Source organism: Spea bombifrons, chromosome 6 (assembly GCF_027358695.1).
Source record: "Spea bombifrons isolate aSpeBom1 chromosome 6, aSpeBom1.2.pri, whole genome shotgun sequence".
Taxonomy (NCBI): domain Eukaryota; kingdom Metazoa; phylum Chordata; class Amphibia; order Anura; family Pelobatidae; genus Spea; species Spea bombifrons.
In genome coordinates, this window is record NC_071092.1 from 43,773,502 (window position 1) to 43,834,449 (window position 60,948).

General features: G+C 41.8%; 7 protein-coding genes across 8 annotated transcripts in view; 2 read left to right on the top strand and 5 right to left on the bottom strand.

The window, feature by feature from the left end:
- LOC128500962 (proprotein convertase subtilisin/kexin type 4-like) overlaps nt 1–1,709 on the bottom strand; it is a 2,280-nt gene extending 571 nt beyond the window's left edge. Inside the window, exon 1 of the mRNA XM_053470334.1 lies at nt 1–1,709. This exon is cut by the window's left edge and continues 571 nt beyond it. Within this exon, the coding sequence (XP_053326309.1) occupies nt 1–1,709 (1,709 nt within the window).
- Nucleotides 1,710–8,749: 7,040 nt separating this feature from the next.
- LOC128500963 (proprotein convertase subtilisin/kexin type 4-like) lies at nt 8,750–11,174 on the bottom strand. Its single transcript, XM_053470335.1, has one exon. It carries the CDS (start codon nt 11,027–11,029, stop codon nt 8,750–8,752), a length of 2,280 nt encoding a protein of 759 aa, XP_053326310.1. The 5' UTR covers nt 11,030–11,174.
- An 8,945-nt stretch (nt 11,175–20,119) lies between these two features.
- LOC128500964 (proprotein convertase subtilisin/kexin type 4-like) lies at nt 20,120–22,486 on the bottom strand. Its single transcript, XM_053470336.1, has one exon. It carries the CDS (start codon nt 22,397–22,399, stop codon nt 20,120–20,122), a length of 2,280 nt encoding a protein of 759 aa, XP_053326311.1. The 5' UTR covers nt 22,400–22,486.
- A 6,358-nt stretch (nt 22,487–28,844) lies between these two features.
- DPH2 (diphthamide biosynthesis 2) lies at nt 28,845–32,074 on the bottom strand. Its single transcript, XM_053469735.1, has 6 exons — nt 31,899–32,074; nt 31,517–31,629; nt 30,876–31,096; nt 29,995–30,627; nt 29,505–29,690; nt 28,845–29,001 (listed from the first exon to the last, which is right to left on the bottom strand). The coding sequence occupies exons 1-6, from the start codon at nt 32,055–32,057 to the stop codon at nt 28,877–28,879; spliced, it is 1,437 nt and encodes a 478-aa protein (XP_053325710.1). The 5' UTR covers nt 32,058–32,074; the 3' UTR covers nt 28,845–28,876.
- A 1,924-nt stretch (nt 32,075–33,998) lies between these two features.
- On the top strand, nt 33,999–37,551 carry IPP (intracisternal A particle-promoted polypeptide). Its single transcript, XM_053469815.1, has 8 exons — nt 33,999–34,317; nt 34,492–34,923; nt 35,014–35,169; nt 35,837–36,004; nt 36,211–36,348; nt 36,437–36,559; nt 36,637–36,857; nt 37,327–37,551. The coding sequence occupies exons 1-8, from the start codon at nt 34,026–34,028 to the stop codon at nt 37,549–37,551; spliced, it is 1,755 nt and encodes a 584-aa protein (XP_053325790.1). The 5' UTR covers nt 33,999–34,025.
- Nucleotides 37,552–39,041: 1,490 nt separating this feature from the next.
- TMEM69 (transmembrane protein 69) lies at nt 39,042–41,036 on the bottom strand. The gene is made up of 3 exons (XM_053468911.1): nt 40,965–41,036; nt 40,234–40,294; nt 39,042–39,825 (listed from the first exon to the last, which is right to left on the bottom strand). The coding sequence occupies exons 2-3, from the start codon at nt 40,276–40,278 to the stop codon at nt 39,109–39,111; spliced, it is 762 nt and encodes a 253-aa protein (XP_053324886.1). The 5' UTR covers nt 40,279–40,294; nt 40,965–41,036; the 3' UTR covers nt 39,042–39,108.
- A 9,259-nt stretch (nt 41,037–50,295) lies between these two features.
- GPBP1L1 (GC-rich promoter binding protein 1 like 1) lies at nt 50,296–60,702 on the top strand. Of its 2 annotated transcripts, none has more exons than XM_053469633.1 (11): nt 50,296–50,496; nt 51,696–51,818; nt 52,460–52,589; nt 52,709–52,998; nt 53,849–53,915; nt 54,115–54,308; nt 54,622–54,762; nt 55,278–55,436; nt 55,948–56,078; nt 56,427–56,529; nt 59,685–60,702. In XM_053469633.1, the coding sequence occupies exons 2-11, from the start codon at nt 51,759–51,761 to the stop codon at nt 59,835–59,837; spliced, it is 1,428 nt and encodes a 475-aa protein (XP_053325608.1). In that variant the 5' UTR covers nt 50,296–50,496; nt 51,696–51,758; the 3' UTR covers nt 59,838–60,702. The 2 variants fall into 2 exon arrangements, with proteins under 2 accessions (XP_053325608.1, XP_053325609.1); XM_053469634.1 differs by having other exon boundaries at nt 51,699–51,818.
- Nucleotides 60,703–60,948: the final 246 nt, after the last annotated feature.

A 60,948-nucleotide genomic window follows, 5' to 3' on the forward strand; every position in this document is an offset into this window, starting at 1 on the left:
TCTTCTGTACCATACAGAATCAGCTTGAAATTATTAAGAAATCCATGGTTCCTATAGCCTCCCTTGTTTAAAAGTTCCAAGGTCCAAATGCCCTGTGGATTTTCATCCCAAGTGTGTGTCGTCATGAAAGACCAGTCTTTGTACCCATCGGTGCTGGTATCATATGCTCTCAAAGCCATCAACACAGAACGGGTGCCCATAGGGCTGGTGAGAGAGATTTCCAGGTCACCTCTGCGACTATAACTTAGGGAGATTTGGGCTTGGACGTGTTCCAGGGACACTATGTGGTTGGGGGAACCACGACAGGCAGTGACATTCACGGTCACCAGTAGGTCAGAATCCAGTTTTTGTGGGGTGTTTACAACCTCAATCACGCACTTTCTTTGAGGCCGAGTTGTCTCCCACATTTTAGCCAGCTCTACTACTTGTCCAGCGTTCAGGAGCCCATAGCCATAATGGTGGCTGACTTTTCGTCCAACTCCATTTGATACCCAGTCTTCAGCAGTCAGGTGGGTGGGATTGGATGATCTTACTACAATATGCTGTAAATCCCTCCATGTGAGAGCTGGGTTTGCCTCCAACGCGAGAGCTAGAATTCCAGTAGCAAGCGGTGCAGAAGCTGAAGTGCCAGTAGACTGATCTGTGCACTTGTGACGAATATCAGTGCTGACGATCTTCCCTTCGTTGTTGATGCCGCTGCTGTATGTAGTGGTTAGTAAGGCTGAGCACGCCTCACTGTACCACGGGACCTTTCCATTTTCTGATGTACTACCCACAGAAATGGTGTAGATGCTGTTAGAGTAGCCATCAGCATTGCAGTTGTCATAATGCAATCCACCATTTCCAGATGCCCAAACAAAGACAGATCCAAGGCCACCTCGACCATTCGCTATTCCTTTAACGAAAGCCTCAGAAGCAAGCACTCCTGGTCCGTCCACAATCTTCCCATCATCCTCAGGGCCCCAGCTGGCACTATAAATGTCAATATGCTGTGGGTTTAGACTCAGCGACTGAGCTTCGATAATATCTGTGATCAACCCGTCCAGCATCCGCACACCGCCTATTGCAGCATTGTAGGCGATTCCGGTGCCACAAATACCATTATTGGCAACTGCAGCCACCTCACCTGCACAGCGGGTCCCGTGGTGGTTCTCATTTGATGGGTCATATCGGGGCTGAGGGTCAGGATCATTACTGTTAAAGTCATAACTTGCCATTGGATCATAGTTCTGTGCCAGATCAGGGTGGTCCTTTTCAAGTCCATCATCCACAATGGTCACAACCACACCCCTTCCAGTGTACCCATGGCTCCAAGCAGTCAGAACGCCTAAGTCAGGATTGCCCTTTTTATTCAGGTACCACTGCTTGTGGAACATGGGGTCTGTTGGCTCCGGATAAGTTTGTCTTTTCTTCCTTCTCTTCAAGGTCTGCTGCTCAAACCAACTAATCTGGGGTTCTTTCTTCAGCTGAACATGCCTACCCCAGTGAGGGCTGAAAGATTTCCTTTGTATACTCCGATGGACTAGATGGTAGAAATCGCTACCAAGCACCACTTCCCCAAGATTGATGAAACCAAATTTCCTTGCTATGCGTTCTGCCTCTGCAGAGCCATCAGGTATGCGCACCGCCCAGCTATTTGTATACAGTTCAAGAGCAAAGAGCGCATGGATCCCGACAGCTACAATCAAAACCAAAGCGATTCTCCACATTTTGCAATGTGAGTTTAAACAAAACTCTGTGTTTTTCACCACCAGTGTTTATATAGCCACTGCTCACCAGTAGTGTCTCAATAAGAGTGTTTGGCAGCAGCAGTGACACAGAAACAGAATGTGGCAGCAGCAGTGTCACAATAACAGGGTGTGGCACGTGGACAGCTTGCATCACAATAGCAGGGGGAGGGGCATGACACGCTCAGTGACCAGCCAGCCAACAAAGTAATGCTTACAATGACAGTGTCAATATGTTTATATATTTATATATATATATATATACACATACACATACATGTATATACCACTGTTCAAAGGTTTGCAATAACTGGGCTGTTTTTATGAAAAAAGAAAACTTCTAGCTGAAACATACTTGCAAAAGGGTTTTTTAAAGATCAACTGTCATTAGACTGTACATTAACTGGACATTTTTCCCAGCATTACTAAATATTTATATTGTTATGTACAACAAAAGTAAACATGTTAAATAAATACATTCCTATTTTAACATAATGTGCAGAACTGTACCGTTTCTATAATTTCTTGATGAGGCTGCTTAATTTGTGAGGCTGGCTCATCTGTCTCCACACTCAGCTGTCTGTTCAGCACTGGAGGGGTTAATGTTCGCTCGCAGCCTTTCCTAGTGCCCATTACCGACCGCCATGCGCGGGTAGTTCTGAAACCAGGGGCATTGCTAGATCTCCAAAAGATCCAGGGCTACACCACATAGCAGATTTAATAGCAGTGGAGTCCGCTTTTGCAGCCGTTACTGTGCACACATCACACACACACTTATATATATATATATATATATATATACACACACACACACATATATATATATATATATATACACACACCCATATATATATATATATACACACACCCATATATATATATATATCAGGGCTTGACAAATTTGTTGTGAATCTAGGCGCCAGGTAAAAAAGTTAGGAGCCAGGATTTTTTTAAACTAACAGTTGGTCAGGAGGGATCCGATCATCATCAGCCCACTTACTAAACTCACAGCGTTTGACCTGGAAGCACCCTGGACTTTCAGGTCAGTGCTGTTTGTTTTTTTTTTAAAATACATTTTTTTTAACTCTTTCGATGCTGATGTTCCATTGGAGCACAGCATTGACAGATATTTAGTCCCCACAAGCTTGTGGGGACAAATGTTAACCCCTGCAATGCCACGAATGTGTCATACACAATTGTGGCATTGAAGGGGTTAACACTGCACTGTCGCTCTCAGGGAGCGATCGGGCAGCAGGGGGGTGTTGTGTCAGGTCTCCACACTCACGGGGAGACCAAAGAACCCTCTCCCCCTGTCCCTGAAGCTGCCTCTGGCAGCTGGGAAGCAATTGCTGGTCTATAGACCAGCCACTGCAGGGGGAGTCTATGATGACTGCTGTAGGCTTCTATGCCTACAAGAATCATCAAAGGGCTTGTGGGGGCTCGTTTTTTTGGTGTTGCTGGTCTGCCTGGAAGCAGAGCCCCTTACAAAACGGGAGTTAACCCCTAAAACGCCGTGGCATTGAAGGGGTTAACGTTGCACTGTCGCTCCCAGGGAGCGATCAGGGAGCGATCAGGGAGCGATCAGGCAGCGGGCGGGGGGGGGGCGGGTGTTGGGTCAGGTCTCCACACTCATGTGGAGACCGAAGAACCCTCTCCCCTGTCCCTGAAGCTGCCTCTGACAGCTGGGACTCAATTGCTGGTCTATAGACCAGCCATTGCAGAGGGAGTCTCTTTGATGACTGCTGTAAGCTTCCATACCTACAGGAGTCATCAAAGGGCTTGTGGGGGCTCGTTTTTGCTGTTGCTTGTCTGCCTGGAAGACCACCAGCAGCAAAGCCCCCAAAACGGGAATTAACCCCTAAATGCCGCGATCGCGGCATTGAAGGGGTTAACGCTGCACTGTCGCTCTCATGGAGCGATCAGGCAGCTGGGGGGTGTTGGGTCAGGTCCCCACACTTGTGTGGGGACCCAATCAACACACAACCCCCTTCCCTGAAGCTGCCTGTGGCAGCTGAAAACACGATTGCTGCTTTTCCAGCAACCGCGTTTTCAGCCTACAGGCTCACTCCGTGGGAGTGATCTCAGGCTCGGGGGCGGGCTCGGAGGGGCTGTGCTGTCTGCCCAGACTCCTGGGCAGACAGGAGCAGCAGCGCCCCCGTGTGGTGACTCAGCCTCTTACATCCACAATTTTTTCTGGACGTAAGAGGCTGACAAAACCTAGGCGCCAGGACAAAATTCTCTGTCGCCATGGCGACCTGGCGCCTGGGATTTGTCGAGCCCTGATATATATATATATATATATACACACATACACATTTTTCCTATTACCCAGATTACACACAGACACAGGACCCACCCAAATTGCACACACAGTGGTCTCCTCTCTGATTTTCAGGTCTCGCTCAGTCTCACTCAGGCACATCAGTTATTCATAAATACAAAAAGAGGCTTAAAACTAAACCAAATAACTGCAGGATTCTAAGGGGTAATCAAACCCTAATGATAACCGAGCTCAGACAAGTATCTAATATCCTGCCAATAAAACACAACTTTTATTTGTAATGGTAGTCTGTAAGAGCAATACAATGTATCTAAAAAGTGGCCGTCTCTGCTCTACATAGAGGTTTCTAATGACAGACACCATGTATGACTATTCACCCTGTTGCTCCTCTAAACTGCCTCTATCTAACAAAGCTTCTCTCCCGTAGTGACATAGTTCCTAGCAGAAGATGGAAAGGGTGCCCAAATCTGTCAGTCTGTTTCGTCTAAAATCATCCTAGGACTGCCTAAACCAGAAAAAAAAATAAAAACAAATACATAAAGCCCCGACGTTCGAAACAGTTGAAAACGCGAGTAGCTTGGGACAGTTTTTAAAATACTTGCGTGAGACGCCCATTGGACAGCATCCTCACATCCCCGCACGTTCATTGGCTCACATCAACACAGGAGCTTAAATCAACTGAAAGGAGATTTCTCTCCTCGTTGGTACATAACGTCACACCTCCAGGGTTTTTAAATCTTTTAAATCAATTGTTTTAATGGATGGAGTGGTGCTAAGGTCTGTACTTGGAGATTGAGCCTGTGAGCAGGAATGGTTTTTGGCGTTGTAGGTGGATAAAGGTGAGCAGGAAGTGCAATTATTGTCCGACTTCCCGTTACAGGTGTTACAGGATGGATGGCAAGCAGCACAAATACGGGTAAAGCCATCAGATCCTTCTGTCTCCACCGTCTGCGTAGTCTTGAAGTGCTTGGGAGGGCAATAAGACAGGCAGAGCTTTCCAAAGATATAATACGGTGACTCACATTTTGTACATAACCCATTGCTGTCAAAGGTCAAACAGTCTCTCCTTACAGACCTCTGGATTCTTCTGGCCATCATGTCTTCTTCTGTACCATACAGAATCAGCTTGAAATTATTAAGAAATCCATGGTTCCTATAGCCTCCCTTGTTTAAAAGTTCCAAGGTCCAAATGCCCTGTGGATTTTCATCCCAAGTGTGTGTCGTCATGAAAGACCAGTCTTTGTACCCATCGGTGCTGGTATCATTTAAAAAAAAATATATATATATATTTTTATGTTTCAAGAACAAGCTGTTTCTTATGTGTTACAAAAATGTTGATCACTGAACATGTATTATTATTTGTAATCTCAATAAAAATATGCAATAGACAATTGCTGTTGTTCTGTCCGCCTGAAATAGTTTAATTTCTAATGTTTTAAACATACAGTATATACATTATATCCCAATCATTCATCAATCATCCTCATGGAGGGGACCTAGGGTTTTCTGTCGGGGCAAGTTAACTGTCTGCTATATTATGTTCTATATCGCCCAGGGAGAAAAAAAGTAAAGAGGAAACCCAGAGTCAGAGAGGAAAGACTAACATTCTTAGAATTTGGGCCCTTTTTAGGTAACAATTTCCTCTAAACCAGCCACAAGGGCCGATTTCCATGGCTCCCAAATTTTACAAAATGTAACAATATTATTGATTTTGGAGATACATTGAATATTGGTATTGAATTTGATTAAAGACTAACTTCCAACTAATTCTATCTTCTTTTCTCCACTGCCTGGCCATACACATCTTAACCGCAAGGAGAACATGAACAATGAAGATCTTATCCTGTCCTCCGATGACCTTCCGGGTTACGTCAGCAGTGACGCAACCCGGAAGGAAATGCCCGATCGCGTGATCGGTCAGTTTAAAATGGAACAGCTTTCCAGCTTTCGTGCCGGAAGCTGTTACATCAGATCGGACAGCAGAAAGCCGGCGATGCCAGCTTCTTCTGTCAAATGACAGCCTGGTCTCCCGTGCAGCGGCAGGGATGTGTCCCTGTCGCTGCAAGAAGGGCTGGACGTACCGGTAAGTCCATAGGGGATTCTTGAGAGGCGTTTTTTTGGACGTCCCGGTACGTCCATAGGGGATTGAAGGGGTTAACCAGAGAAAAAAGAAAAATAAATAAATAAAGCGAGACGTTCGCAACATTAGAAAACACGTGTAGCTCAGTACAGTTTTTAAAATACTTGTGTGAGACGCCCATCGGACAGCATCCTCACATCCCCGCACGTTCATTGGCTCACATTAACACAGGAGCTTAAATCAGCTGAAAGGAGATTTCTCTCCTCGTTGGTACATAACGTCACACCTCCAGGGTTTGCAGCAGGCGGGCAGCCAACACGCTTCCATACTTTTAGTTTAAACAGACCGATGTTTAGACTAGACCGGCACTTATCATCCTGTAACCAATAGTGCATCAGTGATCCACTTCAGATAGTATTTTAAATACCAGCTCAATAAAGAAATAGTATATATTCTGCCCCAAATCATGTATTCAATTTTCTCACAGTCATTATGTACCAATGTCACAGTCATCATATGATGGCTAAATCTTTATGTATAATTAAAAGATATATCCCATGTAACACATATGACACATTGTATCCATGTCTATCCAGTACTTGTTTCAAAATGTTAATAGTTCGCAAATTATGTACTTTATGTGGTTTATCTAAATATTTTCATTACATGATTCGGACGAGTCTGCGCCCCCTCTCATCCCCCAAAAAAGAAAGGAAAAAAATCTCGTAACAAACAAATAGCTTTCATTAAACAAAACAGCTAATCTCCTGTAACAAAAACATTTTTTTTAAGTATTGAAAAAATTGGACCCTGCTACCACACCAAAAACAAATTGCCACACTGACTGCAGATTAGGGGAAGACTGAAAATCACGTTAACTCAGCGATGATGGTATAGATCAAATAAACAGAATCAGACATACAAACCCTCTATTTGTAGGTATACAATAATAATGTATGGAAACAGCGTACCAGATACAGATCGACAGAATAACACACACCCAGCTTTGCAGGTATAAATATATTGGAATTCACATATAAACCCAGCATTAAAGGTATAGATAACCAACTAAATTACAGCATAGATCACAGGTCGCACACCCCAAAGCCAGCCCTGGCGTCCTCATTGCCCACATAGAACCTGACCAGCACCCAGATTACACACATATTACAGCCCAGCCTGAGCCAACTTTGTCCCCAAACAGCCCAGTATAAGACATCTTTGTCGGCAAAGTATGTACCCCCTCTTCTCACTATCCTTCCCCCCTCTGCCCCTTCTCACTGCCCCCTCTGCCACTTCTAACTGCCTCACCCCCTGTGCCACTTCTCACTGCCCCCCCTCTGTCAATTGTCGCTGTCATCTGTGTGATTTTTCATCAAGGCGTTAATCATAACTCTAAGAGCAAATCTGAGGTCGCCCAATACTTTTTCATCCCCCACACATTCCGTGAATTAAACTTTTATTTTTATATCTTTACATTTTCAAAGGAATCCTACATATTTGGTTTGTACAACAAACTAGGCAACAATGTGCAATGTCAGTCAGCAGCTGCTAAGGCCAGTAAGGTATTGTCGTTTATAAAAAGGGCATCAATTCGCGGGATAAAAATATAATTTTGCCTCTTTATAAATCAATGGTAAGGCCGCACCTTGAATATGCTGTGCAATTTTGGCCACCTATTCTAAAGAAGGATTTTATAGCACTAAAAAATATGCAGAGATGGGCTACAAAATTAATTACATGGAATGGAACTCTTTAGTTATGAAGAAAGGTTAACAAAAGTAAATATTTTTAGTTTAGAAGAATGGAGCCTCAGAGGGGATAGGATAGCATTATATAAATATATTCGGGGCCAAAACAAACCATTGTCTGGAAATCTATTCATAAACAGGACTATGCACAGGACACGTGGTCACACATTTAGACTGGAAGAAAGGAGATTTAGTCTAAGGCAGAGGAAAGGGTTTTTTACAGTAAGGACAGTAAGGATGTGGAATTCTCTGCCTGCAGAGGTAGTTTAAACAGCAACTGGATGAATACATGCAAAAATATAATATTCAGAGATATCATTTTTAAATTATGGGGAAAACGCTTCTTGATCCTAGGAGAGATCTGACTGCTATTCTGGGATCAAGAAGGATTTTTTCCCCTAGTTTTTGCAAAATTAGAAAGAGCTACAAACTGGATTTTTAGTGCCTTCTTTTAGATTAACAGCAATTAACAGATGTGGGAAAGGCTAAACTTGAAGGACGCATGTCTGTTTTCAGATTATGTAACCATGCAATACAAATGTGTGAAATAAACTAACAACGCAAATGTGTCTCTAAGCATTGCAGCCGTCCAAAGTTTCCCTGTTGAGCATATTTGTCTGCTTTTACAAATACTACCTTTTCCCAGAAATTATCCTCAGTTACACAACTAATAAGTCAGTGATGCAGTGAATAGTTTTGGAAAGAACAGATTTTATTAATCCACGTATGATAAATCAGATCGGATATGTCAAATCAGAGATGGCGTCACACTATTCCCTCCCCAAGAGTGTGGCCATACCAACTATCAAGTAAGTCACATCAAAATGACCTAAAAGTTATGTTTTCATGTCAAAAACATGTCAAGTCTCTGTATCATTGCCAGGCTGGGTCTTTGCTCTTCCTTGTTGTTTTAGTCCTCATCACTATATGAAGGTTGAAGAAGCTGAGATTCTGCTCCCTGTTCAGCTTCCACCTCATCATTAGGAGCACAGAGCTTACCCTTCTCTACGTCAGAAGACTGAGCTTTGTTTACAGTTCTTCTCCGGAGAAGCCAGCAAATGAAAAACAGCTTCGCTATCGAGGCTACGAAAACCAAGCTTATAACCACAGCCATGGCTATAGTTTTAGGTGCCAGGGTGGATGGAGTGCTACTAAGGTCTGTACTTGGAGATTGAGCCTGTGAGCAGGAATGGTTTTTGGCGTTGTAGGTGGACAAAGGTGAGCAGGAAGTGCAATTATTGTCCGACTTCCCGTTACAGGTGTTACAGGATGGATGGCAAGCAGCACAAATACGGGTAAAGCCATCAGATCCTTCTGTCTCCACCGTCTGCCTAGTCTTGAAGTGCTTGGGAGGGCAATAAGACAGGCAGAGCTTTCCAAAGATGTAATACGGTGACTCACATTTTGTACATAACCCATTGCTGTCAAAGGTCAAACAGTCTCTCCTTACAGACCTCTGGATTCTTCTGGCCATCATGTCTTCTTCTGTACCATACAGAATCAGCTTGAAATTATTAAGAAATCCATGGTTCCTATAGCCTCCCTTGTTTAAAAATTCCAAGGTCCAAATGCCCTGTGGATTTTCATCCCAAGTGTGTGTCGTCATGAAAGACCAGTCTTTGTACCCATCGGTGCTGGTATCATATGGTCTCAAAGCCATCAACACAGAACGGGTGCCCATAGGGCTGGTGAGAGAGATTTCCAGGTCACCTCTGCGACTATAACTTAGGGAGATTTGGGCTTGGACGTGTTCCAGGGACACTATGTGGTTGGGGGAACCATGACAGGCAGTGACATTCACGGTCACCAGTAGGTCAGAATCCAGTTTTTGTGGGGTGTTTACAACCTCAATCAGGCACTTTCTTTGAGGCCGAGTTGTCTCCCACATTTTAGCCAGCTCTACTACTTGTCCAGCGTTCAGGAGCCCATAGCCATAATGGTGGCTGACTTTTCGTCCAACTCCATTTGATACCCAGTCTTCAGCAGTCAGGTGGGTGGGATTGGATGATCTTACTACAATATGCTGTAAATCCCTCCATGTTAGAGCTGGGTTTGCCTCCAACGCGAGAGCTAGAATTCCAGTAGCAAGTGGTGCAGAAGCTGAAGTGCCAGTAGACTGATCTGTGCACTTGTGACGAATATCAGTGCTGACGATCTTCCCTTCGTTGTTGATGCCGCTGCTGTATGTAGTGGTTAGTAAGGCTGAGCACGCCTCACTGTACCACGGGACCTTTCCATTTTCTGATGTACTACCCACAGAAATGGTGTAGATGCTGTTAGAGTAGCCATCAGCGTTGCAGTTGTCATAATGCAATCCACCATTTCCAGATGCCCAAACAAAGACAGATCCAAGGCCACCTCGACCATTCGCTATTCCTTTAACGAAAGCCTCAGAAGCAAGCACTCCTGGTCCGTCCACAATCTTCCCATCATCCTCAGGGCCCCAGCTGGCACTATAAATGTCAATATGCTGTGGGTTTAGACTCAGCGACTGAGCTTCGATAATATCTGTGATCAACCCGTCCAGCATCCGCACACCGCCTATTGCAGCATTGTAGGCGATTCCGGTGCCACAAATACCATTATTGGCAACTGCAGCCACCTCACCTGCACAGCGGGTCCCGTGGTGGTTCTCATTTGATGGGTCATATCGGGGCTGAGGGTCAGGATCATTACTGTTAAAGTCATAACTTGCCATTGGATCATAGTTCTGTGCCAGATCAGGGTGGTCCTTTTCAAGTCCATCATCCACAATGGTCACAACCACACCCCTTCCAGTGTACCCATGGCTCCAAGCAGTCAGAACGCCTAAGTCAGGTTTGACATTTTTATTCAGGTACCACTGCTTGCGGAACATGGGGTCTGTTGGCTCCGAATAAGTTTGTCTTTTCTTCCTTCTCTTCAAGGTCTGCTGCTCAAACGAACTAATCTTGGGTTCTTTCTTCAGCTGAACATGCCTACCCCAGTGAGGGCTGAAAGATTTCCTTTGTATACTCCGATGGACTAGATGGTAGAAATCACTACCAAGCACCACTTCCCCAAGATTGATGAAACCAAATTTCCGTGCTATGCGTTCTGCCTCTGCAGAGCCATCAGGTATGCGCACCGCCCAGCTATTTGTATACAGTTCAAGAGCAAAGAGCGCATGGATCCCGACAGCTACAATCAAAACCAAAGCGATTCTCCACATTTTGCAACGTGAGTTTAAACAAAACTCTGTGTTTTTCACCACCAGTGTTTATATAGCCACTGCTCACCAGTAGTGTCTCAATAAGAGTGTTTGGCAGCAGCAGTGACACAGAAACAGAATGTGGCAGCAGCAGTGTCACAATAACAGGGTGTGGCACGTGGACAGCTTACATCACAATAGCAGGGGGAGGGGCATGACACTCTCAGTGACCAGCCAGCCAACAAAGTAATGCTTACAATGACAGTGTCAATATGTTTATATATTTATATATATATATACACACATACACATACATGTATATACTACTGTTCAAAGGTTTGCAATAACTGGGCTGTTTTTATGAAAAAAAGAAAACTTCTAGCTGAAACATACTTGCAAAAGGGTTTTTTAAAGATCAACTGTCATTAGACTGTACATTAACTGGACATTTTTCCCAGCATTACTAAATATTTATATTGTTATGTACAACAAAAGTAAACATGTTAAATAAATACTTTCTGATTTTAACATAATGTGCAGTACTGTAGCGTTTCTATAATTTCTTGATGAGGCTGCTTAATTTGTGAGTCTCATCTGTCTCCACACTCAGCTGTCTGTTCAGCACTGGAGGGGTTAATGTTCGCTCGTAGCCTTTCCTAGTGCCCATTACCGATTGCCATGCGCGGGTAGCTCTGAAACCAGGGGCATTGCTAGATCTCCAAAAGATCCAGGGCAACACCACACAGCAGATTTAATAGCAGTGGAGTCCACTTTTGCAGCCGTTACTGTGCACATAGCACACACACACATATATATATATCTACACACACCCATATATATATATATATATACACACACACACATATATATATAGATATATACACAAACCCATATATATATATATATATACACACACACACATATATATATAGATATATACACACACCCATATATATATATATATATATATATATATATATATATATATATATATATACATACACATTTTTCCTATTACCCAGATTACACACAGACACAGGACTCACCCAGATTGCACACACAGTGGTCTCCTCTCTGATTTTCAGGTCTCCACTCAGTCTCGCTCAGGCACATCAGTTATTCATAAATACAAAAAGCGGCTTAAAACTAAACCAAATAACTGCAGGATTCTAAGGGGTAATCAAACCCTAATGATAACCGATCTCAGACAAGTATCTAATATCCTGCCAATAAAACATAACTTTTATTTGTAATGGTAGTCTGTAAGAGCAATACAATGTATCTAAAAAGTGGCCGTCTCTGCTCTATATAGAGGTTTCTAATGACAGACACCATGTATGACTATTCACCCTGTTGCTCCTCTAAACTGCCCATATCTAACAAAGCTTCTCTCCCATAGTGACATAGTTCCTAGCAGAAGATGGAAAGGGTGCCCAAATCTGTCAGTCTGTCTCGTCTAAAAACATCCTAGGACTGCCTAAACCAGAGAAAAAAGAAATACATAAAGCCCCGACGTTCGAAACTTGGTACAGTTTTTAAAATACTTGCGTGAGACGCCCATTGGACAGCATCCTCACATCCCCGCACGTTCATTGGCTCACATCAACACAGCAGCTTAAATCAGCTGAAAGGAGATTTCTCTCCTCGTTGGTACATAACGTCACACCTCCAGGGTTTTTAAATCAATTGTTTCTTTTACATATGTCTTAATGACCTTACAACAGATACATACACTGTTACTCGTTAATTAATATTGTTGTTTTAAATTATTTTATGTAAGACAATGACTGCCACACACAACAGGGAAAGATATACAACCGAGACATTTCCGTATATTAAGTGCAAACTAAATGGTATGCCTTAGCAAGAGCAGAAAGGACCAAATGTGGACTACTAGTTATTCAATAGTCCCATATAATTCACTGTCCCTTTCCTTCTATTTGGAGATCTTCCTCAAATCAAATTTTGGAACAGATGCCAAGGCCGATCCTGTGTGGTTGCAGCGCATCATCCTCCTTAGAATGCCCCCGAAATGTTGTCCCAAATAAAAAAGACCTCCAAATTTCAGCCGAAACGAACAGCCAGAAAACAAAATTTCTCAAAATGTTTTTAGTGTTGCGGAAAACCTTGATGTAAAGGCATCGCAACGTCAGCTGAGCGAAGAACGCAATTGCTTTCTGAGCCTTTTGAATCCCATGATGTGCCAGGCACGTCAATTGTCGCTGTCATCGGTGTGATTTTCCATCAAGGCGTTAATCATAACTCTAAGAGCAAATCAGAGGTCGCCCAATACTTTTTCATCCCCCACACATTCTGTGAATTAAACTTTTATTTCTTTATATCTTAACCATTCTCAAAGGAATCCTACATATTTTGTTTGTACAACAAACTAGGCAACAATGTGTGTTGGTTGAATTAAAGGTCGAATTCTCCTCAGAAAGAGTTTCCTTTCTTCAGATCATGCGCATAATCGAGACAAGGCACGCAACAAACGTAAGTCGGAGCATGGACTAATTACATGTTTAGATTACATGGTTTATATAGCATCTTATCGTCTTCTAATGATATATCCTGATTGGTTACTTTTCAAGCAGTTAACGCCTTTTAAGCTGCATCATTAAGGATGGCCTATACTTGACCCTTTGCATGCATTCAAAGAAGCATGGAGTAGATGTCTTGGCACAGTTTCAAGGATAACATTATATATATATATAAATATATATATATATATCTCATAAGTCCTCAGCAACATGGAATACAACAGCATCCTCCAAATATTAATACTGCAGCTACTATAGTGATGGTAATTATCCCGGACATTATGATTCCTGACCATCGCCCAAACCATCCTTCTAACCAAGAGGTGAACACATCATGTATCCCTGCATTCTCAGCAAGTTCATTTGATAAGGATGTTAGTCCTTCGAGGGCTTTGGTGATGCTCCCATCAGGGGCGGTATTATTTGGTGGCCAATAGCATGTCCAAGCCCATTCGATTCTGCCCAGCCATAAGGGAGGTCGCATCCAGTTGCTTGTTTATTCCTTTAATAGCATCTCGAGTATAATTCACAAACCTCTGTTGATTATAATAGATGCAGTTTATCCAGTCCACGTTTTTTGCTATCGTACTCCACCAGAAAAGGACCGATTCAAAACCTGCAGCAATTTGATTTGAAATCATTTGGAACTCCTCGTGGTACTCCAATTTCATTAATATACACCCGATCATCAAATGATCCTTGTGGTCGTATTGATCGTTTCAGCCTAGAATTTGGTTCCTTCCATGAAGTTAATAGGTTCAAAGGTACGATGAGTTGTATTATAGAACATTTTCTTGGATCGATGAAAGGTCTTATTTTTCGGTCTCCACACAACCATCAAATATCTGCTATCTATCTGGGTTGGCTGCCGAAGTAGTGTGGAAAAAGTCTCGACGCATAGTGAATCAGATAATTCCTTAGAATTAAAATAGCTTCCATTACCCTGAAGTTCCATACAGGTGTAATTTCTTTCATACATTTGCACTGCTGGAGGTAATTGAGCCCTTTTAACCTTGGGAAACAACAAGTCTAATGTATGACAAGTTCCATTTCCAGGTGGAGTATAGTATTATTATAGTATAGTGTCATTAAACAATTGCATCATATAATCAAATCCTATTGGATCATTTTCTTTTTTTAATGGAAATGGCAGTGTACCCAAATGCGGACGGGCTTCTGCACAGACTATACAATTCTCTTTGTTTAGACGCCTAACAGTAAATCTAAGCCATTCCAACCAAATGTTATCTCCATGGAATCCTGCTTCCAAGGCAATCTAATCAATAGAACTCAAATTGGTACCGCATTACCCCTGTCTCAACTTCCTCAACGTGTTTTTCTTCCTGGATCTGTAACTCTTTTTTTGCTTGGACCTTATTTTCTGGAAAGGATAAAAAAAGAAAGTTCCCTGTGGGTCCCAATCGGAAATCCACACCCATATGGTATATAGTCTCTCATCCGTCTTCATAGGTTCTTTCAAGGTAAATAGCAATTTATTACCATTATCAAAGGTTTTACATTCAGATTGTAATCTTTTTACAGAAAATCTTGTTTTGATCTAACTCGCTCTTGCCTCAGGTAAATTATATCCCCAATCTCGACTAGCTGTTGTCCGCAAAGCATAATCCCAACCGAGGCATGATGTTATACTTCGTTTCCCGGGGGCTTTTCGGGCATCCAACATATATATACATGGGCCTTAGCATTCTTTACAATAATTTACACAGATCAATGACAATGGAACTATCTCCTGTTAATGAGAAAGTTTGATTTTTTGCTCTGGTATCAGTCACCTTCTTGTTCGCATCCCACTTAGCATTAGCACTAGAATAAGGAATTATTGAAAAGGCATCAGTCACTACCCAACAAACTATAAGCAGGCACCACCTCTTCATCCTACCTGGCCGTCAACTCAGGGTTTGGGGAATGGATTTCTTCACTGGCTTGAGACGAGTCCAACCTATCGTCTGGACCCCCCTTTGTACCCAGACTTAATGAGTGACTACCAGCAAGTGGTGTTACCTTCTTACAGTGCGACTGATGTATCCAACAACTCCTTTTGGCTATTTTACACGCAGTGGGGGAGGTAAATAAAACTTGATACGGTCCTTCACACCTTGGTTCTTTCCTAAAAGTTCTTTCTTCATGTCAAAAACATGTGAAGTCTCTGTTGCCAGGCTGGGTCTTTGCTCTTCCTTGTTGATTTAGTCCTCATCACTATATGAAGGTTGAAGAAGCTGAGATTCTGCTCCCTGTTCAGCTTCCACCTCATCATTAGTAGCACAGAGCTTACCCTTCTCTACGTCAGAAGAGCTTTGTTTACAGTTCTTCTCCGAAGAAGCCAGCAAATGAAAAACAGCTTGGCTGTCGAGACTACGATAGCCACGCTTATAACCACAGCCATGGCTACAGTTTCAGGTGCCAGGGTGGATGGAGTGGTGCTAAGGTCTGTACTTGGAGATTGAGCCTGTGAGCATGAATGGTTTTTGGCGTTATAGGTGGACAAAGGTGAGCAGGAAGTGAACTTATTGTCCGACTTCCCGTTACAGGTGTTACAGGATGGATGGCAAGCAGCACAAATACGGGTAAAGCCATCAGATCCTTCTGTCTCCACCGTCTGCGTAGTCTTGAAGTGCTTGGGAGGGCAATAAGACAGGCAGAGCTTTCCAAAGATGTAATACGGTGACTCACATTTTGTACATAACCCATTGCTGTCAAAGGTCAAACAGTCTCTCCTTACAGACCTCTGGATTCTTCTGGCCATCATGTCTTCTTCTGTACCATACAGAATCAGCCTGAAATGATTAAGAAATCCATGGTTCCTATAGCCTCCCTTGTTTAAAAGTTCCAAGGTCCAAATGCCCTGTGGATTTTCAGCCCAAGTGTGTGTCGTCGTGAAAGACCAGTCTTTGTACCCATCGGTGCTGGTATCATTTAAAAAAAATATATATATATATATTTTTATGTTTCAAGAACAAGCTGTTTCTTATGTGTTACAAAAATGTTGATCACTGAACATGTATTATTATTTGTAATCTCAATAAAAATATGCAATAGACAATTGCTGTTGTTCTGTCGGCCTGAAATAGTTATTTCTAATGTTTTAAACATACAGTATATACATTATATCCCAATCATTCATCAATCATCCTCATGGAGGGGACCTAGGGCTTTCTGTCGGGGCAAGTTAACTGTCTGCTATATTATGTTCTATATCGCCCAGGGAGGAAAAAGTAAAGAGGAAACCCAGAGTCAGAGAGGGAAAGACTAACATTCTTAGAATTTGGGCCCTTTTTAGTTAACAATTTCCTCGAAACCTAAAATTTTTACAAAATGTGACAATATTATTGATTTTGGAGAAATAGCCTCTTTATATTGAATATTGGTATTGAATTTGATTAAAGATTAACTTCCAACTAGTTCTATCTTCTTTTCTCCACCGCCTGGCCATACACATCTTAACCGCAAGGAGAACATGAACAATAAAAATCTTTTGTTTTAACAAAAATTTGTCTAGACCCAGCAGGGGATATCCTGTCCTCCGATGACCTTCCGGGTTACGTCAGCAGTGATGCAACCCGGAAGGAAATGCCCGATCGCGTGATCGGGCAGTTTAAAATGGAACAGCTTTCCAGCTTTCGTGCCGGAAGCTGTTACATCAGATCGGACAGCAGAAAGCCGGCGATGCCAGCTTCTTCTGTCAAATGACAGCCGGATCTCCCGTGCAGCGGCAGGGATGTGTCCCTGTCGCTGCAAGAAGGGCTGGACGTACCGGTAAGTCCATAGGGGATTCTTGAGAGGCGTTTTTTGGACGTCCCGGTACGTCCATAGGGGATTGAAGGGGTTAACTAGAGAAAAAAGAAAAATAAATAAATAAAGCCCGACGTTCACAACATTAGAAAACACGTGTAGCTCAGTACAGTTTTTAAAATACTTGCGTGAGACGCCCATCGGACAGCATCCTCACATCCCTGCACGTTCATTGGCTCACATCAACACAGCAGCCTAAATCAGCTGAAAGGAGATTTCTCTCCTCGTTGGTACATAACGTCACACCTCCAGGGTTTGCAGCAAGCGGGCAGCCAACACGTTTCCATACTTTTAGTCTAAACAGACCGATGTTTAGACTAGACCGGCACTTATCATCCTGTAACCAATAGTGCATCAGTGATCCACTTCAGATAGTATTTTAAATACCAGCTCAATAAAGAAATTATAATGGTAAATGTTCTGCCCCAAATTATGTATTCCATTTTCTCACAAAGTCATTATGTACCAATGTCACAGTCATCATATGATGGCTAAATCTTTATGTATAATTAAAATTAAAAGATATATCCCATGTAACACATATGACACATTGTATCCATGTCTATCCAGTACTTGTTTCAAAATGTTAATAGTTCGCAAATTATGTACTTTAAATGGTTTATCTAAATATTTTCATTACATGATTCGGACGAGTCTGCTTCTACAGTTTTTTTATATAATTGTTTTTCTTTTAAATCAATTGTTTCTTTTAAATATGTCTTAATGACCTTACAATAGCTTATCACATACATACACTCCGAGCCGGCCTTAGGTGTTCAGGCACCCTGTGCGGACTACTCCTCTGGCCCCCCCTCTCGTCCCCCAAAAAAGAAAGGAAAAAAATCTTGTAACAAACAAATAGCTTTCATTAAACAAAACAGCTAATCTGCTGTAACAAAAACATTTTTTTAAATATAGAAAAAATTGGACCCTGCTACCACACCAAAAAAAATTGCCACACTGACTGCAGATTAGGGGAAGACTGAAAATCACGTTAACTCAGCGATGATGGTATAGATCAAATAAACAGAATCAGACATACAAACCCTCTATTTGTAGGTATACAATAATAATGTATGGAAACATAGCGTACCAGATACAGATCGACAGAATAACACACACCCAGCTTTGCAGCTATAAATATATTGGAATTCACATATAAACTCAGCATTAAAGCTATAGATAACCAACTAAATCACAGCATAGATCACAGGTCGCACACCCCAAAGCCAGCCCTGGCGTCCTCATTGCCCACATAGAACCTGACCAGCACCCAGATTACACACATATTACAGCCCAGCCTGAGCCAACTTTGTCCACAAACAGCTCAGTATAAGACATCTTTGTCGGCAAAGTATGTACCCCCTCTTCTCACTATCCTTCCCCCCTCTGCCCCTTCTCACTGCCCCCTCTGCCACTTCTAACTGTCTCACCCCCTGTGCCACTTCTCACTGCCCCCCCTCTGTCAATTGTCGCTGTCATCTGCGTGATTTTTCATCAAGGCGTTAATCATAACTCTAAGAGCAAATCTGAGGTCGCCCAATACTTTTTCATCCCCCACACATTCCGTGAATTAAACTTTTATTTTTATATCTTTACATTTTCAAAGGAATCCTACATATTTTGTACAACAAACTAGGCAACAATGTGCAGTGTCAGTCAGCAGTTGCTAAGGCCAGTAAGGTATTGTCGTTTATAAAAAGGGGCATCAATTCGCGGGATAAAAATATAATTTTGCCTCTTTATAAATCAATGGTAAGGCCGCACCTTGAATATGCTGTGCAATTTTGGCCACCTATTCTAAAGAAGGATATCATAGCACTAGAAAAAATGAAGAGGTGGGCTACAAAATTAATTACATGGAATGGAACTCTTTAGTTATGAAGAAAGGTTAACAAAAGTAAATATTTTTAGTTTAGAAGAATGGAGCCTCAGAGGGGATATGATAGCATCATACAAATATATTCGGGGCCAAAACAAACCATTGTCTGGAAACCTATTCATAAACAGGACTATGCACAGGACACGTGGTCACGCATTTAGACTGGAAGAAAGGAGATTTAGTCTAAGGCAGAGGAAAGGGTTTTTTACAGTAAGGACAGTAAGGATGTGGAATTCTCTGCCTGCAGAGGTAGTTTAAACAGCAACTGGATGAATACATGCAAAAACATAATATTCAGGGATATCATTTTTAAATTATGGGGAAATAGCTTCTTGATCCAAGGAGAGATCTGACTGCTATTCTGGGATCAAGAAGGATTTTTTCCCCCTAGTTTTTGCAAAATTGGAAAGAGCTACAAACTGGATTTTTAGTGCCTTCTTTTGGATTAACAGCAATTAACAGATGTGGGAAAGGCTAAACTTGAAGGACGCATGTCTGTTTTCAGACTATGTAACTATGCAATACAAATGTGTGAAATAAACTAACAACGCAAATGTGTCTCTAAGCATTGCAGCCGTCCAAAGCTTCCCTGTTGAGCATATTTGTCTGTTTTCACAAATACTACCTTTTCCCAGAAATTATCCTCAGTTACACAACTAATAAGTCGGTGATGCAGTGAATAGTTTTGGAAAGAACAGATTTTATTAATCCACGTATGATAAATCAGATCAGTTATGTCAAATCAGAGATGGCTTCACACTATTCCCTCCCCAAGAGTGTGGCCATACCAACTATCAAGTAAGTCACATCAAAATGACCTTTTTCATTGTCAAGTCTCTGTATCATTGCCAGGCAGGGTCTTTGCTCTTCCTTGTTGTTTTAGTCCTCATCACTATATGAAGGTTGAAGAAGCTGAGATTCTGCTCCCTGTTCAGCTTCCACCTCATCATTAGGAGCACAGAGCTTACCCTTCTCTACGTCAGAAGACTGAGCTTTGTTTACAGTTCTTCTCCGGAGAAGCCAGCAAATGAAAAACAGCTTCGCTATCGAGGCTACGAAAACCAAGCTTATAACCACAGCCATGGCTATAGTTTTAGGTGCCAGGGTGGATGGAGTGGTGCTAAGGTCTGTACTTGGAGATTGAGCCTGTGAGCAGGAATGGTTTTTGGCGTTGTAGGTGGACAAAGGTGAGCAGGAAGTGCAATTATTGTCCGACTTCCCGTTACAGGTGTTACAGGATGGATGGCAAGCAGCACAAATACGGGTAAAGCCATCAGATCCTTCTGTCTCCACCGTCTGGCTAGTCTTGAAGTGCTTGGGAGGGCAATAAGACAGGCAGAGCTTTCCAAAGATGTAATACGGTGACTCACATTTTGTACATAACCCATTGCTGTCAAAGGTCAAACAGTCTCTCCTTACAGACCTCTGGATTCTTCTGGCCATCATGTCTTCTTCTGTACCATACAGAATCAGCTTGAAATTATTAAGAAATCCATGGTTCCTATAGCCTCCCTTGTTTAAAAATTCCAAGGTCCAAATGCCCTGTGGATTTTCATCCCAAGTGTGTGTCGTCATGAAAGACCAGTCTTTGTACCCATCGGTGCTGGTATCATATGGTCTCAAAGCCATCAACACAGAACGGGTGCCCATAGGGCTGGTGAGAGAGATTTCCAGGTCACCTCTGCGACTATAACTTAGGGAGATTTGGGCTTGGACGTGTTCCAGGGACACTATGTGGTTGGGGGAACCATGACAGGCAGTGACATTCACGGTCACCAGTAGGTCAGAATCCAGTTTTTGTGGGGTGTTTACAACCTCAATCAGGCACTTTCTTTGAGGCCGAGTTGTCTCCCACATTTTAGCCAGCTCTACTACTTGTCCAGCGTTCAGGAGCCCATAGCCATAATGGTGGCTGACTTTTCGTCCAACTCCATTTGATACCCAGTCTTCAGCAGTCAGGTGGGTGGGATTGGATGATCTTACTACAATATGCTGTAAATCCCTCCATGTTAGAGCTGGGTTTGCCTCCAACGCGAGAGCTAGAATTCCAGTAGCAAGCGGTGCAGAAGCTGAAGTGCCAGTAGACTGATCTGTGCACTTGTGACGAATATCAGTGCTGACGATCTTCCCTTCGTTGTTGATGCCGCTGCTGTATGTAGTGGTTAGTAAGGCTGAGCACGCCTCACTGTACCACGGGACCTTTCCATTTTCTGATGTACTACCCACAGAAATGGTGTAGATGCTGTTAGAGTAGCCATCAGCATTGCAGTTGTCATAATGCAATCCACCATTTCCAGATGCCCAAACAAAGACAGATCCAAGGCCACCTCGACCATTCGCTATTCCTTTAACGAAAGCCTCAGAAGCAAGCACTCCTGGTCCGTCCACAATCTTCCCATCATCCTCAGGGCCCCAGCTGGCACTATAAATGTCAATATGCTGTGGGTTTAGACTCAGCGACTGAGCTTCGATAATATCTGTGATCAACCCGTCCAGCATCCGCACACCGCCTATTGCAGCATTGTAGGCGATTCCGGCGCCACAAATACCATTATTGGCAACTGCAGCCACCTCACCTGCACAGCGGGTCCCGTGGTGGTTCTCATTTGATGGGTCATATCGGGGCTGAGGGTCAGGATCATTACTGTTAAAGTCATAACTTGCCATTGGATCATAGTTCTGTGCCAGATCAGGGTGGTCCTTTTCAAGTCCATCATCCACAATGGTCACAACCACACCCCTTCCAGTGTACCCATGGCTCCAAGCAGTCAGAACGCCTAAGTCAGGATTGCCATTTTTATTCAGGTACCACTGCTTGCGGAACATGGGGTCTGTTGGCTCCGGATAAGTTTGTCTTTTCTTCCTTCTCTTCAAGGTCTGCTGCTCAAACGAACTAATCTTGGGTTCTTTCTTCAGCTGAACATGCCTACCCCAGTGAGGGCTGAAAGATTTCCTTTGTATACTCCGATGGACTAGATGGTAGAAATCACTACCAAGCACCACTTCCCCAAGATTGATGAAACCAAATTTCCTTGCTATGCGTTCTGCCTCTGCAGAGCCATCAGGTATGCGCACCGCCCAGCTATTTGTATACAGTTCAAGAGCAAAGAGCGCATGGATCCCGACAGCTACAATCAAAACCAAAGCGATTCTCCACATTTTGCAACGTGAGTTTAAACAAAACTCTGTGTTTTTCACCACCAGTGTTTATATAGCCACTGCTCACCAGTAGTGTCTCAATAAGAGTGTTTGGCAGCAGCAGTGACACAGAAACAGAATGTGACAGCAGCAGTGTCACAATAACAGGGTGTGGCACGTGGACAGCTTGCATCACAATAGCAGGGGGAGGGGCATGACACTCTCAGTGACCAGCCAGCCAACAAAGTAATGCTTACAATGACAGTGTCAATATGTTATTCTGATTAATATATATATATATACTACTGTTTAAAGGTTTGCAATCACTGGGCTGTTTTCATGAAAAATTAAAACTTCTAGCTGTAACATACTTGCAAAGGTTTTTTTTTAATTATTTCCCAAATAACAAAATTACAACATATCCATATACAAAACAGCATAACAATAGTGTCTAAACCGTAAAAATTAGGGGGACCGAAGTAACCGGACTCCAATACCACGGATCCCTTCCCACCTTGTACAAGAACATTCACACTTTAAACAATTGGAACTCAATGCTCTTTGTTTAAATACTAAAAATTATTATCAGTCTGCACAAGAGAAATACCCCAACCAGGCATCCCAGCTTCTATGTAGAGTAGTTCACAAGGGGGTTAGTGGCTGCGCTCTCACGGATGTGTATGAAATATATAAAAGAAAGAAAAACACAATAGTGCAATATGTCTCAAAGCTTATTTTTGTTTAAAATGAAGGCCACAAAGGGCTACTCACATTTGGTGGGGGCTTCTTCAGTTAGCCCGAAAGTATACGCTTGGGCGATATAATCCTCGCCTTAAAGATTTCTTTGGCAGCACTATGTAATATGGGCTTCTTCAGTTAGCCCCAAGATGTGCATTTAGGTGGTATAATCCTTGCCTTGGAATTTCTTTAGCCTCAGCCTTTGAAGCAGTCTGGAGTGTCCACAGTTCCTTTTTGGTGAGCAATGATAGAATTGCTCACTGCTCAGCGCATAGGTGGTAAAATCCCCACCAAGGATATAGTTGTGGCTGACAAGATATTTTGTCTTATAAATTAAAAAAGGTCCAGGAGCAAGATAAAAAAAGTTTTTAAAAAAACTTATTTATTTTAAACTTTTGGTAATAAAAAACAAGAAAAAAAATTGTGATAAGCCACACCCCTTGTTGATGACGTCATTTGGCGCCATTTTAGACATTTCAAACTGCATAAAAACATTCAATGTATCAGGAGCTTTTCTATACACTCTGAGGAAGCCTGTGCTAGGCGAAACGCGTTTGTGTATTATTTTATATTAACCCTTTGTTGGTTTTTATTGTTTTTTATTACCAAAAGTTTAAAATAAATAAGTTTTTTTAAAAACTTTTTTTATCTTGCTCCTGGACCTTTTTTAATTTATAAGACAAAATATCTTGTCAGCCACAACTATATCCTTGGTGGGGATTTTACCACCTATGCGCTGAGCAGTGAGCAATTCTATCATTGCTCACCAAAAAGGAACTGTGGACACTCCAGACTGCTTCAAAGGCTAAGGCTAAAGAAATTCCAAGGCAAGGATTATACCACCTAAATGCACATCTTGGGGCTAACTGAAGAAGCCCATATTACATAGTGCTGCTAAAGAAATCTTTAAGGCGAGGATTATATCGCCCAAGCGTATACTTTGGGGCTAACTGAAGAAGCCCCCACCAAATGTGAGTAGCCCTTTGTGGCCTTCATTTTAAACAAAAATAAGCTTTGAGACATATTGCACTATTGTGTTTTTCTTTCTTTTATATATTTCATACACATCCGTGAGAGCGCAGCCACTAACCCCCTTGTGAACTACTCTACCTGTCTAAGCCAAGAAGAGGAAACCTTGGCAAGTGGTTCTGCTGCTACATCATCATCTCCAGAATTGCCTTATACCCCTTATAGGGGTATAAGGCAATTCTGGAGGCAGAGTGGCACATAGGGGGGTCAAAAGGCATATCATGGGGCAGAGTGGCATTAAGGAGGTTAAAAGGCATTTCACAGAGCACTCTGCCTCCAGAAATGCCCTATGCCCCCCATTTAACACTCCCTCCTTCCTCCAAACTTACCGGAGCTGTATCCATGAATCTGCTACTGCCGCCTGGTATATGGGGACTGTGGGTAATTCCAGTATGCATTATACTTAAATAGAAGAAAGGAGTGGTCATTTTAATTTTGTCTTCTTCATCCTTTAAAAAACATATTTTTGTTAATACCAAACATCAAAGGGTCCACGGAAACATTGTATGGAAATAAGAAAATGCTGACAATTTTATACCACGTATAGCCTTTATTTGGGAAACTTTTATGTGATAATTTGTGCTGAAGGAGCTCTTTTATTGCCATTTCATAATTATTTCATAATAACCCCTTCTCCGCACGTTCTTAATGAGCTGACCCTGAAACGCCTGAAATATTAACCCTTTAATAGCCCATCATAAAGATTGTACGTTGTTACTTGCCAAATGTGTTACCAAAATGGCACATGGAAACCTCGATTTGTCATTCTTTAAGGATGCACTTAATTGAGTCACCTGCATTCAAGCAGGGATATCATCCATAACACCAGTGGCGTCTCCAGCTTTCATATTTAGGGGGGGCACATGGGGGGCCAGGGACCAAAGTAGGGGGGCCAATTATAAAACGGTACATGTACACTATATATATATATATATATATATATATATATATATACACATACACACGTTAGACGTGCATTTTTAACTACATAATATGTATTTATCTCTTTGAAGTAAAAATATGATTTCAAAATAACAGCTAAAGTGACAGTTATTTTTCATTCTTTAATATTAGCCCCTGCTGACAATATATATATAAATATTAGACCCTGCTGCAGATATATAGAAATATTACACCCTGCTTCCGATATATATTAATATTAACCCCTGCTGCGGATATATATTAATATTAGCCCCTGCTGCGGATACATACTAATATTATACCCTGCTACCGATATACATAAAAATTATACCCTGCTGCCAACATATATTAATATTAGCCCCTACTGCCGATATATATTATTAGTCCCTGCAGCCAATATATATAAATATTAGCCCCTGCAGCCAATATTTATTGATAATAGGCCCTGCAGCCAATATATATTAATATTAGCCCCTGCTACCGATATATATATAAATATTAGTCCCAGCTTCCGATATATATTAATATTATCCCCTGTAGCCAATATATATTAATATTAAACCCTGCTGCCAATATATTTGCCACACTGACTGCAGATCAGGGGAAGACAGTGAGAGTCAGTGCAGTGTTCCCTCCTTCTGACTGCACCGTGACATTGAGAGGTCCTCTCCCCTGTAATCATCCCCAGAGTCCCTTTGTCCCCTCATTCACTAAACCATACCGCTCTTTTACTTACACCCTGTAGTTCAGGTATAGATCAAATAAACAACACATGGAAACAGCACACGCAACTGAATGAGATTTAAAAAAACTGTATTTGCAGGTATACATAAATAATGTATGGAAACTTAGCCGATACAGATCAACAGAATTTGACACACTATTTGACATCCAGACAACTATAAATCATTCTTTTTTATCACATTATTAAAATCCCAGAAATCAAAAAAGTTAAAAGGCCCAAATAAATTAAGGAGATTAGACATAATGGAAACTTCAACAAAACTTTTAACCATTAATGCATCACAACCATCTTAGCGCTGCGTCACCAAATGAACGCCTCATCACAGATAACACAATGCATGCAGCTGCATATAACTAAGCTGAGTAGCACTTGGTCTGTGAAGGCCTGTGAAACCAAAGGGGAATAGCGTCCTGTATAATGAAATCAAGAATTGAGTTTCACAAACTCTGAACCAACATCTAACTTTTAATAATATATTCAGATTGAAATAAGAGTAAATAACACAAAACCTTTACTTTTCCTTTGATTTCTAGGCCTAGAAAGTTTTGTCCTCTGAAGTGACCACAAAATCTGGATAAATAAAAATTACAAAGTTCTATTTAACCCTCTACAGCAAGTAAAGTGCCAGGAAACAGATGACCAAACTCATATCAGGGCAGGCTCTGCCACACTGACACCCAAATACATACCCCAGGACAGGCTCTGCTGCCACATGGACCCCCGCATCAGGATGGGATAACCTACTAATATTATTAATTATATACTACTACTAGTAGTATAAAAAATGCCTTCCACATTGCTTTGCTGTTTGTGTGTATTGACCCTTGTGTATTTATGCCCCCAGCCAGCCCCCCTCCCTTGTGTATTGATTTATTTGATGCCCCCAGCCTGCCCCCCTCCCTTGTGTATTGATGCACCAACCCCTTGTACTGGTTAATATAATGGCCCCCATACCCATGTGTATTAACCCCCCCCCCCGTTTGTGTATTGATATATGTGACATCCTTGTAACCACCCTGATGTGTAATTATGTCCCCAGCCACCATCTTTTTGTATTATTTAATTTTCCCAATGCAGCCCCCCCTTGTTAATGTCCCTCCTTCTGTCACCTCCACTATTTATTTAAAATAAAATACTTTTTTTGCTGGCCTTCATTTTTCCACTGTAACACAGCAGGCTGCTCTTCTCCCTGTCAGGCAGTGACAAGCAACTGTTCCGTAAGAGCCCGCCCCCTTCAAAGGGGCGGGACGAAGAGCCTCAGTCAGTGATCGGCATGCCGGCAAGCCAATAAGCGGCCAGCGGAGGCGGTTTTACAGCCGCTTTGAAACTGTCAGCCACATCGGCTGCAATTAGAGCTTAGTGTTCCAGCAAACTGGGTCAATAGTATAGCGTTTCAATTGGGGGGCACACTGGGGGGCACAGCATAATGTAGGGGGGGCCATGGCCCCCTCTGCCCCCCCCCTGGCGACGCCACTGCATAACACACTACCAGCAAAAGCACCAACTCAGCAGTCTTCAACATGATCACAGCAGGGAAGATCAGTATGAAGTCAGCTCCAGCCTGTGTGACCCTGGGAATCTGCCCCTGCACCTTGATACACCGTAGAGCACCATTCACTTAAACGCATGATGTTCATCATGATGTTCATCATGATGTATTTAGTGTATACGGAATGCCATTAGGGATGTGCATGGGTTAAAAGTAAGGTATCAAACCTGTCCTATCAATAATCAGCAAGTTGACGTAAGGGGGTGATAGAGCTCCTGGGAACAGGATGGTAAGATGGATACCCCTATTACGTGTTTTACCAATATAGATATTTCTTAGATTAGTCTGGAGATAGCATTGTGTTGAATTGCATTAAAGTATCAAGTAAACAAACCGCCACCAAATACTTCATTACTAGTCTCAGATTAAATTACATTTCAAACATATTGCCGTTTATTCTTTTTATAACATTTCCAGTTTTTGCAGAATATGTTTTGAGGCAGCCAGAGATCAGCCATTTGTACGAGTTTGTGCTCTGTTATCCGACGTCTTATCATACTGCCTGTGGGAGACAGTAGAATGGCTCAGTCTTAATCACTCAGTTTGGTCAAAATGAGATGGGGCTTTTGTCACCGACCGACAGTATTGTATATAGTGCTGGGTGTCTTTACTGTACACTGGCTGGGGTTATGCTCAAAGGAAAAATACTTTTTCCGTTGGACTTCCACTCCATGTTTCTTTGCCAGCCTATGCCCTGCACTATTTTCAAAGCCAAAAACATACTTGTTATACTGGGCATAAGGCTGTGGGTTAAACAGGTGCCCTAACTGGTAGGAGAAACATTTCTCACCATACAAATAATAGAGTAGAGAACAAAGCAATGAAAATGTATAAAACAAAATCATGCCTGTATAATACAAGTGCATCAAACACCAAAGAAGTCATCATCGGCAACGGTTTGTAATGTGACCAATAATTCTATAAAATTCTATAAAAACAAGAGAAAAAGATTATATTGCCCATCACACGACAGGAGACACAAGTCCTCCACATGATAGATACTAGGGTTTATTCGCTAAATTGGGTGAAGGATCAACAATGGTAGGTTTCTCCTGCAAAAAGGATCAATGCAGTCCTTTATAATTCGATAGGCGAGGAGGATACTTAGAAGAAACCTCACTAATTTAACTATACATTATACAGGGCCAGTCAAGCTCTCCAGCAGAAAGTCATTGGGTTTGGCTCATCACATCGTATAGCTTAAAGAACAATGTAGAAAGCTCTTTCCACGAGCAGCATGTACAGAATGGGTAATGCGGGAGGCAGCGGATGTTCTGAAATGATTATTTGCACAGAATAAAGTCCTGCACTTTACAGTCCAAAGGAACTATATTAAGTTCTCAATAGTTTCAGAACTTTCTGGTAACCGGAGGAATAACGGAGGATAAGGCATGGCATCATGAGGCAAGGTGCTGACGCTCTCCGTTAACCTCTGATGGTTCTGGGCATCCTCCGGCCACGTAACACAGCACCATATGAAACATGAGATTCCGTCTCTTTATAATAGATTTCCATGTCAGCTGTTTATTTCATCCTCATACGCTATGGCGATTCCCCTGCGGCCTTCCACTGCTTTCGCCGCAGCCGTCTGACCCAATGCCTTGTCCAGACCCTGCCAGCTACGAGAAGCCAAAAACGATGCTGACAAGAAAAAGATTGAGAAAAATTAATGAGGACCATAAAACACATCTTCATCCAAGATATAGCACTTCTGGGTTAATTTAAGGACTTGACAGACTCTGAAACCCAAGCCAATATGCGGACACACATAGGCGAGGGTCTCGTGAGTTACGCAGCGCTGACGTGACCCCCGCTACTAAGGAACGACCTTTACGAAGCGTATTCTGTATAATGCTGGGAGATCCTGTCTATCAGTCTCTGCTCCTCTTCACGAGTTTTGGACAGGAGTTCTGGTTAAAAGTGGGTCCAATCTTTGTGGACTCCGCAATTTTAGATATTTTATTTCTTTCAATAAAATCCAAACATGCTACATGGCCACAAGTAATAAAAGAACAGAGATGCAGACAGCCCTCTGACAGGCCATCAGTCACCAAGATAGGCTAGGAAAGGAGTCAAGTTATTGGACACTCTACAAAAAAAGCAGATACGGCATGGATTGTTGGATGGAATTAATGTCCTTTTACCTGCCGGCCCCAGCTCAGCCATTGTAGTATTGTTATTCCTTTGGGCCAGAGTCATATCGGTCTCTTTTAGTGGAGCTTCTGGTGCAGAAAGTTGGAACGAGCGTAATCCCCCGGTTATCAGAGAGACGTCTGTGCGATCGGAGTCCGAGGGGTCAATCTCTGGGAACTCTACATAGGCAGAGCCACCTGTAACAACATTATGTCGGGTTTAGCACTTTACTAACGGAGTATACAAATGTCAGTACGTGACAAACAGAAGTTGTATTTATCTGATTCAAGCGTTTAAATATCTAGAAGATTTTTAACAACTTCTAATTTTCTAACAATGTATTCTCTTTCTGCTTCACTGATAGTGTTGTATATAGATGGAGCAGCCTCCTAGCAGAAGTGGTAGAGGTGAATACAGCGAGGGAATTTTAGCACGTATGGGACAGGCATATGGCTCCTGAATATGACGTCATATCCCACTTTATTCTGCCAATACGCTTACCTGGAAGCAGCTCCCTGAAATCCGTGATACAGTAACCTTTCCACTCCCGTGCTGGATTGCACGCAACCTCCATCTCATCTGGAGTAACTACCGGCCGGTAGAAGCCACTGGAGTCCAACAGAGAGTTCTCAGGACAAGCGACTAAAACAAAAACGTCCACCTCTGGGAAGTTGGCCAATTTGGCCGGGTTGAGCTTGCCCATGGACAGCATGTAACTCTTCTTTCCAGCCAGATGGATAATGTCCTTCAGGTGTTTTAGAGCAGAGAGGTAATCAGAGACACCTAGTGTGCCCACCAGAATGCCAACGACCTTGGCATCACGCGCCTTCTCTATTAAGTAAAATCTCCTCATCAGAGCGCGGTTCACGTTGAGTCCTTCTTTCCGGCCCTCGCCTGTCTCGGGGTTAAAGCTGAAAAATGGGCAACGTGGCCAGGTAAGCATGAAGTTGTTGAGCGTTGGACCTTCCCCTCCTACGTAGAAGAAGCTGTAGCCATCTGGCCAGAGCTTTGGATCAGGTGAGAATCTGCGGCCAGATTTCAAGACATCCCCATCGGAGGAAAGTTCCTCGTACTTTGTTAACTTGGAGAAGATCACATGGGGGTAACCTGGGGCAAGCAGGGCTTCCAGCATCGCTGCAGAGAAACGAACAAAGCACCATTATGGTACAATAAAAAAAATCCAGTAATCAAAAAATTCTCAATGAAAAAGCCGATCGACACAAAAGCAATAGGTATATCATACCCAGGCATTCTTAATCTCCGCTTCCATGCCATTATGGTCAAGCAAGATGGTAAATAAGTAATTAAAGACAAAGTAAGGTTGTCCAATTTAACCCCAGAGGAGACTGGATAAATTGTACTCACAGTAATCAGAAACGTACCTATAGCATGATGGTAAACCACATCGCTCAGGATGACCACAGCACTCTCAGGCTCAGGGGATAACTTTCGAAATACTTCTGCACATAGGTTGACATCTACTGCCTTGCGTCCGAACACATACGACACCGGGAGGCGGATGCACGGACTGAGACAGGCTCTTCCATAGTGAACAAGAACGTCCGCATTCACGTGCTGTGCGGCTACCTCGTCCACGCAGCAGCTGCCAGAACCAAGAGGAAGGAAACGGAGGTTAGTATGGTGATTCTCAAAAGATTTTTGCAGATGAGCCTTGATTTTGGACGTCTATCTGCCTTAATAGCTGCGCAACGTGTTATTCCAATACTTGTTCAGGCACTCAAGGTTCCTGGGACAATGTTCCGATTTCTGCACTTACTGAACTAGAAAAGTGTTAATTTCAGCAGAGTAGGTGGAACAGCGCCTTTAATTGGCTCACAAAGAATTCCCCGGCTTATACAGTAAATGTGAAAGATGCTCCATCTTGCTAAAGAGTTTGTGCTTCTCTTTCTTAATAAAAAGGTTGCTTCTGCTAAGTCGTTGAAGTGAGGAAATGTTTCATTCAGAGGGAAGGGTTTCAGAGATACATTCACGGGCTGTGGCAATGCAGACAGCTGATAATAACCTGCCATAGGAGGTATCTCCCAGGATGTAGACTTTGGCTCCCGTGGCTCCTTCTAGTTTTCTGGCTATCGTGACTGAATCCTCCAAGAGCTCATCGGGAAACTGTAGAGCCACCTGCGGAATGATAAGGACGATCGCGATTAACGGGGCAGGCAAAAAAACTATTTAGACTTCACACATCACAGAAAAAAAATCTCACCGAAGCGCAAATGCATTAAGCTGAACGAGGGCGACCTGTCGGCTATTTCTTTTTTCTATTAAAACACAACTTCAACCAAATAATTAAAAAAAAAATGTACAAGTTTTTTCTGTTGCTATGGCAATCAAACATTACCACCGGTGTTTTCAGATGAAGGACCCAGAGCAGAGGTGATGTTACTTACCCTCCGGGCATCTTTCTCCTGGATGAAAGCAACAGTTTTCTCAATCTCGTACACCTCGTCCAGCTCTTTCTCCGTGATCAGACTGCCTGCTGGTTCCGCGATGCTGAGTTTTCTATGGATCACGTCCTCTTCGTTACTACTGAACAAGGCGGTAGCCATGGCGATGCAGCCGATGGGAAGCCTGCAAATGAAATACATTATCCTTTACATCACTTAGCCGAAAAGCAGGCGCATAGTCCCTATAGCGGCTAATATTTTAATATACGGATACTACTTGTTTAGTGTGTTATTAACATACATTATTTAGTAGGCCATTTGACTATGGAAATTAAAATATATATAAAGTTATGATCAGAACTTGCATTGTTATTTATTGTTTTATATAGCGCATATATATATATATATATATATATATATATATATATATATATATATATATATATACATACAAACCAAAGGGAGCGGCTCCACACTCAGAAATATTGTAAATATACACAGGCTTTTATTTGCCCGGGTGCTCCAAAAATAGCCAGATATACGTAACCAAAGAAAAATGGGCACTCACGGGTCTTTGTAGTAAAGTGCATTAAACACTAGTTTATTTCAATCAGCACGGTCAACGTTTCGGACCACCACCGAGAAAGTGTTTAATGCACTTTACTACAAAGACCCGTGAGTGCCCATTTTTCTTTGGTTATGTGTATATATATATATATATATTCTGTAGCACTGTACAAAATGGTAGATGGGACATAATTAGTATATAACACAATAAGATAATATAGAAACAAGAGGTGTTGAAGGCTTAAAATAACCTCTATTTTCCATAGGCCTGGGGAGTATGGCCAACCATTACCATGGTATCGGTTATCATGACTATAACATGGTTCAAACCCACGGGGCTAAAATGGTTAACTTTATCACAAAGACTAAGAAAAATATTTTATGAAGAATAATCATTAATCCCCATTTATCACCTACCAGGTGGCATGAACCGTGGCCCTATCCTGTGTGCAGTCCGCCTGCCTCCGGTATAAACGATCACCGCAACATAGGGAGCGATGACAGCGTTTCAGTCTCCATCATCAACTCACATGGCCAAAGATCCCACTTCCGAGTGTCAGGAGCCAATCAGGTGAAGTCTTCGTGCCACCGAAAAGATGGCCGCCGTAACGCACACATACTTCCTGCTACGTACCGTTGATGCGCCCGTACAAGGGTGATGACGTCACGGAGCCGCTGGTTTATAACTGGGAATAGCTGATTAGAGAGGTAATGCTTCGTGTAGTTTGTATGGCAGGGAAGCGGCTGACAGCCCCGGTTATACCAAAAACCTGCGAGGGGTTCCTTATTTGCAGGCATTCAAGAGATCAACATATACAATTCTTGATTAACAAAGGGGCGTACAGGGGTTTATAAGTGGTGCAGTCACCATAGCAACTCATGGAAAATAGCCCAGTCGATTGCTCCTCTGTTACCTCTTTTGCCCCAGGGTTACCCTTTTTTTTTATATCCTCCATTGGACATGTTTATAAAGAGCATGTGAATATTGTCCAATGTGGCAAAATGGTTAATTTTAAAGGGACCGTTTACAGTCCATGACCTCCCTGCTAAAGTACTTACAATATAAAAAACATGCATTCTTTGAAAACAAAAAAAAAAATCTAGAACTTATCTTAGGGAGAAGCTCAAGTTCACCTCCTCGTCTGTAGTCAGAGGATTCTCGCCGCTGATTGGCTGCATGAAACAGTAAGTGGCAGGAGGTAAGTATATAATGCGCCAGGACAGGCGCATCTCCTGCACGGAAGACAAAAAAGAAGAGGGGCAAATGCATATGGGGGGGGGATTCTGCAGCCCCCCCATGAATTTGTAAGGGAGACACTGCGGAAATTGCTATCATATGCATTAAAGTTCATGCGATGGTTAGAGTGTCCCTTTAACTCTTCATTATTAACATTTAGTGACATTTATAACTGTGTTTGAATGAACTTCGTTAGATGTGACTGTAGATAGCCCAGTCATTTCTTATTGGAGAGTAAATAGGTGAACTAGCCTTCAGAGTTCAGAATACTATTTCTTTTATTGCCTCCTTCCAGATCTCGTCTCTCTTGTCTTCCATCGTCTGCCATGGATCCTGAGACTCCCCCGAAACCCACCAGCTGCCTGCGCTCTGCGAGTAAACACTCTCAGCGTATTCTCTCCCAGATGAACAAAATGAGGCTGCAGAAGGAGTTCTGTGACGTACAAATTCAAATCGGAGAAAGGGTTTTTGGGCTGCACAAGCTGGTCCTGGCTGCGAGCAGCCCGTACTTTTCAGCGCTGTTTGCCGGGGGTATGAAAGAGTCCTCGAATGACGTGGTGCAGATCCAGGGAGTGGAGCCCAGTAGCTTTGAACTGCTCTTGGACTTCATCTATACAGGTACTTTGTCATAACTGCCCATGTATATTGTGCTTCTAATGCCTTTCTGACACATATCAAGATCCATCATCGGTTTTTGTTGTCTGTGCCGCACCTGTCAAGGTTCAGATATTTAAGCTCTAGCAGAGACATTCGCTGTTCTTCTAATTGTGTTTGTACGTTATATCTGACCAGGGTCAGTGAAAATCACCTCGGGGAACGTCCAGGAGCTGATGACAGCCGCAGACATGCTTCAGCTGAGCCTTGTCGTGGAATTGTGTTGTGATTTCCTGAAAGAACAGATCGATCCAGCTAACTGCGTAGGCTTCTTCCAGTTCTCCGAGCAGCTGGCCTGTCAACCCCTCATTGAATTCACAGAGAGCTACATCCATGCACATTTTCCAGAGGTGGAGGCGGAAGATGAATTTCCCTCTCTCACCAAAGAACAGCTAATACGGATCTTACGTAGCGAAGAGCTCTGTATTGAGGACGAGCATCAGGTCTTCTCTGCTGCTATGCTATGGCTTCAGCGGGACGTAGCAGCTCGTAAAAGACATGTTGTAGAGGTGCTGGAGCCTGTTCGCTTCTCTTTGCTGCCTCCACAAAGACTTCAAAAAAACATTGAAGGTAAACACAGGTACATGACCCTCGTATATCCAGATTAGAGCGAGAGAGACTGTTTTTACAAGTGTGCTCTTCTTTCCTGTGCTCCTATAGATGTGAGTGACTTCAGCTTGCGAGTAGCACTGCAGACGCTGCTGAGGGAATACTATGAACCCGGCCACTCACCCAAAGACAAGAAGCACTGCAGCTTTCTGCAAATACCTCGCGTCCGCCCTCGCCGAAAAGCCCGTAAATTCATCTATGCCATTGGTAGGGATCGTTGGAATCACCAATGAAACGAAAACGCAAGTGTGACTCTTACGGCAGTCTTTGGCGTATCGGGTTTTATTCACTAAATGGAGAGTTGTGGTCCTAACTCTCTCGCTTCGCTATTCATTATGAAGGGCCAATGCTGGTATGTTTCTCTTGTATAATTCATAAGTCAATGTGTCAGGAGACTTAAGAAATCTAGCTTATTTAAGTATACATTTTACAGGGCCAGACAAGGACCTGCTGCAGAAGCTCACTGGGGTTCGACCTTCATAATGTATAGTGAAGTTAAGGAGCTGAAATATAACTCTCCAGTCAGCTCTCCTTGTAGTAAATAAACCATATTTTGGCATTTGACAGATAAAGCATTGAAATGTGGATTTCCAAATAGCCCATGACTGCAGTTAATTAAAAATCGGATGTTTAGCCAGAATTAACCTTGGTGAATCCTGCAATATTCAGCTGAAGAGCCTCAAAGAAACGTTGAATTTAAGTATTATGGTCAGTGTTCAGATAACACACGGTTTTCATTGGCGGATCAAGTAGAGGTTTATTTTAAGGGAAAGTAAGAATATTGTAGAAGTATTGTAAGTCTAGGGACCCTGTATGCTGCCTTAGAATTTTGTTCCTGGTATAGAGTCCTGTTTCACCTTCTTCCTCTGTCCAGGTGGTTACACGCGACTCCAGGGGGGCCGCTGGAGCGACAGCCGAGCTCTTAGTTGCGTGGAGCGCTTCGATACCTTCTCGCAGTACTGGAGCACAGTGTCGTCTCTGCACCAAGCCCGCAGCGGCATGAGCGTGGCTGTACTGGACGGCAGGATCTATGTGATTGGAGGTATAGCGTGACTGATTCCAGTACCCTGTAGCATCAGCCACCTTCCCGGACAATCAGTACAGTGATAAAATGCAATATATATATATATATTTATATATATATGATGTATGTGTGTGTCACATACAAGAGAAACCTGACATATATTTGTTACTTTTATTGTTATTAGTCCCTGGGTTTTACAGGTCTCTATTTCTCCTTTAATTAAGGTGAAAAGGACTCTATGATTTTTGACTGCGTGGAGTGCTACGACCCAGTGAGTAAGCAGTGGGCAGCCGTACCCTCTATGAACCAGCCACGCTGTGGGCTTGGCGTGTGCGCCTGTCACGGAGCCATCTATGCTCTGGGTGATTGCTCTTTCCTCCATCCTCTTTACTCAGCAGAATAGTAATATTCAAACTAAATCTGTAAAAAGTAACCATACTTTGCTTGCAGGTGGCTGGGTCGGTGCGGAAATTGGAAATGGCATCGAACGATTTTCGCCAGAAGAGAATGCTTGGCAGACAATAGGAAGTATGGCAGTGTCCAGATATAACTTTGGCTGCTGCGAAAGACAAGGTATGAGTTAGTGTTATACTAACCCTGTCTGTGGTACATTTTACCGGCTCACTCGTATATGATATCCGTGCTTTCAGGACTGATCTATGTGGTTGGTGGCATCAACCACGAAGGGGTAGAGTTGTCCTCTGCAGAGGTTTACGATCCCATCGCCAGGCGTTGGACGGCGTTGCCACCGATGCGTACCCGCAGGGCGTACCTGGGAGTTGCTGCTTTAGATGACTTTCTCTATGCGGTGGGCGGCTGGAACGAGAGACAAGATGCGCTCAATGGTGTAGAGGCGTTCTCCTTTGAAGAGGTACTGAGGTCTAGGGAATGCCTTGGATTATACCAATGATGTTGGTTCTTAAAGGCTGTTCGTAATGCATTTTATGGCCATAAACTGTTTTTTATTTTATTTTTATGTGGAAGAATTTGATGATACTTTGGACGCCACCGGCCATAATTACAGTTACTTTAATTACACTCATTTTAGGTGAAATCTGGTGTATTTTTAGATAAGATAGAAAGGTAGATGGCCTGCAAAGTATGAAAATCAGTATGGTGGGATCTGTCTAAATATATTGGTTTATGCAATGGGATTCTTGTCTTGAAATTAATTTTGCTAATATCTGATTATTTATCAAATGTATGTAAGAAACACAATTATTAACTTATGGAGAAAATGCAAGTTTTTATTCAGACGCATCAAATTTAATATTTGGTTATTTGAGGATTATGTTTGGTTATAATGAATCTATATTTTACGCTTTATTTCCTGATTTTAGGAGGAGTGGGTCGAGGTTTCACCAATGAAGAACCCCAGGGCTGGAGTAGCTGTGATTAGCGTCGGTGGGCTACTCTACGCAGCTGGGGGCCGGGCAACCATCCAGAATTTCTCAGCCCCCGTTACATTTGATTCCGTAGAGGTTTATAATCCGCATACGGATTCCTGGACTGAAGTCAGCGGCATGATTACTAGCCGATGCGAGGGGGGTCTGGCGGTGCTCTGACCAAGTTCCTAAAAACAATCGAATTGAAAACCTCCTTTCTGGACAGAGCACAATAAAGCCTCCCAACCGCCGCTCCTTTTACAGAAAGTCTGCTTTTCAGAGGATGGTGCTAGTTTTCACCACTTACCAGGTGTGAACAAAAAATGTCGGCCTCCAAATTCTTGTATTTATATTTATTATTTGGCGGCAGCACAGTGCGATGGACGTGAGATGATACTTGGTCTTATAATAGTATAATCGAGCAAGAAAGCACTTTTCTGTTGATTGGGTCAACTTACAAAACCCGTTCAACTGGATCAAACGTCTAGCTCTTCATGCGCGATGGGAGCGATCACCAAAAGGACTTCTACTTACCAGCAATTTAGTAAAGTTTATATAGTTTATTATATAGTTTATTTACCACATTAGAGCTTACTGCATCGCTGGTTGACAATCCACTAGATAAATAAGCATTGTTTTTCTCACAATGGGAATCACGCCTATGGACAAAAGCAGCTATGAATAATCCACAATAGTTTGGATTTTGGGGTTGAACTAAAAACCCCAGAATTCTCTGCCATTCTTATAAAGACCGCTGGGCCGCCTGCAGCTGGCTTTGGTGTGAATGTATATTAATGGCTGCTTATTTTCTTGACTAGATATATAATTTTAAGTATTTGAAAGCAAACAAATATTTCTATAATATGAGTTTGAATAAAATATTTTTTTCTATTGATGTGTGATGTAAATGCTAGTAGGAATTTTTTTAAATGAGCCCACCAAGGGATCCATTGTGTTCTGTTACAGGTCTGGCAGAACTAATGAATTAGGCATTTTGTTTAAATGTTTGCACTAACCAGGGAACATTGAACATATTAGCTGCATTACTTCAGTACCCATAACAGGGGGCAACTGCAGTGGGCAACAGCCAGAAGGGCTGACCTGGCCCTGGATTATGTATTTTCTTCTTCTTGAACATAAAATATAGTGCTGTAACAGTGACAAAAACAAAAACCTATATTGTCATCCAATAAATTCCCTTTATCTACATACGGCCCTGGATCCGGCCATATTTTTGTTTGGGTGGCTTTGGGTACCTTGTATAAACACCACACTGAGCTATTACTTTATGGTCATGGGGTCCATTCCTTCATTAATCTACATTATTCAGAATGTCTGACTGGGAAATTACAACAACCGTTTGCATAGTAAACCCATCCTTTTAAAATATTTTTATTAGTGATATTACAAAAGATCTATCTTTTTTCAGACTCATCAAACATCTTCAACAGGGTAGTCATTCCTCGTCAAATAAGCCAAAGGGCTAATGGTTTAAGTAAATCAGAAGAAAGCTTAAGAGGGTGGCAGCTGCAGTTTAATGCTGATAAATGTAAACTAATGCAATTGGTATGTAAAGATCAAAAGGAAAATATAGCATTGGGGGACTGTGCTGTACGTGCCGCATTAACTAATGAACGTGTGTCACAGATTCAGTGAATGACCTTACATCAGACTTTGTAAATATGTTTTATTTTACAAACGCTTCTAAAAATGTATATGTAGGGTGTGGGTCAAAGTTCAGGTTGTCTTCATGTTCAAGGATTTGTGAGGATATACACTTGAAAATGCTAAAGTGCCTACTAGAGAAAGTATAGCTACTAAGGTTAGAATAGCTCTCAGTGCCTTAAACCATGGCGGGTAGGTTGGGAGCAGAGAGAGATCGTAATGCAAAGCAATTCCTAAGCCCATGATTACAAAAAACGTCGACTCCGATAGGTCTTCCCTGAAGAGTAATGCCAGCCAGGCCAAGAGAGCGGGCACTGTGCTGTTGGCGAGGTTCTTCCAATCAGGCTTGGCAGGGCTGCCCTCTGGAATGGCAAACCCCCAGCGGACACCGCCAAGGAAGGACAGTATGGAAGCTCCGTATGCCACCTGCGCAAAGGCCACCTCTGGGTAGTAGCAAGCGGTTGCGTTCATGACGAGAGGAGCAGCAACAAAGGGAATTAGACCTCCCAATCCTAAGTAAAGAGCGGGCTTTGGAGCGTCTTTAAGAGATCGCATGTCATATCTCAGCAGATCCAGCTCCCGGGGCTCAGGTTCTTCCTGAACTTTCCTCTTCTTTAGATGGGAGTTAGAGGTGTGAATCTCCACTTTGTGGATTAGGTTTGGGAAAGTCAACCGCAGAGCTGCCTCGTGTGGTGTAAAAATGCATCTCTTTATGTTGAGCCCCGAGGACACACCTGGAAATAGCCTCTGCTTACTTGCATAGGATAATGGAGATGTCTTTTCACAGACCTAAAAAAAAAAAAAAAAAGTTTGATAGATTTTAATCATCCAAGCAAATTTTCTGCATATACAATGAATGTATATCACCAGACCAAGTGAAATCCCAATATACCCAAGCCTGGTTTTCATTATTTATGAATGGTGGAATGGCGCAGAATCCCAGCAGAAGTGGTAGCGGCCAACACAGCGAGGGAATTTAAACACGCATGGGATAGACATATGGCTCCTGAATCTGTGTTTCTAATAACTGGGTGCTCTAATTAATGCTACTAATACTAAGCGATAAAATAATTCACAACAAAGATTAAGACAACCAAAGCAGGCCGATATTAAAATAGGTCTGTGCTTAAATATTTTTTAAAAAAATAGATTCTTTCCAGTTTTTTTTAACTTAATTTGTATTTATAATGCAAATACCTGCACCGCTAGTGGGATCCCCCTCCAGCCAAATCGAGCCAGCATCTCCGCAACCTCAAACCTGCAACAACAACAACAAAAACTTTATTAATACTTAAGTGAAGGAAACATTATGATAAATATATTGCATAAGGTATAATAATTGGGATGTTTTGTTATAACCCCAAATATTTCAATTGTACAGCGCTGCGGAATATGTTAGCACTTAATAAAAGGAAAATAATAAGATAAAATACCATAATATGGGAAGTTCTAAAGAAATTAGACATTTTTGTAACTGATGGGCTGATTGAAAGTTTGTGGCAGACATTTATACATGTTTGATCCACAAACAATGCATTTATCATATTTACTGATATTATAGTCTTTATTGTCGTGTGATAAGGATTTTTAGAATAGCTGCGCATTAAAGCTTTAAAACCAATTAGGCTCCAGCAATGGTTCCACGGATATGTGTGGAGATAATATGTTATGGTTGGCATCCCTGCTTGAAAGCAGGTGTCTCGATTAAGTTTATCTTTAATTGATGACAAGTCAAGGTTTCCATGAGGACCGGGAATAGAGCCGTTAGGCGAGTAACTACATAGTGATGGGCCATTAAAGGGTTAATACTTTAAGAGTCTCAGGGTTACATGTTAATAAAGTTCCACATGTAAACATTATTATGTATTAATACTCCACAATACCACAAGAAATCATTACATGTATGTAATAAGACCTCAGGCGCATACCTTTACCGGAAGTAGAACTCTCCACACTAACCAGACTTCTCACTGACAGCGTCCGAGCCGCAGAGAGGTCAGAACCAGGAAGTCACTGAAAATTACATCACATCCTGTGGGCAATGAAGCCATTCAAGTGTGGGCAATGCCTGCAGAGCATGCTTATGTAGAGTAGTTAAATTAGTCGGTTGTCTGACTTTTACACGCGGTTAAGTTATTTCAAGGAAAACAAAGAACCCTACTCCCATCTATACATAAATTATGAGCATACCCGATTTTTGCCCCACTCTCAGGGTGAAGGGGCAGATTCTCAGGTTCACACAGTCTGGAGACGACTCCTTCCTTCATGTTCTACAATGCTGTTATTCTATGATTATATATAAGGCTCGCAATTGATGTGTTTGCTATTAGTATGTTATGGCTGATATCTCTGCTTGAATACAGGTGTAGCTTAAAATAATGACACATTTGGAGAGTCGCTACATAGCATCTTCACAATAGGCTATTAACGGGTTAGAGTTTCAAGAATCTCAGGGTCAGATCATTTAGAAAGTTCCAGAGGTGTACATTACATAATAAGCAGCCGACTCACAAGCTTACAGTGTGGTTATTGTATACATTCTGACTTTTAAATGCCAAAGGTGGACAGTTTTATGTCTTCGAAGAATTGTTTACAGGTGTGGCTATGGATACTTATGACATCTCTGAGTAACACATTTAAAAGAAGGGCAATCTATTATATATATATACATTTCCTGCTGTCCCTTTGCATATTTTCCTGTAGATTAATATCCCAACAAACATTCTGGGCTCCTAGAAAAGAAGGTCCAGATGGGAAGAAAGAGGGATCTGTGTTGTAAAAAGGAACTGTCATTCCTTAATAGGGACACTTTGGAGGTATTGATAACTTTTTTCCACAGGCTCTGGCAGATGCACCAGATTTGCCATACACAAACATTTCCAGGAATAATATATATATAATTCATTAATGAATATATATATATATATATATATATATATATATATATATATATATATATATATATATATATATATATATATATAATTCTGCCCACTGTATATATTTCATAATAATATTACGCCGTGTGGCCGCGGGGTGGCGCTGTAGACGGAGGGCTTCAGTGAAAGGCGGGACGCGGGCGCGCTAGACTCCTCAGCCGTCTCTATGATACTGCTCGGGGGCCGCCATTTTGGTGCGCGCTTTGTTATGGTTTGTGAAGAGCAGGAAGCGGGCAAAGGGGTAAAAGGCTAGTTCGGAGTCCTAACGCGGCGAAGATCCTCCGTTCCGAGTGTAAGGCACCTTTGAGGTGAGTGCCTGCATCCGTGGGGCTGAGCTGACGTGTTACCCCCGGGGGAGGGCGGGAATGTCTTGTTTTTGTTCGGCTGGATACAGGGAGGGAGTTAGTCAGTCACGTGGCATTCGTTGCAATACGGCACCGAGCCCCCGTGGGCCTTCCTTCTTCGACATGTGGAGCTGTCACCTCAGTGTGCCCTGCAGACTACCGAGGCCAGCAATACGTTGCTGTGTACGTTGGTAATACAAGTGACTAGCCATGCTGATGCAGTGGCCTACACACACACACACACCCCCTAACTAGACATGACGTGAGTCAAAGGCTTAGAACTAATGGAAGTTTTATTTTACTGGGACGGTGTTAGTATAGTAAAACAGCCTACCAGCAGAAGTGGTGGAGGGTAATACAGTGAGGGTATTTAAACATGCATGGGGTAGGCAAACGGCTCCTGAATCTAAGACGAGGCCAACGACTGATTAAGATTCTGTTTCTGTGACATGGCTCTACACACAGACTAAACACGGCTGTTCATCACCTTGTGGTCATGTATGTTTGCGAGAATATATGGCTCGTTAACCCTGGCTTGCGTGTACTTTAATAATGTAATAAACATTACAAAGTTCATATTGCTGTGCAAACACAGTGACACCCAACAGGATAGGCCGTCCCAGCAGTAACCGCGGCGCCGTATAACTTTCTTACCTGTGACCCCGCTGTTTTATTTAAAGTGACAGCGTCGCCCCGGTCAGTATAGCTGACGGGTGTATCTTGCGGATTTGTTGATGTATTTATCGTTGTTAGTCTGTATCTATTTGCTGTAGTTGATCTGTTTAATGGAACCCTTGGATTTTTAATACCCCATTAGAATTTTGTCGCACGACTGTTGTTTGTGATACATGAACGTTTTCTTGCCCGCCGGGCCATGCTTTTCAGTGATGCTGAGGCCATCTGTTATGATGTCACTGACACTTTTCCTGCAGCATGGTGTTGTTTTGTTCTGCATGTAAAGGCGAGAGGAGCCCAGGCAGACACGCCCCCTCCACCCTATATATAATATATATATAATATATATATATACTTCCTTTTTTCGCTTTCAGTTGAATGCGTCACAATCTATGCTGATTAAATGGTGTAATTTTCTTTCAAATTTCTTTAATAAATGGGTAAAAATAAAACCTCGCATGCATGATTTTAAATGTTCTGCCAACTATTCTGGTGGTCTCTTGTATAGGTCACTGTATAGGGTGCTGTGTCTCCGTAAATATACTAACAACTCAGAAAATCCGCACCAAATAACGTAGCTGCTGTCTGATTGTAATGTCTGGATGTGAGTAGGAATATGGACCTTTCCTTAAGGTTTTTGGACATAAATCATCCTCCAAAATTGTTCAACTAAGAGCCCCCTCTGTATTTTTATTCACCCATTCAAGTTATGTTTTTATATATGTGTGTGTATTTACATTTTCTTTTCCCTGAGGGCCAAAGTGCTTTGTAGCAGGAATAACTCATAATAAATGTAGATTCCATTTGTAGATATTGCAAAAAGTTGACAAAGTTGACCTTTCATGTTCTGGATTCATCTCAACAGCCTATCCAAGTATCACAAATATAACATCACTTATATCACTTTATATATATATATATTATATGGGTGTATATCAGTTATTACACTGGGGAATAATATGACATTTCTTCTTAAAAATGTATGGCCAACTTTACTGTCCTTGCAGGAATAGCCCGTGCCCGCAGGTCGTCGGTATTTTATCATTGATGTAATAGCGCGTCGTTTTTCATCTCCCAGGACTCTCCTAAACTTTGTTGTTCTGTAAATAAACCCCAGAATGTTGCGCTAGTACTTGGCGAACGGCAAAACTTTTTTCTATTTGGTCTCAATACAGCGTTTAAAACACGGCACCGAGCTGGTGGATCGTGGCTGATGGAGCCCTTCCGTGTTCAGAAGGTCCATGTGGGTGATTTGAATTAAGGCGTTCTATTGTTTAGGCTAAACATGTGCCAGGGTGTAGCTTTCATAAACAGTGCCTTGAAACATGTGAAAACGTGTAACCGCTCCAAACACGCAACTCAAAGTAGTAGTAATAATAATCTTAATAATAATAATTAATAAACTATGGTGTACTTTCCTTCAAAGCAGCCAGTCCCATTTTGGGAAGCAGTTGAGTTTGGCTTTTTTTATGACGAGTATAAATGTTTGTTGCTTACTATAGAATGAATTTATGTGCGATGTACACTCCTGGCACTCTGTGGTTGTGTTATCTTATTACAAAAAGCACCTAAACGTTTGTGCCGAGGAATAAAAGCACTCCGTAACTTTTTGTGCGGTTACACAAAAATAATTTGTTGTAATTTATCTTCCGTAATATTTGTGGTGGCGTTCCAGAGAATGCTTCAAGCATATGAAAGAGAATATAAAAAAAAACATATATATCTTTACACAATAGAAATGTGTGACTTATATGAATGGATATCCCCTACACTCCCATCAGACTTGCACTCGCCTTCTTCAGAGCCATAAAATCTAGGTCCTGGTTTATGCAGCGCATGGATTATAAATCCCAACCGGTATGAGGATCCTTCCCCGCAGATTAACGGCCTCCCTCATGGTACAGAAACAGAGAGACCGGACTTAGTGTGAAACGGTAAAACAAATACACCGGACTTCAGAAGTAAGTTTGGTGAAGTATCCGTGTGGGAAGAGGCTACAGACCCCGGGGTTAGTTACATGTGATTCATCGCATGTCAGGAATAGTAACGCTTGGGGTGCGATTGGTGCCTGGAAGGGGTTTTGCGCTGAGTTCTAACTCTTAATGCTGGATGAATTAAAGCTATCAGTCATCCATTTATACTTGGATGTCAAGGCGGTGGGAATGAAGATTTTCTGTGTATTTTGGGCTAAACATATTCTTAAACGTATGGATTACTCTTTAGTTGTCGCCTCCAGTTAGTGTAATGTTCACATGCGCAGCGTTATGCATGTAAATGCTTTCTTACCCCCTTTTATTGGTACAGATAAGGCATACAGATGGAAACTTACCCAAAACGAAACTCCAGGTAAACATTTGCTCGGGAGTTTTGTAGCGCAGCCAGCAGCGGCTGTTCTGAAGTCATGATAAATGATCCTTACATATTCTTTGCAGATGTCACCTTACTCCTTTGAAGTATAACCGTCTATGCCGTAATGTTTCACTGAATATAGTGTTCAGTCCGAGGCGCGATTAGGGTGATATAAGCTGCCCTTCACTATGATTCTGTATAGCGTTATATTAGAGTTGTTGATGCCTTTACGTTTTTGTCCTACTCCCCGCAGTGTGTGTGTGGGGGGATTCGTGTGTAATTGCCCCTCTGTCCCGGTTGCTGCTCGTTGTTCTGTAACATGATCTAACCTCAGGGGTTATGGATACTGTGAGCGCCATAAACATCCAAACCAGGGAATGGGATGGAATAAACGCAGCCAAGCCCACCAGATAACACTATGGCTGAGAATCTGATGCACCGGAGAGGAATCGGGTTATCTGCTTAACCAACGCTTGATCCAATATTTTAATTTTCCTCGGGCCGCCGAAGAGTAATCCACTAGAAGCGGGATTCCAGCGTTTTAAGTTAATGAAGCCTGCGTCGCTACCTGAAAGCAATTCGTTTCTCTGATTTTGTCTTTGCTGCGCTAGTTTGTAAAGATATCCCGGTTCATCCTTATTGTTTTTTTTTTAAATGCTCTACTGCTGATGTCTGATAAAGGCCCGGGGATCGTGGAGCAGATGGAACATTTTAAAACCGTCCATCCAGACGCAGAGGAGGGACTCCTGATTCTTGGCCGTCTGCGTCCTTAACTGTTGAACAATAAACAAAGTATTTCTGATTGTTGCAGTCATGGAATGAGCGTCCGTCTCCACGTGACGGAGAAAGTCGTTTCATCTCGGCGTCCAGCTGCAAACGGCAGGATAGCCAGCCTTGTAAGCGATGTGGAATGTTTCAGCGCCTGCCTTTAATGCTCTGGAACCTGGTTTTAATACTAAAATGTAGACCGTGGGTCTGACAAGACTAATATTTAAATTCTAAATTGTTAAACCGTTGTTATCTGATGAAAACTTTCTTACCCAGTCAGTGATCTGAATTCCTGCAAGCATTTGGGAATGGCGTAAATTCACAAAGCCTCTTTAATTGGATATCTCAATAGCCTCTGTAATGTACATGGATGACTTTAAAAGGCAACTTCCACCATTTTTTTATTACTAGTCACAGCATCAAAAAGAGCTATTGGCTCTTTTTTTTTTTCTTTTTTTCAGTCTGCTACATATTGAGCATTTGTATGAATTCTAGTTCTGTCTTCTTAGCCTCTGGTTCCTTATCATAATGTGGCGAACAATAGAACGGCTTAGTCTTAAATCATCCAACCAAACTTTCTGACAAATGAAAGTCTATGGAGCAGCGGACTTCTAACCTTTCCACAAAGAATCGGCTCAGAGTGGTGTTTTGAGCGGACTCAATGTGGATAAAAGGAGATTATTGGAGAAAAATTAGATGAAACCAGGATTACTGTATACAGCGGCGGGGGCTTACTTGCATTGTATACAGTACTGGGTTTTATACCCAAGGGAAATAAATATATTGTGCCCCCACCATAGGACTATGTAATATTGTCATCCCAGTTTAAGTTGGATCATGCCTGAAAACCAAAGGCTGCGGAAACTTCTGTCCTCAAGGCTATGGGTTCAGCGCTTGGCTTCTAAGTCAATTGAGTTGTCTGCTAGCAGGCCATCTAAACTCCGGGCTCCGGGAATCAATCACTCTTAATTATCTATTGGAGCTTGATAACATTGCCTTAAAATCAGGACTATTTGAGGAACCTTAAGACAGAGTGTAGGAATCTGCCATTGTAAAACAATAATCACATGCCTGTAATCTCTGTTGTGCGTTTTACATCACTTTTGATCTTTACGGCTGGCGCCGGGTATTATATTTTGTGAAAGATGTGTCCTTTCTTGCTTCTGAGACTCACGTGGTTTACCTTTTCCATGCGATATTGTGCCCCGGTGTAACGCACACTTATGAGTTATATGATAATACTGTTAGAGGATATCCCACATGCGCTCTCCCAATTACCACTAACCCAGCAAACCGCGATCAGCTGAAACGTCTTCTGTATAATTTCAATCTTATAATCAATCAATGGCTGAAACATTGTTAAAGGGCACGATTCCGGTCACGGGACACGAGCCAATCTTTTAGAATCGCCGTTGCCTGTTTATGCCTTAACTTGCCGTTGCCCCAAGTGCTGGTCGTTTTTCACCCTGAACAGGCGTACTGTTACGGGGGTGTCCTTGGCGTTAAGCCCCTGTTAATGACCTTGGTAATCCCTGGATATCTAGTGTCTCGCACATTGCAGTGAAGATTGTTGTAAATGCCCCTCGGGATGACATTTTGTGTACAGTTCCAACTTCATGTTGCGTTTTTAGCGTCATGTCATTTTAATCAATATACCCATTTCATTTAAAGGGAAACTCCTACCTTTTTTTTTCCTGCTAGTATAAAATTAAAAATTAGTTTTTGGAGAAAAAAAAAATCTCCTTTTGTTTAATGTCTCCATACTGATACATGCCAGACTGCAATGCGTTGGACAACTGGTGTTTTTTTAAATAAAAAAAAAAAAAAAATTACTAAAATTCAGAAATGTCACATGACTGACAATGGGGGCCTCCAGGTCTGCAGATAAATGGAGGTTATTGGAACAATGAAATAAAAACACGTTGTCCTCGGTGCGAACCTACTTTACCCAACGAAGTATGCTTGTTGGTTTTTATTCAATGGGATTCAACTTTATTTTGCTGTATCGAGGATTAAGTGTGTTTTACGAATCTCTACGACACAAACCCCAGACTGAAAGCACCGGGCAGGGTGTGATCCCTTTTGCACGCAGGTAGACGGACACATGCGTTTTACCCGGCACTGGTGATCGCTGATGTGCCGCGCCAGAGATGTCGCACGGAGGGTAACATCACTAATTTCGAGCGAGCCAGATAAAAGCAACAACGAAACAAAATATTTAGGAAACATGGAATAAAAAGCCCTGCTGCTCTGCTGGAACTTGATTAAACGGTGTTAAATATGGTGCTTAAATAAGGGGCACAGATTCTTTGGATAGAGAAAGGGCGAGTGAAGATCCCGTCGTTACAGTAGATTTTTAAAGCCAGTTAACCTGTTTTAAAAGGTGTTCCCGTGTCTTAAACATATAATTAGCTCAGTTTGTTTTTAATTAATGCCATTGCAGGCGGTTTATAAACTATCCTCAATTAAACTTTCATTTTTGTTTACTTAATATGTGTGTATAAGAATCAACAATAAGATGTAACTTTATACCTATTTTCTTCTGGTGGCTTAAAAGAAGACAAACAAAATGTAATCCTATCTTGGTGGCGCAGCGATGTTTTATATAGATTTCTGAGGTCCCTTGTAGCCGACGGGTCGGTATATGGATCAATTATTCCTTTTTCTATCTTTAAGATACTTCTGTCATCCCAATTGTTGCATCTGCTTTGGTTTCCAAAAATAAGCGGTCTATACAATATTCCGTGCAAATCGGTTAAAAGCGCATAGGTCAAATTTCCCAACCATCTACCCGCGTCCTGCTGTCTCATCTGTTATTCAATCGGATACCTGCATTGGTCCAAGAAACTACAGAGTCTTCGATTGGAGGGGCAACATTTTTGATTGGACCAACACCAAAATATATCGTCACGGGCTTTCGGGGAGCTCGGTGGTCTCTTCCTCGGATGAGGTCCCTGAAAGCTCACGTGAATCTATATGTTGGCCGGATAAAATGTTTTACTTAACACGGCAGTGTCGTGGTATTGTGGCGGGTTCGTTGTGTAAATTTGTTCACATGCATGTCCATTGTAGGGATGTGAAAAGCAGAAAAACAAAAACTTTTGATCTCTAGTTTTTCTTGTTTGGTTAGCAGATTATAAACTCGCATGATCGTGAATTCAATTTACTATTTGTGTTTGTGAACCGTAGCTGCAAATTGGTATTTAAAGGAAAATTCTGCAGGTGGTAAGGTTGCATCCATAACGCAAAATGAGACAAACCTGTAACCCCACAAACTTCCCGAGCCGGGTAATCAGATTTACCAAATACTACAAATTTTTTTTTTTGCTTTACCGTAATTATGAATTTCTGTCCATAAAAACAGCATATCAAGTGTACACGTTTTTCATATAAATGAAGTTTATTATTTTCTTGAATAGTTTAATTTTAAGCCTGATCTTGGTATTAAATTTGCACGTTTTCTGTTTACGATGCATCCTTAATGGCACTCTTGCAAATCTTAACTTTTGTTTACACATAACGTACCACTTATTATATCTTATCTCTTTTTTTTTGCAGTGTTGGATGCCCAGTGAAAGTGCCATACAGAAAACATTCTAATGATCTCGGCCCCATAAACCCTTTGTTTGGAATTTGTTCCTTTCCATAAAGTTTTTTCCAAATCTGTCAGTGGAATTTTTTTTTTTTTTTTTTTTTTTGCAGACTATGCCAATATTGACCAAGGATGATGGACACTTATTTCTGTCCTGTCTACCACATTTTTGACTGAATTTATGATAATGACAGTCTTTTCTTACGTGACCAGATGCCTAGACACATGCATGATTTATTTTCTTGGCTTGCCTTTAGTATTCGTGTTTTAAATTAATGAAGGCACCGAGTAGACTTACAGAAGAATCAGTGCATGCTTGGACTTTTATTATTCTTTGTTCCTGAAAGTCCTGATTGTTTTTTTTGTAAAGAGACTAATATGACAGTAATAAAATGCCACATTGACTTGACAAGGACACACGCCTGTTTAATGAGGTGAACACGGTAGTATAATTTTTTTTTTTATGTGTGGATTTTTGGCTTTTCTTCTGTTTCAACATTACCCTCCTATTTGACTCATGTGAGCGCAGTCTTTTCCCAAAGAATTTTTTTTTTTTTTAAATATCCATATATTTAACTTTTTTTTTTTTACTCGCCATTTAAAATAAGATGAGTGCTTAACGTGGGGTGTGTTCGAAAGGAGGCAAGCTGGCATGTAGGAATAAGGGTAGTTACCCTGCCAGGCTTCCTGCTGGGCTGTCTTTATTTCCTATTTTGCTGGGAATTTTTAATACCCATCTAAAGACCCGTCACGCAAAACTGGAAGGAGCTGCCAGTGTTATTCAGAGTAGGGGGTAAGTACTTTTACATTTATTTTATTTTTAACTTATACATTTTTTTTATTGGTGGTCCTGTACCTTGAGGTCATCATAAGTTCAGTTTTCACAGAGTTCTGTGCAAACGTTTTTGGTGAACGAATGCTTTGAAATATAGACATGTTAATAGTTTATCGTTTAACAAAAATGCACAGTGAACAGAAGAAATATCAAATATTTGACCACCCTTTCCATTCAAAAGCGCATCGATTCTTCTACGTACGTCTGGGATTTTGTAGTCAGATAATGGTGTATGACTTTACACCAAACGGGTGATAATAGTCATCGACTGAACATATAGGTTGAAACACAATCATTAACTGAAACAGGAACAGCCAAACACTCGATACTGAGTATAGGCACATACTCAGCCATCATCCAAGGCCATCTGGGAGGCATCAGGTTGGCCCCAAATTTATTCTGCAGCATGCTGACGCCCCCAAACATACAGCTAAAGTCATTAAGAACTATCTTCAACATGGCGGAGGCGTTCTGGCTGTGATAGAATGGATTGATCTTAACATCATCAAGTCTGTTTGGGATTACATGAAGAGAGAAGCAACGGAGGCTGCCTAAAACCACCGAAGAACGGTGCTAGTTCTCCAAGACGGAACAACTTACATGCCGAGTTCCTTAAACTGTGCGCAGGTGTACATAGATGCTGGCAAAGGGTGGTCACACCAAATGTTGATATGATTTTAGATTTTTCTTTAGTTCACTTGCCTTTTGTTCAATAACAAATGATCAACGTGTATTTTTGAAGGCATTCTACCAGCTTCCCCGTCTGTTGCACGGTGTAAAAGACTACAGGGGCAGTAAAGGCCATAGCCGCTGGTAGAGCAAGCAAGTGATTTTTCTTACTGCAAAATGGTTTATTTACCGAAAAATTGATTAGTAAATCAAATACTGTTTGTTTCCCTGATCCATGTGAATTAAAATGTACCGTGCTGTGCTTCCATGTTTTTTTTTTTTTTTTTGTGGGTTTTAACATGCTTTGCTGTTGGTGATGGTAACTTAAGATTTAAGACTTTAATAAAATGCCACCTGTGCCCAAGCAAATACATCTTTTAAGGCTTCTTGGTAAACCACAGGGTCACTACTAATACTTTATTTGTTTAAAAGTTTTAAATATCTGATTTATTAACAGACGTGAGGTGTTTTTTTTCTTTTCCCCCCAGCAGGTCCTGCCTTGGCCATGAGGATTAATGCCTCAATTCATTGACAGAAGACTCAGGACCTAAATGGCGCAGCATGACTTTGTTCCTGCTTGGCTTAACTTCTCCACACCACAGTCCACCAAGGTATGATGCCAACCATGACGCTGGACTCTGTGCTGTAAAGAAAGTGTACGTTGCCATCTGCTTTCTCATTTTATGGTATGAGCAGGGACATCTGAGAAGCGTACCGCTTATAAATAGCATCAGCTGGGGAACAGCGTTATGCTACACAGCTTCAGCTCTTGGAGAGCTGCTCTGATGTTTGACCAAGTCAGACAAGCTGAATATCGGTGGATTCTCAATGTTCTAATATTTATAGACAGGTCTGATCAAACCCTAGCAGTAGCTAAAGCTTTTTAGTATTTTACAGTTGGGCCATCTCGAATTGAACACCAACGATGTGTCCCTTCCTGGCTTATCGAAATTCCCAGCTAATTCTTAAACTGGTCTGTCTGGCTACGTTGATTTCTCCACTCCTAATACAGACCTAGTAGAAAATAAAAACAGAACATGCATTATTTTTTTTTTTAACAGACCTTGTCATCAAACATGTCAGTGTTTCTTCTGACGCCAACGTGGGCTTTATACTCTGCCATAAATGCTGTGCGTTAAAATTCTTGTTAAATGTTCCTGGTAATGTTTTTATTGTTAGTATGGACGAACACCCGTATTTAACTCTCCGTTGTACAACTTCGTAACTTTAATTTTTCTTGATGTTCTCATAGCCCTCATCTGGTATTGTTGAGAAACATGGAGAGCATCTACCCAGGGGAGAGGGCCGTTTGGGAGTGAGTCGCAGAAGGCATAACTCTTCAGATGGCTTCTTCAACAATGGGACTCTCCGGACTACGGGAGGTAATAATCTGAAATATAACCTAAAAATACAACCAGTTCATACAGAATGGGAACCCTGGATGTTGCTTTTTTCCATTTCTTGCAATTTCCTTACGTTTGTTTTAACGGTTTTCTTATAGATTCTTGGCACCAGCCATCCTTTATGCGACATGATTCAGTGGACTCTGGGGTCTCGAAAGGCTTCAACGTCAGTACACAATCCAGTTGGCATGGAGGGCCCCGCGGGCAGGAAGGTTCTGTGCCACGTGGAGGAGGAAACGGCAGCGGTGCAGGGAACCCGGGCCATCGTCATCGCAATGGCACTGCCCTGTCTCGTAAAAACACCTCCTTGCAGGAAAAGCAGACGCCAGAGGCCAGAGAGGAAAAGAACGCGGAAAGAAAAAAACCCCAGTTTGAAGAGGAGGACTTTGTATGTTGAGTGCTAAAAAAAAATCTGCATTTACAAACTGTTAACTTTACATAGTGTACATCAAACAATTCCCTTTAGTTATGGTAGAAGGGGTGAGTTGACCCTACATAATGTACAGGTAAACTTAAAGACTTTGGCAGAGCCAGCTCAGCCCTGCTTGCAGGAGAAGACTCTGGGGTTGCCCTTCACCAACAATTCACTCTTTAGAGAGTCTTAAGCTTACTGGCAGAAAGCTGGTAGCTTACCAGTTGTATTTCTGGTATTATGGCCTCACGCTTGTGATTTATCTCCTTGCTTAAGGATTAATCAATACCCTCGCAAACAAGGCAGAAATGCCAACTATAGGGTAAAAATAAAATACATTTGAACCTCGCTGCTACCCTGAAAATTCCCTGAATTGGTGTAGCTTGGAATCTTACTTTTTTTCTGTTTTCTAGCACATATTCCAAATTGCTGGTTGAACAGGAATCTGGTCTGATATTGGAAACTTTGCTAATATGGCAAGCGGAGAATTTTCCAATGTTGCTCATAGTGTCCCTCTGTTGGCCTGCTTTATGTGTCTAGGTGAAACAAAGACTCAATACGGTTTCTTGGCTCTGCTATATTAGAGGAATCTAAGCAATTTAACGTATAGATAGTATGGTTGCCAATCTGTGACTCATCCTTCCCTTTTAGTTAATGTCCAGTACTTAAATAAATGGAGCGTATACAGACCTCTTTAACAGGAACTGAGCATGATGCAAATATTTGTTAGATTTGCATGATACCTTATGTATTTTTTACCTAAACTTTTGGTGAGCCATAGGCTTCTTTACAAATCTATTCTCAATCTTTTTTTTTTTTTCCCCAGCCATCTTTAAATCCTGAGACCAGCAAGCATGTTATCCAGAGTAAACAAACTGGGACAGGCGTTTGGGGTATGTGAAAACTTTGCCAGTACATGCGACAAAATATTTCATGTTTTATGAGGGCAACTCAGTTTTAATGCTTTATACCCTCCTCTGTAGCCATATGCACAACGCAAAACTTTGGTAGTTCACTAAAGATGCATATGGTTAATTTGAAATATTTACAAATCATGAATTCTGATGACATTTTATTATTATTATTATACAGAAAATCCTCCCACTGCCAAGCAGCCAACAAAGATGCTGGTCATCAAAAAGATCTCAAAGGAGGACCCGTCTGCCTTCTCTGCAGCATTTGCATCTCCAGTACCTCATCTTTCTAATGGTGGCACCAAGACCAGCCCATCTGGGCCTATTGTGTACAAGAATCTGGTCCCTAAATCCGCACTCTCTTCAGCCAAGGTACTGTCAGGGGGAGACATTAAGGTGACCGATGAACCACAGAATTATGTTGTGTCTAATCCCTATGTGGTGCAAATGTCCTGTTTAGTTGGCAGCATCTGTTGACAGGAATCTATGCTCTGACACCCAATTAATTGTTTCTCCAGACTTACAAAGTTGGAAGAAGACGTTACATTGTCCCACAATATGTTTCTGAACAGCTCATCTTTGATAGTGGCACTACTCGCAATTTTAATCATCTAAATCGAGTGCATTTTTTTTTCACTATAGTTTGTGTTGGTTCTTCAATAAGGTCATCGCTTCTTTCTTACAGCCTGGTGCATGGAAGTCCAATGGCCGCGATTCCAAACCTGGCTCACTATTTTCCAACAGAGATTCTGCTTTCACTAGCCCAGTGTTGGCCACAAAGCCATTAGTACAAGCCCCAACACCCCTGTTCTCTGCCCCCAAAGAGGTAAGGTGCCCAGTGCAAAGAGCCATTCTCTCTCCTCAATTATTTAATAACCTTAAGACTAGGGTCACATGTTGTTGTTGTAGTTTTGAACCAAGTTTATGCACATACAACTATAATGAAAGACTAAAATCTCTATGTATAGATTGTAGAGCGGATACGCAGTAGAAATATTTAAATACATGAAGTGAGACATAAAGTACTAGAGGGGAGTTTTATTTCAAAGGAGGCAAAAGGAGAGGAGGTCCAAGGCTTAGATGTGATGTAAGGAACAGCCTCGCTGTAGTCATGATAAAAGTTTTGATGGAATTTAAGCATGCTGGATATTTGGGACCAAATAAAGCTTGAGATTTTTTTACAGCAGGAAAAAAAAATGGATGGACTAGATGCACCAAATGTAGATGATGCTTAATTGTGACTGCAGAAGTTACAGGGCTCAGTAACATACTGTGGTAGCGTACAGTTGTTAGATCGTGTTTGGAAAAGTTGTGGATGCATGCGGTTTTTATTTGCTGCAGGGAACAGCCAGCGTCACACCACCCCTCGAGCTCAGCATCTCAAGACTTAGCAGAATGACTCGACGGGTCCCCGATAAGAAGAGCGAATTCCTCAGGACTCTAAAAGATGAACAAGATGCCGACCAAACGGAGGACAGAGATAGCGACAAACTGGAAGAAGTAAGATTTCTAAGAAGTGAAAATATTGAAAAATGTGATATTTTGGTTAATATGTCAAACTAACGGCAAACTGAGCTGATTCTTTAAAGCAATGTTACTGAAGTTCCCTTCACCATTGGCCTTAAATAATCAGAGGGTCCCTCTGGGTGATTAAAAGAAAATTCCCTACTTGATGATTTATTATTATTATTATTATTATTATCTTGGGGAAATTAATCACTTAAAGTCCCAAGGGGAGTTTCTCACACAAGAGGTCTGCAGGAGGTATTGCATGATTGTACTGCTGATCAGTCAGTAACCTGGACCAAACTAGATTGCTGCCTCATGGCTTGGTACATAAGACGGGCAGCCTAACGCGGCCATGCGATCCATAGTAAAAACCAAAAGTGCTACAAGTCTTCAACTTATCTGTTGAGATCGGCAGACCTAGAAGCAGGCAGACTTGTCTTGTATTTAATGAATTTTTCAACCATCTGCAATGTTTTAAATGCGGAAATATCCTCTTTCTTAGGTAAGAGGCCCTTCTGACCTGAACGGTCTGGAAGGAGAGCATAGCGAGGAGAGCTTCCATCACAATGGCATCACCGGTTCTCAGGAAGAAAGAAGAGAGAAGCTGTCTTATTCACTGGAAGCAGAACACAGGTAACGTGCTGGGTTTCCTCCATTCATCTAGAAGACCTATTTTCGATTATTAGGTCGACTGCACACAAACTAGTTATCTAGAGACACTTTCTGATGGAGTTTGGTGATCTTTGCATTGCTTGAATGCCTCTCCAGATCTCTGTTGTATATTGAGGGGAGCACATGCAGGGTGTGTGGGGTGGCTGTTCGACAGTCCTAGTTGTACCCTAAAGGATTGACACCAAATGTATTTTGCCTTGAAGAGTAACCAGCAAGAAGATTACACCACGTCACGGCAAAAGGGTTTCTCTTTGGAGAGGATGCTAGATTCTGCTAGGTAAATCTGGGTATGTTGTTTTTTTCCATCAGATTACTGAAAGAGATGGGATGGCAGGAGTCCCCTGAGAATGACGAGGACTGTCTGCCTTTAACAGAAGCAGAATTACAGGAGTTTCAAGTCAAATCTCAGCAGGTGAGTGCTTGATAATTGATTAATACATAGCTCAGGTACAAATCTTCCTTCTCCAAAAAAAAAGTGAGACCTTTAACCCCTTCGAGACAAAGGCTGATTTTACTTTTTGTACCCTTTGTGACAATGGCCTTTTTAACATTTCTGCGCTGCTTGTGTTTAGCTGTAATTTTCTTCTTTCCCGTTTACTGAACCCACACACATTAGATATTGTTTTTTTCAGGACAAGAAGGGCTTTCTTTAGATGACATTGTTTTGATTGTATCATATTATTTACTATTAAAAAAATTATAAAATATGGTGAAAAATTTAGAAAAAAATGACTTTCTAACTTTTAGTTGAAAAATCTTTTACTCATCTATAAAAGGTAATGAAAAAACCTGCTAAATAGATTCTACTATTTGTCCTGAGTTTAGAAATACCCAATGTTTTTATGTTTTTTTGCTTTTTTCTACCCATTATGGGGCAATAAGTACAGGTAGCGTTTTGCTATTTCAAAGCCATTTTTTCCAAATCTGGTAATTCTTCCCCCCTTGTGCCATTTCGGGTATCTTTGAACCCGGCCAATGCAATTTACCCCATCAAGTCATATATTTTTGAAAACTAGACAGCCCAGGGTATTCCAAATGCTAGTATTTTAACTCTTTCCATGCACCATATCTACCACCAGTCTTTGTCAAACTTTATGGTAGTAATTTTTTTGCATTTGTTTTGTCATACACATTTTACTTCAGGTATGAATTAAAATGTTCTCGTTTATGTCACTATCACAAAACACCCCAATATGTCTTCAGCAACATCTCCTGAGCGCAGCGATACCCCACATGAATGATTTTGCCTGGCTGTTTGGGGGCAAAAGGGCCACATTTGGGGCATGCGCATTTTTCAATGTTTAACTTTGGCATTTGGGGATCCACTGCCCATGCCCTATTTGGTACACCTTTGAGCCGGGCTATTTCAGTGTGCCCAATAAACCCATATATTTTTGAAAACTAGACACCCCAGGGTATTTCAAATGCTAGTATTTTAACTCTTTCCATGCACCATATCTACCACCAGTCTTTGTCAAACTTTGTGGTAGTCATTTTTTTGCATTTGGTTTTCCACACACATTTTAATTCAGGTATGAATTAAAATGTTCTCGTATATGTCACTATCACAAAACACCCCAATATGTGTTCAGCAACATCTCCTGAGTACAGCGATACCTCACATGAATGATTTTCCTGGCTGTTTGGGGGCAAAAGGGCCACATTTGGGGCATGCGCCTTTTTCAATGTTGAACTTTGGCATTTGGGGATCCACTGCCCATGCCCTATTTGGTACATCTTTGAGCCAGGCCATTTCAGTGTGCCCAACAAAACCATATATTTTTCAAAACTAGACACCACAGGGTATTTTAAATGCTGGTATTTTAACTCTTTGCATGCACACATTTTACCACCAGCATTTTTTCAAAGTTTGCAGTAATATTTTTGTGTGTGTATTTTTCCCACACACACCTACTTTATGTATGAATTTACAGCTCCTGGTATATGCCGCTGTCACACGACACCCCATAATGTGTTCAGCAACATCTCCTGAGTGCAGTGATACCCCACATGCATGGGTGTGTCATTTTTTGGGGGAACTAAAAGGCCACATTTGGTACGTGTGCATTTTTCTAATTGGAAATTAGATGTGTGGCCATCCTTCCCCCCGTGTTAATTGGGACGTTGTTGAACCTGGCCCATTCAATTTACCCCATCAAATCATACATTTTTTAAAAGTAGACACCCCACGGGCATTTAATATGCCAGTATTTTAACTCTTTCCATGCGAGAATTGTTTTAAGCTAATATGCTAATTTTAGGACTTGCTCACAAAAATATATTTTTATATATATATATTTTTTTTTTTTTATTATTTTTTTTAAAAAAAAATTTAACATTTTTTTTCAACTTGGAGGTTCCCCTGATAGTGACATCAGTGGGAATGATTTTTACATTTTACTGTTTTTTTACTATTTTTTTCTAATTATTATTAATTTTATTTTTTAATTTATTTTTACTAATCACACTGTGATTAGAAAGCTGGGCTCCATTGACTTGCATGGTGAATGCAGTACCTGTATTCAACCTGCAAGTGGAGCCAAAGTTCTCTAGATGGTCTGGACCATCTAGCGAGCTTTTAAAATTTGTGGTTCCTGTTACAGGACGGCGGCCATCTTCCTTGATGGCGAAGATTGCCGGCAGCTGCGGCTGTGACCGCTCTCCGGAGCGGTCACAGCCCATCAAAAGGTTAGTGTTTGGTGTCGCTGGATGCCTCCTGATCGAGGCATTCCAGCGACACCATTTAAGTTTAGGAGGCGATCGTCGATCGCCTCCTAAACGCTTTTAAAACGGACGTCCGCCGCCATACAAAGTATGGCGGATGTTGACGCCCGTGGAGGGGCCAGAGATGGCCCCTTCGTGCCGATCGCGGCGTTGCTGAATGCCTCGAGGTCGAGGCATTCAGCAACGCTTTTTGGGTGCAGAAAGCGATAGTAGATCGCTTTCTGCACCCGTTTAAAGACGTGCCGGTCCTGGCACGTCAATTGTCGTAAAGCACATGCTTTTCCGTGCCGTGCCAGGACCGGCAATTGTCATTAAGGGGTTAAGGACGTATAGAAGTCTGAGCTGACATTTGGTTTGCCGGCTGTGTTCCTGTCCCAAATAGAATACCTCTAGATTATACAGCATGACTACAATCCTCAAACATCCGATGACATAAACTCTGAGTGTGACTCCGTCAGCAGTGATGTGACGGGTGTGTGGCTATCCTGAACAGAAGACAAGACCAAACCAAACGATGTTGTTCTCGTGTCCGTCTCTCGTTCTGTTTCACCCCTTTGCTACCTTAAGATATCCTGTTATGTCTTAAGACATAATGGGATTTATTCGCTAAGGGGAGATTAGGAAAGAGGGACGTGGTTTCAACCTCCATACTTAACTATTCATTATAAAAGACAAACACTAGCGGAAGCCCACTTACGATGGGCCCCTCATCCTGATATAATCAAGGAGTTAAATCGCAACACTTGCAGACTCTGGCAACTCGTACTAGGACCAGCAGGCCATGACTGTAGTAGCCGCATGCATTCAAGTGACAAAGCATTTGCTTTCTATTTATCATTACAGCTCAGGAGAAATGGCATGGGGCAAAATGGCTTCCTGAGACAGCCACGTCGGTGCGCTTTGCTCTTTGCCTGGCGTGGCCCTCTGACCCCGGACCCCAGCGAGTGCTCGGACACGGACACAAGCAGCACAGACACTTCAGATGATGAGTCCTGATCCTCACATGAAGCAAGCAGCAAGGCACCCCCTTCCTAACCAGAACTCTGTTCGTAGCATCGCATTTTGCTTGCATAAGTTAGTCTTTATGGGGGGGGCAAGACATTGTTTTAAGACCTTTGCTGCCAGATTGCCCAGATTGCCCTGACTCGCTTCCAGAGAGTAGGTGTTGAATGTTTCAGATGTATTTTTTTTTTAATCTGTTACCATGCCTGCGGTCTTTACTTTGTCGTCTCTCTATGCTTCCTAAACCCAAGACTGGTTTGTGATGTCGCGTGGAAAGAGATGGGTTGTGTTTTTTTTTTTTTGTTTGTTTTTGGTTTTCCTCCCCGTTGCTGCATATCTCAAACTCCTGGCTTTCCAATTTTTGCGATGCGATGAGAAGCTTGTAACGCCTGTTGACTGAAATGAGAAAATCCCTAACACACTAAAGCAATCGCCGTTCAGAAAATCTCCAACCCTTCCGCTCTTAATTGTGATTGATTTATGTTGATAACACAGGTATATCTCGCTATCATGCCGGCGGTGCTTTGTCTCATTACTGAGAAGTTTGAATTGTTCATCCATATTTCTTTTTCTTTATTTTTTTAAGGGAAAAAATTTGCAATTGTAAAATATTGAGGATTCTTTTGTTTCTTTGTTTTTTTTCTTTGTTTTTTTTTTCACAGCCTTGACATTCAGGGTGGATTGTAAAATAAAACAAGATTTGGGTAAAATAAATTACCATTCTTGGGGAAGATTTCAGAAGATTATTTTGATAACATTATTTACAGATTAAAAAAAAAAACTGGTTATCTGTATGTGAGGGCGATGTCACCACAGCAGCTAATTACTTGGAATAAATATTTTGCATCAGTTTGCCAAACACTTGTGTGAGTTTTTTCTTTTATTATATAAATTATATTTTCCCTCTTTATTTGGACTGTTTGCTGGGGATGAGTGCGTCCTACATTTATTCCATTAATTACATTAATTTGGGGAGACAAGGGGCGCTTAACCTGCAAGTAACAGACTTTTTTTTTTTTTATTTAAATAATTAGCAGTGCCGTGATGTCATTGATTATATCAACAAACTATGTGATGTGGGATTTTTTTCCTGTTTGAGTGAGAA

Bases quoted from the DNA above. Each gene is read 5' to 3' on its own strand.
- GPBP1L1 (XM_053469633.1), top strand. From the start codon at position 51,759: ATGGCGCAGCATGACTTTGTTCCTGCTTGGCTTAACTTCTCCACACCA. The intron at 52,999-53,848 runs GTATGTTGAGTG...TTTTTTCCCCAG, and splicing joins AGTTTGAAGAGGAGGACTTT to CCATCTTTAAATCCTGAGAC. The intron at 54,763-55,277 runs GTAAGGTGCCCA...TATTTGCTGCAG, and splicing joins TGTTCTCTGCCCCCAAAGAG to GGAACAGCCAGCGTCACACC.
- DPH2 (XM_053469735.1), bottom strand. From the start codon at position 32,057: ATGGCTACCGCCTTGTTCAGTAGTAACGAAGAGGACGTGATCCATAGA. The intron at 31,097-31,516 runs GTTATTATCAGC...TGGTTCTGGCAG, and splicing joins GGAGATACCTCCTATGGCAG to CTGCTGCGTGGACGAGGTAG. The intron at 30,628-30,875 runs GTACGTTTCTGA...GTTTCTCTGCAG, and splicing joins GGTTTACCATCATGCTATAG to CGATGCTGGAAGCCCTGCTT.
- LOC128500964 (XM_053470336.1), bottom strand. From the start codon at position 22,399: ATGTGGAGAATCGCTTTGGTTTTGATTGTAGCTGTCGGGATCCATGCG.
- TMEM69 (XM_053468911.1), bottom strand. From the start codon at position 40,278: ATGCTGGCTCGATTTGGCTGGAGGGGGATCCCACTAGCGGTGCAG. The intron at 39,826-40,233 runs GTATTTGCATTA...TTTTTTTTTTAG, and splicing joins GGATCCCACTAGCGGTGCAG to GTCTGTGAAAAGACATCTCC.
- IPP (XM_053469815.1), top strand. From the start codon at position 34,026: ATGGATCCTGAGACTCCCCCGAAACCCACCAGCTGCCTGCGCTCTGCG. The intron at 34,318-34,491 runs GTACTTTGTCAT...ATATCTGACCAG, and splicing joins CTTGGACTTCATCTATACAG to GGTCAGTGAAAATCACCTCG. The intron at 36,005-36,210 runs GTATAGCGTGAC...CCTTTAATTAAG, and splicing joins CAGGATCTATGTGATTGGAG to GTGAAAAGGACTCTATGATT.
- LOC128500963 (XM_053470335.1), bottom strand. From the start codon at position 11,029: ATGTGGAGAATCGCTTTGGTTTTGATTGTAGCTGTCGGGATCCATGCG.